The 72,089-nt window shown below is 35.3% G+C and overlaps 4 protein-coding genes across 7 annotated transcripts; 3 read left to right on the top strand and 1 right to left on the bottom strand.

The window, feature by feature from the left end:
* Window positions 1-34,911: 34,911 nt before the first annotated feature.
* Window positions 34,912-40,459, top strand: LOC122316527 (histidine biosynthesis bifunctional protein hisIE, chloroplastic). 4 transcript variants are annotated; one of them, XM_043133125.1, is made up of 6 exons: window positions 34,912-35,075; window positions 36,454-36,569; window positions 39,185-39,430; window positions 39,551-39,640; window positions 39,727-39,878; window positions 40,013-40,459. In XM_043133125.1, the coding sequence occupies exons 3-6, from the start codon at window positions 39,272-39,274 to the stop codon at window positions 40,215-40,217; spliced, it is 606 nt and encodes a 201-aa protein (XP_042989059.1). In that variant the 5' UTR covers window positions 34,912-35,075; window positions 36,454-36,569; window positions 39,185-39,271; the 3' UTR covers window positions 40,218-40,459. The 4 variants fall into 4 exon arrangements, with proteins under 4 accessions (XP_042989059.1, XP_042989056.1, XP_042989060.1 ...); XM_043133122.1 differs by having other exon boundaries at window positions 34,919-35,075; window positions 36,342-36,569; XM_043133126.1 differs by having other exon boundaries at window positions 34,925-35,075; window positions 36,473-36,569.
* Window positions 40,460-41,684: 1,225 nt separating this feature from the next.
* Window positions 41,685-43,390, top strand: LOC122314943 (chalcone synthase 2). Its single transcript, XM_043130600.1, has 2 exons — window positions 41,685-42,012; window positions 42,176-43,390. Exons 1-2 carry the CDS (start codon window positions 41,835-41,837, stop codon window positions 43,165-43,167), a joined length of 1,170 nt encoding a protein of 389 aa, XP_042986534.1. The 5' UTR covers window positions 41,685-41,834; the 3' UTR covers window positions 43,168-43,390.
* A 1,887-nt stretch (window positions 43,391-45,277) lies between these two features.
* On the top strand, window positions 45,278-47,789 carry LOC122314944 (thioredoxin H-type-like). Its single transcript, XM_043130601.1, has 3 exons — window positions 45,278-45,491; window positions 46,878-47,000; window positions 47,466-47,789. The coding sequence occupies exons 1-3, from the start codon at window positions 45,318-45,320 to the stop codon at window positions 47,601-47,603; spliced, it is 435 nt and encodes a 144-aa protein (XP_042986535.1). The 5' UTR covers window positions 45,278-45,317; the 3' UTR covers window positions 47,604-47,789.
* Window positions 47,790-48,292: 503 nt separating this feature from the next.
* On the bottom strand, window positions 48,293-54,910 carry LOC122314942 (beta-galactosidase 3-like). Its single transcript, XM_043130599.1, has 19 exons — window positions 54,457-54,910; window positions 54,267-54,362; window positions 54,043-54,155; window positions 53,835-53,901; window positions 53,603-53,695; window positions 53,220-53,363; window positions 52,966-53,054; window positions 52,754-52,859; window positions 52,571-52,658; window positions 51,829-51,947; window positions 51,574-51,738; window positions 51,272-51,450; window positions 50,859-50,968; window positions 50,663-50,772; window positions 49,981-50,091; window positions 49,785-49,898; window positions 49,497-49,699; window positions 49,068-49,404; window positions 48,293-48,971 (listed from the first exon to the last, which is right to left on the bottom strand). The coding sequence occupies exons 1-19, from the start codon at window positions 54,631-54,633 to the stop codon at window positions 48,834-48,836; spliced, it is 2,559 nt and encodes an 852-aa protein (XP_042986533.1). The 5' UTR covers window positions 54,634-54,910; the 3' UTR covers window positions 48,293-48,833.
* Window positions 54,911-72,089: the final 17,179 nt, after the last annotated feature.

Below are 72,089 nucleotides of genomic sequence, written 5' to 3'. Positions count from 1 at the left end.
AAATAAATAAATAAAAGTGTAGTATGTGATGTGTGGACTTATGTTTAGAATTTTTTTATAATAAATAATCTCTTATCATTTAATATCACATCATAAAATGATGAAATGAAGATGAGAATTATAATGATAGTAGCATTAAATTCACCTGAATATATTCAATCATTTCCTTTAAAATTCTTAAATTTTTCAAAAGTTAATATCATTAAGAATATATTTTGATTGAAAAGGTTTCAACACAAATATTTTTTTTAGAATCTCAAAAGTGATGGAATTCATTAACAATATGTCTAATAAAATTATGAGTTTTTAATTTTATGAAAGTTTTATTTATTTGTCGTTAAATTAGGGTAAAATGTATTAATGGAAATTCTTAAGATTTTAATGTAAAGATATTAATTTTCTGAAAATTTTAGGATATGTTTGGATAGTGAGATAAGAATTTTTTATTTTAGATAAAAGTTTAAAATATTATTTTTTAATATGATTATTATTTTAAAATTTAAAAAAATTGAATTGGAATTAAAAAAAATTAAATTATTTATTATGTTTTGTATAAAAATTTAAAAAAATTATAATAATAAGATGAGATAAAAATTTGTATTTCACCCCACTTGCTAAACATACCCAAATCCTTTGACAGCACATCGTTACTATCATGAGCATTAAAAGCATTAGATCAAGTCATTCTTTGAAAAATATAATATTGAAAGAAGATTTTCTACAACTTTCTTTCCAAATAGAAACAACAAAAATATTTTTAATTATTATTATTATTATAGGTGTCCGTTCTTTTATTTTTTGTTGTTGAAGAGAATATATCTTTTGTGAAACTTTATTTATTTATTTTTTATACGGGGTGGGGGGTTTTGCATTCAAAATTTTTATTTAGAGAATCAGATTATGTACTATCAGGCCATTATTGTGAATCAATGAAAATAGAGAGAGAGAGTTCCAAAGACAGAGAGAAAATGAGAGAGAGAGGTTTTCATATAATCTCGTAATCTGAACTTAGAAACACCCATATATATAAGAATACAAAAGTATTAATTGACGACTACAACCTGGTCAATTACGACGGCTAAATGTGGTCATACAATACAAGTTGGTTTATAACACTTCCTCTTTGAATGACCATATTTAAAAAATATGTCTCGTTAAAACCTTGCTAAGGAAAAACTCTGTGAGAAAAAACTAATGGCGAAGAAAAAATAGTACAGTATTCATGTGTACCGTCAAGTGCTTTAGGATTGCCTCATTAAAATCTTGTAAAGAAAAACCCAGTGAGATAAAACCTTAGTAAAGGAAAAGAGTACAATCAGCACAAGTCTTCAAGACATTACTTCCCCTGAAAAGTGCATGATAATAGGTCTTCAAGTATCCGCATTCCAATGTTCTGCACAATCTTCTTAAATGTTGCAGTTGGTAATGCTTTAGTGAATAAATCTACCAGATTATTACTTGACCGTATTTTCTTGACATCAATTTCACATTTCTTTTCATGAATTGCAATGATCTTCTTGTGGACTTGATCTATGTTGATAAAATAATCACATATTGAGGGCTTCAATTGCACTGAGATAAGATACCTCAGGACCAAGAATTTCTTCATCGTCTTCACAAGGATGAAATGGATCTTTCTGCTTATCAAATAATCAAGCAACCCTTAGGGTACTCAGGGAATGAGTTTTATCCATATAAAAGTGCTTCAAGACTTTATAGTGAAACTCACCATATTGATTCAAAATTATTTTAACATTAAATTCACTACTCTTCTGGAGTTGTGCTCTTCTGGAGTTCTTGTAAATAACAAAGTTAGTAGAGAATTCATCAAAATTAAGCCGTTAACCTCCTTTTTCAACAAAAACGGTGGCCAGCGTTTTAGACCAGACAAGCATCGCAGGCTTTTTCAGCTCTTTTGTAGCTGTCAGGCACCACAGAATTATGATACTATATCTCTTATAGAGAGATGCTTCACTAGAGATGCTGTGAAACAATAGAGATGTTTTGTCATAATTTTCTCTATAAATGAGATATTCAGCTCATCTACATTCGCATCTCATCTTCTTCACTTTTCTGTAATTATACTGTATTCTTACTCTGCAATCTCTTTCTGCATTCTTACTCTGCAATGGCTCAGCAATCTCTTATGGCCAATATATGAGGTATTCTACACCTCGTTCATCAGCTGTTTCTGCTTCTACCACAAATATTATAATGCAATACAATAATGATCTGACTAATAAGTCAGATAATAAAGTTATCTACGAGCTTGTGAGTCTCGGTACCCGATACTCATCATCCATTGTCTCATTTTCTCAGCAACTGTAATCTAAAACTTGTGGGATTGACAAACTCTACGAGAATATTTCTATCCTTCAACGACTTCTTCTGAAGTTCAACATGAAGATAGGAGCAATAAAGTAAGAGAATAGGAATTTAAAATCTTTACTTAAATTTTCTTTTCGATTGCCTACTCCTTGAGATAAGGTTGCCATGCAAATTCTTGAAAAGTAAGAGCGTTTAAAGAATGAGGCGAAATGCCTCAAATTTCTGTAATTTTGCTTCAAGATAATAAAATAATATTTCACAAATATTCATATTTGTGTTTTTATCTTCTGATAGATATTCTGTATGCTCCATTTTATTTCTCCTTTAATAATACACACTTCTTACAAAACCGTAATATGAATCTAAAATACTAATTGTATTTAAGAGATGGTATTTCAGAATTAATAATATCATTCATCTCCCCCTTGAAGCTGCAAGGATTTCAGATTTATATTTTAAATATTTGCAGTTTTCATGAGCTCTTCTAGAGACTCAATGACATTTAAATCATCTATATAAACTGCAATAATAGCTTGTTCCACGTGCGTTTAGATTGTTTTAGATCATATAAGGATTTTTGAAACTTGATAGAATACATATTTCTAGATGTATTTAGATTAGAAGTTTTAGGCATTTTCTATCATTCAAGAATTTTCATATATATATATATATATGTCTTGATCCAATGATCCATATAAATATGCAGTGAATCATGCATATCCAAACTCTCGGTAACTTTCAACCTAATAAAAATTTCAATATAATTTCAACCACTTTAAAAGTATATCAATATTGTTTCTATGAGAAACCGACTTGTGATTTACATATCACACTTTCAGATTAAAAATTTCAGGCATTTTATATCATTTATATAAATATTTATTGATATTCAAGAAGCATCACCTATTTAGGTGTTTGGACTACGAGTCCATATGTATCACATTTTACTAGTGATATCAATTCTATAGGAATTGTCTGCGAGAAACTGACTCGTAATTTATATATCACATTTTCATTCCCTTTATATAAATACCTATTGATATTTAATAAATATCACCTCTTTAGGTGTTTGGACTACAAGTCCATATGCATCATATTTTACTAGTAATATCAATTCTGCAGGAATTGTTTCTTTCAAATTTGGCCAATATTTTTACGTCAGTATTCTTCGACGGTTCTTGATTCACTTTCTTCATTACTTCTGATAATGTCAATTGCCATCTTATATGAAAATATGTTGTCGACAACGGTTTTATTTCTATCTAAAATTTCTCCAATATTCATGAAATGTATCAAGATCTTGTTATTTTCAGGTACCTGTCCCTCTTCAAGGGAAAACATTTCATGAAAAAACCTTTTTAGGAGGCACTCTTCAAGAGATTATATGGGAGAATTTTATAGAGAAAATTTGGATGGATCTTATTACTTGTTTTGTGGGTATGACCTCTTCAGGAGCACAAAATTATTTGTTCTTTTTTTCTTTTGAGATGCTTTATCTTTTGTATCAATAGGTATCACATGCTTTTAGACATGTCTTATGTTCATTAGACTGCTAAATTTCTTAATTGTCTTACGGGGACTTCAATCCATGCTGGGATTTTAGCAGTTAGAATATGAGACATTTTATCTTATTGCATCTATAATTTAATTATCATCTGAACTTCTAGTTCACCTATGATAATCAAAATAACGTCAAATTATTTCATTTTATTTGCTTCTAACAAATTTTTCTTTTCACTCCTAGTGGTAAGACTTTATAGTAAAAGAATCTTCTGGTTCTTTTATGGACGTCCATATGAAAATTTATTCGATTTATAGTAATTGATTTCGGATGATCAAGATAATTATGAAAAAGATACAAATATTTTGAATCATATCACTTTTGATGCATCATAATATTTGATTTAATAGTTGTATAATATCATCTCAAAGAGAAAACTGGTAATTTTTTCAATACGAGATTCTGTCCCAAAATCATAAAAGTATTATAAAGATATTCATTATCATGTCCAAGTTCTTAGTTTCTTTGAATAAAATGCATCATTCTCTTTACTTCAGGGAATAAAATGATATAAATCTAATATCATTCACTTCAGGGAATGATGTAGAATTATTAGGATGTGACTAATGATTTCTTATCAAAAACTCATTATTTTGCTTAGCTATTAGAAGACCAGATATAAATTTAGAATATATTATGAACTTTTATACTTGATATTGCTACTTTAGGAGCACATTCGATATTGCTACTTCAAGAGCACATTCGAGACATTCATTTTAAACATATATTCTTTAGTGATTTTTCTCTACACAATTTCAATTATGCAACTTCAGGTGCATTAATCATAATGAGCTTTTGATACACGTGTCACTCATTTATGAGATACTCAATAAAATTATTGATTTAGAGTGATCCTTCAGTGATACTCAATTTCTATTTCAAAATGAATCTTATCATCAATAATTCATAACCAGTATAAAGATAAATAGGACTTGTATATAAACTATGTGAATAAAAATTTACCACAGATATAACTGAAATGTAAATTATGAAAATTTTAATTCACCATAGATATAACTGAAATGTAAATTATGAAAATTTTAATTCATCATAAATATAACTGAGATGTAAACTATGTGAATAAAAATAGAATTTTATCAAGTAATAATAATAAATATAATTTTTAATACTTACCTTAGAGATTGCAAATAATATATTGAAAAACTTATTTGAAGTAAAATACCACTAACTTCATAGTCAACAGAACCTCGGGCGGCTCTCCATGAGGACCTTATCATGTAAGGGCTTTTTACGTGTGTTACCAACTCCACTTAATGCTCAAAAGCTTCCAAGAAAAGTCCAACTATCCAGCTAGCCGCCCCAACAAGCATAATTAAGAAAAGTCCAACTATCCCGCTAGCCGCCCTGAATTTGGTGGCCAATATTGACGATAAAAGCGTGGGGAAACGGTTTGACAGTAATCCATTCGTCTTTTCTACGGACTTGAAGGCCAGGAACTTGATGATCTGGAAGGAGCAGCGTCATGCCACCTATATGAATTGAACATTTGCACAGCGCCTTCTAGGTTACTACCTATCCATTCTAACAATGACTTTGAGAATCCAAGTTCAATCATATGACTCACAAGCTACTTTCGTGAAGGGATTGATGAAGGCAAGCCCTGTAAAGTCAGCAACACCTTCTCAACTTCCCCTCACTGTTTTCAGGGTTCACCTCACCAGGCACGGAATCTAGTACCCACAGTTGTTCTGTTCGGGCAAAGCGACAAATCCACATAGTCACCACGAGCACAACTCTCTGAAAACTGAAGCGCAACCTTACCACCTAGGGAGTGGCTTGTAACAACATCAGGCCAAGCCCATCCTCGAGCTTTTATTAAATTAGCCAAATCATTGGTCGCATTGACCAAGTCATGAGGTGGTTCTAGGCCTTCTATCCCAGCTGATCTCCCATGGTTGAGGATTTGGAAGAACCCCCACTTTCAACAAGCCTCAGATATTTGGCCAAGTATGGTGGCACAAAGATCATCATCTCCGTCCAAGCCTTGAAGATCGATTTTCCAGCTATCAAGGTTCCAAAAGGATAAGAAACCCAGCACCCATGGGTTTGGATGATGTCAACGCAGGATCTGGGGGGCTCCGGTTCTTCTTGGATTTGGGGGGCATTCCCGTGTCCTTAACGGATTTCATTTCTGGGAAATCCTCGCTTGCACCCAGTCGAACTCACACGGTGTGAGAGAGTGCGAGCGTAAGCCTGCACCCAGTCGGACTCACACGGTCCACCTTCTTCGTCTGATCTCCAAATCAAAAGGTTGCGTTCCTTCAGTTGTTTTCGATCTAATGCCAACCTGCAAAATCCTCCGAGCATAACCACCCTCCATGATTCGGGCAAAAGGAGAAGCATGTGAATACTAATTTCCTTCAAAGTCATGGTAGAGATCCTGGTGATCATCAAGATGAAGAATATCTACAGGACCCCCGAGTTTCTCTTAATTCATCGAAAAAGCTAATAAAACGCGCAGAAAGACAGAGAGAGCTGAGGATGGCGAGCTAGGGGGAGGAAAAATTTTTCTTGCATCGTGCTGATAACGTGTTGTGAATCAATGAAAATAGAGAGAGAGAGAGAGAGAGAGAGAGAGAGAGAGAGAGAGAGAGAGAGAGAGAGAGAGAGAGAGAGAGAGAGAGAGTTTTAAAGACACAGAGAGAGAACGAGAGAGAGAGGTTTTCATATAATCCCATAATCTGAACTTAGAAACACTCATATATATAGGGGTACAAAAGTCTTAATTGATGACTACGACCTGGTCAATTACGACAGCTAAATGTGGTCGCACAATACAAGTTGGTTTATAACAACCATTAAATTTTTGATGATTTTTGTGAAACTTTGTTAAGTGCAAGAATATGTTGGGTCTTCTTCTTAAATAGTGATCCAAAATTTGTGGTAGTTTGTCAATTGAACCCAATATTAAAAGGGTTGATGATATTTATGAATTCAAACTTTGATCAAAAAAGTTTAATATATATGATCCTAATAGTGAAATTTATGATTTTCCATTTTTTATAAAACTAGGATGGAAGCAATGTGCAAAACACATTTGTCTAGTTGAGTGAAATGGTTTTTTCAGAAAAATAATATGTTTTTTTATAAAAAAAAAAAAAAATTGATCAATCAATAATTTAATGCATAAATAAAAAGGGGTAAATTCTAGCCAATATTTTTGCATAATAATAGTTAAGTTGAGTATAATAATTACATGTTTGTATATATTAGAAAACAAAAATATTAGTTCAAAATACACCATAGTTTCATATTGATAGTTTTAGTAAACATGTTTAGGACAAGTTTAATACAAGTGTAACGGGATTTTTTCCCTCGAAACGAAGGCTTAGTATGAAGGCCCAAATATAGGGAGCCCAGGCCAGTCAGATGACATGTAGGCCCCTTAAAGGCCCCTAGGGACAAGAATGAGGTTGGCCTATGGTCGTAATCGCCTGGGAAATCCCAGGAGGCGGGGAAGGAAGGTACACGTCACCCTTACCTCCCCTTATGGCGCCTAACCCCATAGAACTTGTGCAAGTAGGTAGGCGAGAAACACGGGGAGCCCTTAATTTCTTAATAACAAGTAAGGAGGGGTTTGACGGAGTGCACCTGCTACAAGGCAGAAGAGACAGAAAGCCACGCCGTATTTATTGTGCCACCCCAGAAGGTCACGCTACATTAAAGGACTGTAACCAAAGGGATAGCTGAGGTGACATGTATCCTTGACACAGGGTAGGGGCAATTGACCCACAGGTCCAGGTATATAAGCCAGTCCTCGGGTAAGAAGAACTTTCTCTAAACTCTCTATTCACTCGCACAAACTACTAAGACAATATTAACTTAGGCATCAGATACTCATTGGCCTCTACCAAGGCCCCCGTGATGGGCACTAAGATGGACCTAATCTTAAAGATCATTTAAAGTTCCAGATAGGCCAATTACAAGATCAAGAGTTAAGAATATCAAGGAAGCAATACAAGGATTGGTGCAATCTACTTGGGATGAAACTAGCAAGAGCCCAACATTTAAGATGAGCTTGAAAGAAGGAAAACTAGTTTTGATCCACTTGACACAAGTTGTAGAAGACATGACTTAGAGTTATTGTTTGAGCCTATTGTTATTGAAGGCTTTCAATTTGTTTAATTTATTTAAATGATTTATTTTATTAGTTTAGAATAATTGGGTTTGAGGATGCTTGGCCCACATATGTCTTATTTTTTATGAACTATGATTTTTGGGAAGGCCTTGTATTTTTGGCCAAAGGTTTATTGGGAAAGTTATTTTAGGAATTAGGGCATTTTTGGGAAACTTAATGTGTTAGGCGCCTAGGGTTAATTGGGGTTTGGGTGTTTAAATACCTTGTAGCCGTCCAACACAATTTCTTTAGCTTATTGAATAAATTTTCATTATGAGTTGCGTTATTTTCTTTTGTTCTTAATTGAATTTTTGAACTTATTAAAGGTAAATCACAACTTTTTTAGCATTCATTCTTATAATATGGGTTCTTGAGACAGGTTCTTCAACGGGTTTAGATTTTCATATAATCTAGATTCTTGAAATGAGTTCCTTAATGGATATAGATCTTTTCATTGGCTTGATTTTGGCTTTCTTGGGTGAATTTTCAAATTGATTATGGGTTCAAGGAATTCCATTCATGCGGGTTCATATCACCCCGTCTCTTTGTGTTTTCTCTGTATTTGCAGGCCTAAGACGGAAGACTTGAGTCGCTGGAGCCTGGCCCAAATATGTGCGAAACACGACATCAACAATGACATCGTCTTTGAGATCTCTTTATAAACTTCACGTATCCTTTGTATACCTATGGCAACTTATTCTTAGATGACTAGAAAGTGAACCGAAATAATATTGATAAGCAAGGAAGCAAGGTTTGTGGCAATTGAATAGCTAGAATAGAAGGATAGTGAGGCACTTAGTAGAACTAGCAACGAGTTGGAAAATAACGTGGTGCCACACAACGGCGAATGCAAAGGCCCCAAGAATGTTAGAGGGAGAGCCGATCCCCGATGAAGAAAGGAAGAGCGGGCAGGATGTCCTCCCACTGCTACCCGAGTGCACCCGAATAGATTGCGAGATTCAGGATGAGCATGCACTAGGAGTAACCAAGTGGTTGTATCTTGCACAAAGAGCTACTAGAATTTCACCCTCAAAATCTCTTACAATTATTCCAAGCCCAACCATTTTCTTTTTCACATCCACTGATGCACCCCAATTCACCTTCACCTCATGCATCCTAGGTTTTTGCCATCTCGTTTTGCCTTTTGCATTTATTGCTTCCCATGTATCTCGAATACAAATTCTTGGGCTTGCTGGAAATCCTCAAGGATTGCAATGACTACTGAAACCATTTTTGGACTTTCAAAATGATTTCTAAAAACAAGAGCATTCCTTCTATTCCATATTCTTCTCGTAATAATTGTAACCACATAAAGCTTCTCTTTTTTCAACTCCTTAGTTATCTTCTTCCATAATTCAAAGAAATTTGTATATGCACATGGCCATTTACCCATAGGGCTATTTTGCTCAGACCAGACATCACTAGATGCAAGACATCTCCATACAGACTCTTCTTCTTGCAGACATACAGGACATAACGCATAATCAATTACGTTTCGAGCATAAAGGTTCATTTTTATAGGCAATATTTCATGAAATGCCTTCCATATACAATTTTTTACTTGTCCAGAACCTTTAATCCAATATATGCTGCCATACATCAGCTTTTTCATGCAATCTTGATGGCTTAACTCTCAATTTCTTTTTTCTTGATAACTCAAAATGATAGACACTTTTAACTGAATATTTTTCATCTTTTGTAGATGTCTAGAAATTCTATCTTTAACTCTCATTTTACTGATAGGGAGACTATAGATTGTATCAACCTCTTGCGAGTTAAAAGTCTTTGTAAATGTATGTCTCCTTCCAAGAACCAGTTTCACCATTAATAATTTCAGCCACTCTTGCATCTTCTGGTAACATTATAACAAGTGATTGTACTTTGAAAGTGGATTGAATTGGTAATCACTTATCACACCCATATTTTCCATACCAAACCATCACAAAGTAAGTATAGTCCAAAGAATTCTTCATATCATTAATGGCCCATTCCCAATCTTGGCTTCCAACAGTCCCATTTTTAAAATATTTTTTCTTCATAATATAAGTTATTGAAGAGGATTGATTAGAAAACAACCTTGAACATTGTTTGCCCAACAAAGCAGTACTGAAACTTTCAAGATCTCAACACCCTAAGCCACCTTTCTTCTTTGATTTTTGCCCAACTTATCAATTTAATCTTTTTCTCATCTTTTTGATGGCCCCACCAAAATTTAGAAATCATCAATAATATGTCTTTGCATTAGCCCTGCAACCTAGCCTGCCCAAGGACTTTTTTTGGTTGACCCAGCACAATACGACATTCGTACACTACGGCTTGACCCGACTGTACCCAACATATTTGGGTCAAGTAAAATTTCAATTTTTTTTCTTTTTCTTTTGAAAAAAAATTAAGGAATCACATTTATAGCTATGGCCACATTCGAAAGCACATGAACTGATATTGGTTGTAATGTGTGCCTGAAATTGGAGCAAATAACAAACTTTGTAGGCCTTAATACTATTATGACTACTTGAAAATTTTCTGTATCATGGTGACAATTGAAGCACTGGTGATCAACCAACAAAATTTGAAGCCATACAGACTAGTGACTTCTATCTTTTGAACTAATCCATTGCTCCTCAAAACAACAAAATTCATGATTCTCTGAAACAAAGTTTCCATACAAACATTCCACTAAACTATCAAAGAAATAAACCATACAAGAAGCAAATTTTAGCAACATAGAGTTAGAAATCTTTTCTTGCTTGTGTATCATGATTTTTCCAATGATTGAGAGTTTCTCTGATCGCTTTAGATTTTGGTGAAGTCTCTCAAGCTCATTTTTCTAACTCCAGAACAGTCATTTTGTCATCTACATGATAACAAAACAATTAGGAGGCATAAAAGTCAATAGCTAAGTGGGACATGTGCTCTTTACATAAGGGTTCCTGGAAGGAAAAATTAGATGACACGAAACAATATATGAGAACATTAATGATAAAACTAATGTTATCTAGCTTTTCTGAGAAAAGTTGAGTGCCAAATCTTTCATTTGTTAAGTTGTCATTGATGCCTATTGGACCATCTCCAGCTTGAACATATGAAAAAAAAACTAAATATTGCATCATAACACCAAAGATCATGGAGAACAACAACTTATTAGTAGAAGCTAACATTATAATTCAACTCAACAACTGCCCAGTAAATAAACAATTCAAACTCTAAAAAGACTAAACAATTCAAACTCAACAAAGAAGTGAAAATGAAAATCATACCATCATGTAAATTGTAGGTCATTAGCCTTGAGTCAATCCTCATCAACATAAATAAAGTTTGGTTTTGGATCAAACTCTAAAAAAAATATTATTAAATGATATAAAAATAAACATTATGAAAATTTTTAATAAATATGTTAATAAAAATATGTTCATTACCTGATTATTCCTCAAAACTTTCAACATTATCCAAGAAGGCATGAAGATCAACCTATCTCTGACAACAAATTATATGAACCTGCAGAATTTAAATGCTTTAAACCCACAATCAATTTGAAGACTCACCCAAGAAAGTCAAAATCAACTCAATGGATAAAAGAATCTAGATTCGTTAAGGAACTCGTTTCAAGAAACTAAATTATATTAAAATCTAGACCCGTTGAAGAATCTGTCTCAAGAACCCAGATTATAAAGGAGGAACGCCACAAAAGTTGTGATTTACCTTTAATAAGTTCAAAAGTTCAATAAAGAATAAGAGGAGATAAAACTCGACTCACAATGAAATAATCACTAAATTTTCTAACCAAAAGTGCTGCATGGCTACAAGCTTAAATAGACCCAAAATAAAAGAAACCCTAGCCAAAATGAAGCCATTTTTTCCAAAAATACCCCTGAGTGAACAGTGTCGCAGATACAGTAACTCGGCTATAGTAACTTCTTGAAACCCTAGTTCAACAAAATAATAACTTTTCCAACATACTCTTAAGTCCTTCTCATAATAAACTCAATTATTCTAAACTAATAAAATAAGTCTTTTAAATTAATTAAATAAATTGAAAGTCTTCAAATGCCCAAAGCCTTTAAGTCATGTTGCTCTCTTCCATAACTTGTATCAAATGGATTAAAATTGGTTTTTCTTCTTTCAAACCTATCTTGAGTGTTGGGTTCTTGCTAACTTCATCCCAAGTAGATTTCACCAATCTTTGTATTATCTCATTGATTTTCTTAGCTCTTAATCGTGTAATTGGCCCATTTGGAACTTGCGACAGATCTTTAAGACTAAGTCTATCTTGGTGCCCATCAATCTTTTAACCAATTTTAAGTACAAACGAGTGCCTCAATCGTTGTTGGAGATAATGAACAACGAATGGGTCAAGTACAAGACCCCTTGCACTAAAGGCTAACTCAGAAGAAACAATTGAAATGAGAATGACCATCACATCCTGTGCAACTCTCGCCAAAATAGGATAGTTTATTTTATTGATCTTCCACTCATCCAAAATATCCAAATTTGGAACTCGTGCCTCACAACCATGTTCCAAATATTAATCAATCTCTAGTTGGTTCTTTAGATTATATTCAATAATTTCTTTCTCATACTCAACCCAAAGACTCTGTTGAGAATCAAAATCAATTATACTAGGATTAACTGAGGAAGGAGGCTCAAAATTTGAAACTCCACTTGAACTCCCATACATAACACTATGCTCCCCATACATGTCAACATCAATTATTTCACTTTTACAATAATGTTTTCTACTAAATTACCACCATATATGTTCTTGAACCAAAAATGCAAAAAAGTAATTTTATATTTTGGATCAAGAACAACATCAATGAATATAATCAAATTAGTCTTTTCAATTGATCCACAATATTTGTCATACTTACTCTTCATGCTTGCAGCCATACATCTTAACATTAGATCATTACTTTGACTCATTTTTTTATAAATGTGATTGGATGCCACAAAGCTCTTGAAATATACATTAGATGTGACATATGAAAAGTCAAAAAGTCTCACTATAGCATCATAAAAAATCTTCAAAAACTTTTCTATTACTCTTAACTCTCACCCAATCAATAGAGTTTGGGGGGCTCAAGTCCACACTATGACAATAGTGAGAAAAATAATTATCATCATTCTCTTATATAAAAAATGGCATTTCAAATGTTTCTGCAACTTCTAGCATGAGATAAGTGGAGTTCCATCTTGTGAGAACATCAAGGTACACCAATTTTGAATAATTGATTTTCTCTTTCTCTATACACTTTTTGAATTTTTCCATTCTTGTAGGAGATGATCTAACATACTAACTGCATTGCGCACCTTTATGATTGAATCATCATAATCATTTAACCCATCATTCACAATAAGGTTCATAATACGGGCGCAACACCTTATGTGAATATATTTTCCCTCTAACAAATGACCCCCAAAAACCTTTTCAAGTAATCGATGGCAAGGAAGCATTGTCAAATATGACAATAAAGATATTTTCAATACCCCAATCTTGTAGACATGACTCTACATACTTTCTAATAGTGTCTCTCCTTTGTGATTAGGAATCAAACAAAAGTTTATAATTTTTTTTTTGTTATGTAATTTCCCTTCACAATCAATAAAGTGTGCTGTAAGACATATATAATTTAAGTTATGAAAGGACGTCCAAGTGTCAGTAGTTAAACTAACTTACCTAATTGCCTTAAATACTTTCCTCAACTTCTCATTCTCTTTTTTTAAATAGTTTAATATAGTCTCTCGATGCAGTGGTTCGAGATGGCACTTGAAATCTTGGTTCTAGTGATTTACATACTTTCCTAAATCCTTGTGCTTCCACCACCCTAGACGGAACCTCATCACAAATTATTATCTTTGTAATTGTCATTCGTATCTCTTCTAGAGCAAACATATGTGTAGTTGCCATGTCACTCATATTGTTATCTCTCTTATGACTCGTAGTTTGATCCATGGGTTTGATTCTATTAGAGTTTTTTCTACAAACATCAACATGATGCAGCATACTTGATGTACCATGTTTTTTGGGGTGACATGCATAAGTCTTGTGGCAGTAATTACATCCCGCTTTTGGGTCAATTAGTGAACATCTATCTACTTTTGTGAAGTGCTCCCACACTGTTAAGGTGTCATTACTTGCCTTTCTTTTGGGAGGGAGACTAGTGTTACTATAATTAGACAAGTTAATGTTTGAAGTTAAATGAGTAGTAATCTCATCATCTCTTAAATTTGTATGAGTGTCACTTTTAAAGAAATCCATGATATGAACAGAAAAATAGTTAATGACAAAAATATGTTTCATCTAATGTATAAGTAGAAGAAAATATATAATATCTCAATACAGATGTTGGTAGTAGGGCCGTGCATCCGAATCTGGATCCGGATCCAGCTTTTTAAAACCGGGCGAATATCCGCTGAATAAACCCAGTAAAAACACAGGTGGGTATCGAATTTGATTTTGGATACCCGGATTTTAACCGGATCTGAATTTTTTTTTTGTGCATATTTAAAAAAAATTAACACTTTTTAAACTATTTTTTAAAAAAACCTTTTTATCACTTTCTAAAAAAATCCTTTTCAAAAAATAATTCTTTTAGCACTTTTGAAAAGGATTTTTTTTTTTTAAAGACATCTTTTATACACTTTTAAAGCCTTTTAAAAAAATCTTTTGAACACTTTTTTAAATTTTCTAATAGGCCATTATGTTTTTTTTATAGGCATTTTTTTATATAATGAATATCTTTATAGGCATTTGAAACTTTTTATTGCCTATTCAAATTTTTATAAAAATAAAATAAAAATTAATAACAGATATCAACACACACAATACATTGCGTATTACATTGTTGTTTACATCATAATGCAAATCATCCACTTAACGAATAACAAATAAGAAATGCCTCCCATAATTCAGAGTCATCATTCTGCAGATTTGGAGGTAGCTCCATTGTTTGAAGGACTTAGTGCCAGCTTTCCTTGAAAAACAAAATGAAAACAAATCTGGGTTATTTTCTTCTTATAGTGTGATATTGAATATAAGCAAGTGAATAATGAACTACTAATTAATCACATACCAAGATTCATTAGATAAAAAAGACATGAATTACACATCTAATGAAAAACAAGAGATTTCATCCAATTGGATGGGAAAAAAGAAAAGAAAAAGTAACATTTTAGTAATGAATCAAACACCTACCATGCATGCTTGCATGATCTTCTCAAAACTTGACTTGGAGATAAAGTAGATTCATGTTTGGTTTTTCTCATTAAGCTCATGTCATATAGAAGAGATTGAGTTGTATGAGAACTCAATGGAACCAAAACTCAAACATATAATTAGGATGAAGACAAGAAGATAAGATCATGATAAGACTTGTGATTTGTGATGAGTATAGAGTTAGACAATTATAATAGGATACTGATTATATGCAATTGTAATAAAATACTAATGGCATAAAATTGTACTCCATAGACATAAATCAAAATCCAACATCATGTGCTCACACCTCTACTTGTCAAATAAAGAAGTGTTATATATATATTTTAAATATATATTATAATACTATGTTCGACTGGTGTGGTGTGCAAGCTGCCATTGTGAACTCCCAGATTCTCGAAGAGGTTGTAAGACTTGGAAAGGTCCCTTGTAATTTGGTTAGTTGGAATTTTTTTAGTAAACTTTTTTGTTGGTGAGCAGGCATTGAAGTCAGGTCAGGTTCCTGTAGATTTGAAAGCTTTGGTCGAAAATACTGGGGAAAATGTTATCAAACAAAAGGATGATTGATAATATGGTCTCCAATAGTCAAGATGAGGGAGACAATGAGCCAACATACATGGAGGTACAAAGGGATAATGAACGCATTGCCTTCCCACTGATTCTGTGAATGTGTTAAGTCTGAGCAAAACTCTCCCTAGTCCTCCCCCCTTGCCTTCCCGTCTACCCATCTATTTTTTTAGATTGGGTAGATCGAAAGAAACTTCTCTCTATTCCATAAAATTAAGCAATGAATCATTACTTTAAATATGTTAACCTAGTGCAAGAATTTTATAGAAAAAAGACCCATAGACATCCCTGCAACGAAAAATATACTTCTCACACCTCCAAGTACAATCAAAGTCATAATACCCATATTTGGGCAAACTACAACTAGATTTAAACAAAAACACAAGAACCCATATTCATATTTAGAACTCAAAAAAATTATCGAAAAATTGAAAGGACAGAACAAAAAACCAAAACAAAAATGTAAAAAGTGAGAGATGCTCACCTGAGTATGGAGTCAAAACAAAAATGTAAACCCAGATCTCCAATTTTTTTCATGTTTCTTAGAATGCATATTGGATGGTTCATCACATGGGTGTATAGAAAACAAAAATAAGATATGGGAAACAGACGAAATACCCACTAAATCTGACAGCACAAACAAAACCTAGACAATAAATTAGAGGCGTGAGATAAAGAAATCAAATAAGATGGGGAACAGAAAGGGGAGAAGACAGACCTCTTTCTTGTTGTGCTCTAGGATGGTGAAGCGTGCAAGGCTGTCGATCTCAGTGCTGTTCTGAGATGAGTTGGTCGTCGACGAACTTGAACACTGTGCCATGATGGGTCTGTGCTGATGACTCTACAAGAGGGAGAGACGATCGAGACTAAAGAGAGGGAGAAGATGTGACGCCCCCAAATCCCCACGCACGAACACGGGGAAATGGAGACGTCCGAATGATGACATCACGGGTCATCACCCTATCGACATGTGCCAAGTGTGTGTATAAGCGACGAATGTGCACGAGAAATACGCAGCGAAAAGCAAGTCAATAACTAAGTACCAGAATTTTTCTTGTTTAAAACAAAGCTGTTCAAAACATACATAAATAAATATTACAAGACACAAATATTGTTTTAAACCAAATACAAAACATAACATCAGCATCCCGGCGGAGCCGCATCCTCGGGCTCAGCCTCCTCCTCATCATCCTCGATCTCTGCACCAAAATCTACGGTACCAAAAATGGTGCCGCAAACTCCAAACACCACCAGATAAAAACATATAAAACTCAAACAATATGCATGAAAGAAAAACCAATGCATATGCGCCATAAAATCATAATTTTTTCATGCACGCCAAAAACCCATTTGGCCCACAAAAACATATCCTTAAAACCAAGCCTCGCCATTATCCCAGATAATGGCCCAAACCAACATTTTCCTAGAAAATAGATCAGAAGCCTCGAAAACCAAACATCGCTATTTTCCCAGAAAATGGCCCACATCCGAAAACCATAAAAACAATCCGGTTATGCATGCACCATGATCTCCTCTAGGGATCACCCGCACACCCTGGTTCTATGCCACACCGCAGGTAACGACTACGCATGTGACACCTAAACGAGCGATGCCCAGACTCGCACCCCGTGCGTACCTAGCTAGGCCATCCTCTAGTCCCCGCCACTCTAGGGACCACGGAGTCGTCACGACAGCGTTACCGAATCGTGCGATCCGGTCGTCGCCCTGCGACAACCCAGGGTGTAATAGCCCGCTAGAAATTCAATTGTGAAATTTCTATTAACTTTAGAAACCTCGTGAAGACCCCATAAGTTTTCACGAATCCATTAATCGTATAGGTTTTTGTCTAACTACATAGTTAGTGTTATTATTTACTATGGTATCAGAAGTGTGTTTTTAATTATTGGAGATAGTTAGAAGTGTCAAAATGTATTATGGCTTGTGCCATTAGACTCGGAGTGTTATTTAAGATCTTATGGCGCAATAACATTTTTTCATATTTTCGGACAAAACGTTTGTTCAAAACTGTAGATATTATTGGATAAAAATATCTTAAACTAATTTTATGGATATTATTAGATAAAAATATTTTAAGCTAATTTCATGGATATTATTGGGTAAAAATATCTTGAATTGATTTTTGTAGATATTATTAGGTAAGAGAGTCCTACACTTTACTCTCACTCCGGGTAAGAGAGTCCTACACTTAACTCTCATTTTAGGTAAGAGAGTCCTACACTTAACTCTCACTCTAGCCTCATCTTTTCCATATCTCATCCATAAGTATCTCCAGCCACCTCTCCCCACGAAATTATTTTCATTTATACTTTCAATTAAAAGAATATCAAACACTCTCTTTCGGATAGCTTTTAGGAGTTCTTTTGCACTCCCATTTCGAAGCTTTTGTAAGTATTTTATCATAAAGTCTCCTCCATATAAGTTGTTTCTTTTTGAGTCTAGTTTATATGGATATCTTATTAGCCCCATTTGAAGATCATTTGGTCAGTCAAATATTATATAAACTATAAAAAGGTCATTCTGGGAGATAAACTGGAAAATATGTTATAGTTTGGAGTTTTTGACCAAGCTAATGGATAGATATTGGTCCGAAATTTTTATGGAGTATTGTTAACATGTATATGTGACTATTGGTTGAGGATTTTTGCATAATTAAAGGTTTTGATGAAAGATTTTCTTAGATTTAGAAACTTAGAAACTGAAAGAAGAAAAACAGTTTCTGTTTTGAGAAAGTTTAACTCTTTGGTGGTCTAAACCTATTCCAATGACTTTAATAATTTTATTGGAGGATCCTAAGCATCTTATATACATGTTATATTATTATTTTGAAGATATTTGGTGTTAGTTTCAAAGATATGAAATTTTATGCAAAGAGATATTCAGATAAACCAAATTGTGGATATTCTTGGCTAAATTTATGTTTTGGTTAATTTCTAACCATGTGATCTTGAATTAGAAGCTTATATATGTTTTAGGACATATTTTTAAACCATGTGATGATTTGGTTTGAAGATCATATATTTATAAGTCATAGATCAAGAGATTTATCAAAACTAGTTGAGAAAAAAGTTTCTGTTTTTGGACAAAGTGTAAAACCAAAAACTCCAAATGTTATTTTGTGATTTTGGTGACTTTAGTTTGATGATTTAAAGCATGGTTGATGTTAGGATGATATTATGAATATGTTAGAAGTAAGATTTGATTTTTGAAATTCTTGGAGATGTTTTGATTTAAAGTCAAAACTTGTGATTCAAGTGCTTGGATCTTTTTACAAAAAAGTTTGGTGTTGATTATTAGCCTTTTCTAAATGGATGTTTTAAGTATGGTTTTGAACTTAGGATTGGAAGATGTTTGTTGCAAAATTTTGGTTTAAGTATGAGTTTTGAAGTTGGAAAGAATTGCAACAAAAATCAAGAGAAACGGCCTATGGATGTTTCGGCCATAGTGTGTTTTCCATAGTTGTGTTTTATTTTAAATTTTTTTGAGTTGATATTTAAGTTTAGGATAAAATTTACATGAGAAATGTAAATTTTGGAAACTTTTAGAGTTAGTATGCAAAATCCTTAAGTTATGGGTAAAACGGTCATTTTCCCACATGTAGAGAGTAAAATGAAAATTTTACTCTTTAAGTTATTATTTTCCATATTTCAAATTATTAATGATTTAGTTCTAACTTTTAGAATCACTAATTACAGTTCCTCGTGATCGCACTTGAAGTTTTATAAGAAACACGGAGATCGAGATAAGTTAGCTTTTAACTTACTAGCAGTCTACTGTGTATGTGTGCTAAGTAAAGGAACTATAGTGTATGTATGTGTGTTATCATATATGTTATGCCATGCCAAGTTATCACGTAATTGTCTATTATACAGAATTTATTTTGTCATCAATTTTTATCTGTTACATAATATATTTTGTCATGTATTACTGTACCTTACAAGTACGTCATGCTAAGTATGCCATCTATTACATGTATGTCAAGTCATGTAATATTCACTGTTGTAAGTATGTCATGTTAAATATGTTGTCTATTATATGTTATGCCATGTTACGAAATATTTCTATCTCAAGTTGGTTATGTATTTCAAGTTATGTTCAAGTCACGTTATGTTACGTCAGGGCTTCAGTCCTTTCGTATTCCAGTCATATTTCATCTTGATTACTTATGTATGGGGTCACAGCAATTGTGATGCATACACTACGTGAGACACAGCAATTGTGACACGTAGAATACATGGGGCCACAATAATTGTGGAGTGTGTATTTACACCTAGAATACATGGGGCCACAACAACTGTGGAGTATGTATTTACACGTAGAATACATGGGGCCACAACAACTATGGAGTATGTATTTTTCATGTTAAGTCAAGTTTCAGAACAAGTTCATGATAAGTCAAGTTTCATATCACGTTCATGTTAAGTCAAGTTTCAGAATAAGTTCATGATAAGTTAAGTTTCATATCATGTTCATGTTAATTCAAGTTTCAGAGCAAGTTCATGCTAAGTCAAGTTTCAGATCAAGTTCATGTCAAATCAAGTTCAGTTCATGTTTCAACTTAAGTTATGTCAATTATGTTATGTTGTACGCCAAGTTATGCTTTAATTACTTATGAATTTGAATATGCATTTATGCTTTTACTGTCATCCATGTATCATTAGCTTGTGTGGAAGTTTTTTTGTTAACTTACTGAAATTTTTAATCAAACCTCACTTTAGTAGTCCCAACTACCATTCCCCCCGAATGGTAGATCTTGTTACAGGACATGAAAGAGAATCAGGAGCTGATCAACTAGACACAGTTGACTAAGCGACGGTGCGACATCAATGTTAATATAGTAATTAACGTAAATTACTACTTGTACGATTGAGTTGCATCTCTAGTACTTTTTGGATCATAACCATTTTGAACTAGTGTTGTGATCTTAGTTGTTCAATGGGTTTTTATGTATGAAGTATGTTTTAAGTATTTGGAATATTTTCAATTTGGTGCATAGTATTGCTAAAGAAAAAATTTATCCGCTGCGAATATTGCATATTATTAGATGCATCTTAGGAACATTGCATCTTATATGTCATGAACAGGGGCAGGTAACCTTGTGTTGCATGTCTCGACGCTTCAAATGTCTGTCCGATCCCAAACGAAATTTGGGGACGTCACACAGGGGATGTCATTCAGTATTATCCACTCCTGAGTGACCAGAGGAGCTCCACCGAGATAATAACTCATCCCGGCTTGGGCTCGTGAGACACACGCACCCAAAACCATTTACGCCGATAAAACAGAATTTTCTCGATTAAAACAAAATGCACATAAACACAAAATGCAACTCATGGCTCAAATAATCAAGCAATCACAAAGAAGCAAAACCAAACACTCCGTCCTCAATCCATCCAACCCCCGAACTCCTCGGACTCAGTCCGGAATCAACCAACCAACAACAATTAATTATTGAATGAGCAAAATATATTTAAATCTAAAAGTAGGGTTTGAAAAATACTTACAGCGCTATATGGTATTTTTAGAAAACATGTGGAGTTGCAAACGGCGGAAGGAAAGCAACGTAACAGTGAAATTTCACTGTGGCCGTGGGTTGTAAAATACCCACTTTTGAACGGGGATAAACCAAGGCTTGGGATTGATGGAGAATGGTCTAAGGATGTTTATGAAACTAAAGAAAGTGGAGTTTGGCTGTGGGTGGTAGCGGAAACGGCGGAAAAAGAGCCGAAATACCCAAAACGGAAACTAGCTCGTAGGAGCTGTTCCGGTGGCTGTTAGAGACGGGAAATGGGTGGGTTAGGACGGCAAGGAGTCGGTGATGAAGTGGTGAAGAGGTGGTGGCCGGAGGTGGAGCGACGGCGGTAGATCGGAGCAAAAATCTGTGAGGCTTGCTGGGCTTTTTCCGGCCAAACGACGGCTCTGTTGGCGGTGAAAATTGGTGGGGTGGTTCACTGGAGGGAGGGGAAGATTTTGGTGGGGGTGGTGTGCCACACGATGGCCGGCGGCGGTGGTTCTAGGAGGTTGAAGCTTCCGATCGTGAGAAAGAGGAGAGAGAGAGACGAACTGGGGGGGTATCGCGCGGGAGAGGGGAGGGAAAAGGAAGAAGAAAAAGAAAAAGAAAAAAGAAAAAAGAAAGAAAAGAGAAAAAAGAGAAAGAGGAAAAAGGGAAAAGAAAAGATGGAGGGAAGAAATGAGGTCCAATCCTCACTCCGGAACCCAAAACAGATCCGCTAAAAACGACATTAAAAACCATAAAACGACTAAATAAAATAAACACCGCATCAAATAAATAAAAACCAATTAAAATACATTAATTTAAAATAAATAAACTAATATATTAATTAAATTAAAAACAACCATTCAGTGAAAATACACGTAAAAGCGGGTCATCACATCCTCCTCCCTTAAAACAAATTTCGTCCTCGAAATTTGCAAGATCAACCACCAACTTAAAACAAGTCACATAAAATCACATAAACGATCTGTGACCAAGATTAAGAAACGTACTGTCTTTACTCAAACAAGTATAGGTATTGTTCTCTCATGTCCGCTACTCGCTCCCAAAAGAAGTCTTGAGCTAACGGATTTCCCCATGCCACCTTAACCAAAGGTATCGTCTTGGACCTCAACTGTTGCTCCTTCCAATCCATGATTTGCGACGGAACAACCTCATAAGTGAGATCCGGTTGCAACTGAATACTCTCTGGGTCGACAAAGCGTGGCTCTTGTTGTCCAAAGCTCTTCTTCAAGGACGATACATGGAAGACATCATGAATATCCCCAAAATATTCTAGTAAAGCAACTCTATAGGCGACGGACCCTACCTTCTCCAAAATCTGAAAAGGGCCTACATACCTCGGATCCAGTTTCCTCTTCTTATTAAAACGCTTAACACCTCTCATGGGAGAGACTTTGAGATAAACCTAATCACCTTCTTCAAAAGATAACTCTCTCCTCCTGGTATCAGCGTAGCTTTTCTGGCGACTCTGAGCTGCCGCCATTTTATCCCTAATGATCCGAACTTGGCTTTGTATCTCTTAAATTATTTCGGATCCAATTATCCTACTCTCCCCAACTTCATCCCAACACAAGGGCGATCTGCACTTCCTCCCGTAAAGAGCTTCATGGGGAGCCATTTGAATGGTTGCATGGAAGCTATTATTATATGCAAACTCTATGAGCAGCAAATGGTTTTCCCAACTCCCTTGAAATTCCATGACACATGCTCGCAACATGTCTTCAAGGGTCTGAATGGTGCGCTCTGATTGGCTGTCTGTCTGTGGGTGGTAAGCAGTACTGAACTTCAACTTAGTACCCAAAGCTGCTTGCAAACTCTTCCAGAACTGGGATATGAACCTTGGGTCTCGATCCGACACTATACTCTTTGGTATGCCATGCAGCCGCACTATTTCTTTCACATACAAGCTAGTCAACTTACCCAAGGAATCGGTGTTATTAACAGGCAAGAAATGAGCACTCTTCGTTAACTGGTCAACAATCACCCAAACAGAATTTTTCCCACTAGGCGTTCTCGGCAAACCCACTACAAAATCCATCGTGATGTCATCCCATTTCCACTCAGGAATAGGTAGGGGTTGGAGCATACCTGCGGGTCTTTGATGCTCGGCCTTCACTTGACGGCATGTGTGGCATTTCTCAACATACAAGGCGATATCCCTCTTCATTCCATCCCGCCAATAATTTTTCTTCAAGTCCCAGTACATCTTCGTACTGTCGGGATGAACTGAATAAGGGGCAGCATGAGCTTCTGCCATGATCCGCTCCTTGAATTCTGAATCTTTGGGGACCACTCTGCGATTTTGGAACCAAAGTATTCCATCTTTATCCATACTATAGTGCAACGGCCCCTGAGATTTTCTGACTCTTTTCTTGATATTCAGTAGCTTCGGATCCTTCCTTTGAAGAGTCTTCAATTCCTCAAAATCAGTTACCCGAATGTCAAGAACTGAAGATAGAATCTCTTCTTGCTGTGAACTTTCAATAAGGAGCCTTCTCATCCCACAAAGCAAAGAATCCAATTCTGACGGCTCGGCTTCATCTTCCAAGTGTGATTTTTGGCTCAAAGCATCAGCAACTATATTAGCCTTTCCCGGATGGTACTTAATCTCACACTGGTAGTCACTGATTAGCTCTAGCCATCGTCTCTGCCTCATGTTCAGATTTTTCTGGAAAAACAAGTGCTTCAAACTCTTGTGATCAGTGTATACTTCACAAGCTTCCTCGTACAAAAAGTGCCACTAGATCTTGAGAGCAAAAACAATCGCAGCCAATTCCAAATCGTCATCGGATAATTCTTCTCATGGTCCTTTAGCTGACGAGATTCATAGGCAACAACCCGTCCTTCCTGTATAAGGACACAACCCAAACCGAATTTAGACGCATCGCTGAAGACTAAGAATGGCTTATGCGGTTCTGGAAGCGCTAACACTGGTGCCGTCGTCAACCTGCGCTTCAATTCTTGGAAGCTTCTCTCACACTTATCTGACCAAACAAATTCTGCATTCTTCCGAGTCAAAGCTGTGAGAGGTCCGGATAGGCGAGCAAATCCCTCCACAAATCTTCGGTAATATCTGGCAAGTCCCAAGAAACTTCGGATCTCGCGCACTGTAGTCGAATGCTTCCATGACAAAATGGCTTCCACCTTACTAGGATCAACAACCACTCCGTCTCGGAAAATCACATGCCCAAGAAATCTGACTTCCTCTAACCAGAATTCACACTTGCTGAGCTTGGCGTACAACTGGTGTTCTCTCAATTTCCCAAGTACCAGACGAAGATGATACACATGCTCTTCAACATCTCGGGAATAAATCAGAATATCATCAATGAATACTACCACAAAGGAATCCAGATAAGGTCGAAATACTCGATTCATTAAATCCATAAAAACAGCAGGGGCATTAGCTAACCCAAACGGCATCACCTTAAATTCATAATGCCTATATCTCGACCTAAAAGCAGTTTTGGGCACATCCTTGTTCTTGATCCTCAGCTGGTAGTATCCCGACTTCAAATCAATCTTCGAAAACACGGCTGCTCCTTGAAGCTGATCAAATAAATCATCTATCCGCAGGAGAGGATATTTATTTTTGATGGTCACCTTATTTAATTCCCGATAATCGATGCACATACGGAGGGTTCCATCTTTCTTTTTAACAAACAGAACTGGTGCACCCTACGGCGAAGTACTAGGCTGAATAAACCCCTTATCTACCAGCTCTTGCAACTGAGTCTTCAACTCTTTTAATTCAGCCGGTGCCATGCGGTAAGGAGCTTTACGTACAGGAGCCGCTCCAGGTTCCAAGTCTATAACAAACTTCATTTCTCAGACGGGGGGTAGTCCAGGCAAGTCATCCACAAACACATCGGGGAATTCTTCCACAACTGGAATGTCTACCAAAGACTTCTTCTCAGACGACGTAGACACCATCTGAACTAATAATGCATCCGCTCCCCATGCAATCTCTCTTCTTGCTTGAATTGCCGATATAATTACCGGCTTTTCTTTTAACTTACTCCCCACAAATTCCAGACAATCACCATTTAGAAGTTGAAAGGTAATTACCCGACTTCTGCAATTAATACTCACAGAATATCGGTATAGACAATCCATCCCGAGAATGATATCAAAACCCAACAACTTAAACACCACCAAATCAGCATCCATCAAAATTTAACGGGCATCCCAAAGCAACCTTGGAACACCACACCATTTCACCATCGGGTAAAGCCACTACCAATGACTTTGGTAAAGGTTTCGTGACCAAATTACATATCCGCGCAAACGTGGAAGATACAAACGACTGGGAAGCACGGGAATCAAACAAAGTGCAAACATAAAACTCATACAAATAGACTCTCCCTGAACCAAACACATTAACCCATGAAATCCAAAAAAAAACAAAGGAGAAACCAAATACACCAAAAATTAAATCCAACATAAAATTAAATTAAATTAATCCATACCTGTAATTACTCTAACATCATGGGTCGCTAGTGCCTCATCATCCACATCTCCGGGTGTGATAACATAAACCCGGGCTTGCACTGCTTGCCTTGGATTTGTTCTTCCTTGAACTGGTCTTGGACACTCACGGGCAAAATGACCCTGCTGACCACAATTATAACATCGAGCCCCACCAGAAGGGCATTCACCCACATGGGCTCTATTACAAACTCCGCAAACAGGCACACGTCCTCCCATGTGAACACCTGAGGATGCTTGCGGTTTAGTTCCGATCTGCTGAACAAATTTTTGAGGCGAACCCGAGCTGCTTCCTTCACCAGAAAAACTTCGCCTCTTATGCCCTGGAGGAGAGCCCATACTCAGATTATTCTCTCGCTCCACAAGGGTGGCCACATCCACTAAGTCCTGAAAAGTGGATATCCGGTGGCTAACCACCATACGACGTATATCAGGGCATAGTCCCTCCTGAAAACGCTTAACTCGCATCTCCTCTGTGGCGATGAGGTGGGGAGCAAACCGCCCAAATAAATCTTCGGGCGTACTGTTCCACTGTCGTGCTCCCTTGAACCAAATTTGAGAACTCTCTTACCTTTTGCTTCCTTACAGAAGCGGGAAAGAAGCGGTCGTTAAATTCTTTCTTGAAACGCTGCCAGGTCACAGCGGCGAAAGATCCCAATTCTGATTCCAGCATCACCATCTTGGTATCCCACCAATCAGAAGCGGTGCCTTGCAACAGATAGCTGGCGTAGAGTACTTGTTGTGCCTCGGTGCAACCACACACCTCAAAAGTTCTTTCCAAGTCCTTGATCCGCTTTCAGTTTGAAGTGGATCATCTTCTCTAGTGAAGTGTGGAGTCCTATGCGCTAGAAAGCACTCATAGGTGCATCCGGCTTGCACCATGCTACTAGATCCTCCTGGGTATAGCCAAGGCCCTCCTTGATGTGGCCAAGGACCTCCTGGTTGCGGCCAAAGTCCTCCTTATTGCGGACAAGGCCCTCCATGTGGCGGCCAGGGACCCCCTTGTTGTGGCCAAGGTCTTCCTGGTTGTGGCCAAGGCCCTGTCTGCTGTGGTCTAAAATTCTGCTGCATGAACTCCGTCATCTGCCGTATTGCTTGGGCTATGGAGTCATCTCTTGATGCATTGTCCCGTGCCTCCTGAGTGGATTTCCTTGGTCTCACCATTTTTCCTGCCACCACAACCTTGACGCCCTTTAAGAAAACAAAGCAAATAAAACCAACAACAAACAAAAACAAACACCAAAGACTAACACCACATAACAAGAAATAAAAGAAACCAGCTTGCAAAAACATAACTAAATAAATAAAAACAAGCAACCAAGCTCAAACAAATAAAACAAATCAAAACAAATCAAATAACAACTTTACTTAACATAATTTTTAAAACACAACCTTAAAAAACATTCTGGTACTACCTACGGGACATGTGGTTTTACCCAGAGCCAAACCGCTCTGATACCACTTGTGACGCCCCCAAATCCCCATGCATGAACACGGGGAAATGGAGACGTCCGGATGATGACATCACGGGTCATCACCCTATCGACGTGTGCCAAGTGTGTGTATAAGCGACGAATGTGCACGAGAAATACGCAGCGAAAAGCAAGTCAATAACTAAGTACCAGAATTTTTCTTATTTAAAACAAAGCTGTTCAAAATATACATAAATAAATATTACAAGACACAAATATTGTTTTAAACCAAATACAAAACATAACATCAGCATCCTGGCAGAGCCGCATCCTCGAGCTCAGCCTCTTTCTCATCATCCTCGATCTCTGCACCAAAATCTACGGTACCAAAAATGGTGCCGCAGGTAAGTAAACTCCAAACACCACTAGATAAAAATATATAAAATTCAAACAATATGCATGAAAGAAAAACCAATGCATATACGCCATAAAACCATAATTTTTCCACGCACGCCAAAAACCCATTTGGCCCACAAAAACATATCCTTAAAACCAAGCCTCGTCATTATCTCAGATAATGGCCCAAACCACCATTTTCCCAGAAAATAGGTCAGAAGTCTCGAAAACTAAACATCGCCATTTTCCCAGAAAATGGCCTACATCCGAAAACCATAAAAACAATCCGGTTATGCATGCACCATGATCTCCCCTAGGGATCACCCGCACACCCTGGCTCTGTACCACACCGTAGGTAACGACTACGCATGTGACACCTAAACGAGCGATGCCCAGACTCGCGCCCCGCGCTTACCTAGCCAGGCCATCCTCTAGTCCCCGCCACTCTAGGGACCACGGAGTCGTCACGACAGCATTACCGTATCGTGCGATCCGGTCGTCGCCCTACGACAATCCAGGGGATGTCACTCAGTATTATCCACTCCCGAGTGACCAGAGGAGCTCCACCGAGATAATAACTCATCCCGGCTTGGGCTCGTGAGACACATGCACCCAAAAACTATTTACGCCAATAAAACAGAATTTTCTCGATTAAAACAAAATGCACATAAACACAAAATGCAACTCACGCCTCATGGCTCAAATAATCAAGCAATCAAACAAGCAAAACCAAACACTCCGTCCTCAATCCATCCGACCCCCGAACTCCTCAGACTCAGTCCGGAATCAGCCAACCAACAACAATTAATTATTGAATGAGCAAAATATATTTAAATCTAAAAGTAGGGTTTGAAAAATACTTATAGTGCTATATGGTATTTTTAGAAAACACGCGGCGTTGCAAACGGCGGAAGGAAAACAACATAACAGTAAAATTTCACTGTGGCCGTGGGTTGTAAAGTACCCACTTTTGAACGGGGACAAATCAAGGCTCGGGATTGATGGAGAATGGTCTAAGGATATTTATGAAGCTAAATGAACTGGAGTTTGGCCGTGGGAGGCGGCGGAAACGGCGAAGGAAGGGCCGAAATGCCCAAAATGGAAACTAGCTCGTGGGAGCTATTCTGGTGGCTGTTAGAGGCCGGAAATGGGTGGGTTAGGACGGAAAGGAGTCGGTGATGAAGTGGTGAAGAGGTGGTGGCAGGAGGTGGAGTGACAGCGATAGATCGGAGCAAAAATCCGTGAGGTTTGCTGGGCTTTTTCCGGCCAAACGGCGGCTCCGTTGGCGGTGAAAATTGGTGGGGTGGTTCACCGGAGGGAGGGGAAGATTTTGGTGGGGGTGGTGTGCCGCACGGTGGCCGGCGGCGGTGGTTCTGGGAGGTTGAAGCTTCCGACTGTGTGTGTGTGTGTGTGTGTGTGTGTGTGTGTGTGTGTGAGAGAGAGAGAGAGAGAGAGAGAGAGAGAGAGAGACGAACGGGGGGGTATCGCGCAGGAGAGGGGAGGGAAAAGGAAGAAGAAAAAGAAAAAGGAAAAAAGAAAGAAAAGAGAAAAAAGAAAAAAAGAAAAAATGGAAAAGAAAAGATGGGGGGAAGAAATGAGGTCCAATCCTCACTCCAGAACCCAAAACAGATCCGCCGAAAACGACATTAAAAATCGTAAAACGACTAAATAAAATAAACACCGCATCAAATAAATAAAAACCAATTAAAATACATTAATTTAAAATAAATAAACTAATATATTAATTAAATTAAAAACAACTCTTCAGTGAAAATATACGTAAAAGTGGGTCATCACATAAGACGGCAGCCTTTACTTAGGGTTTTGGCTAGATAGAGCAAGGGAGAGAGCGAGGAAATGGTCTTTGTTGGTTTGTAATTGTTGCTGGAGGTAGAGACGAAAAATACTTCTTGACCTAATGTAATTTTTTTTTTAAACAGTGCGGTCACGGTAAACCGCATGGCCAAACCAGATCCAGACATTGATCCGGGCGGTTACAAATTTATTTTAACTGCCTAGTAACAATCCGGGTGGTTTAACCTCTCAGATCTACAAGTATCCAGTTTTCAGACCGGATTAGATAAAAATCCGGCTCAGATGCACAATCTTAGTTGGTAGGGGCTCATAAATTGAACTAGAAATGTTCTTCCTGATTGATGGCATATAGGAAGCATATTCCTATCTCAAAACTAAAAATTATTTCACTTTGGTTCAGCCACATCATTAATAATTAGAAAGAGGATGATCATTTCTACTATATATTCAATCTATCCAATTAGCAGCAACCACGCCGCCAACAACAATAGCACTAAGCAACAAGCAATGTGTTTCTTTTTTATTTTTATTTTTCTCAAATTCAAAAATATCAACTTTGGAAACTTAGTAGGAACTCCTGCGTATGAAGCAATGTTAATTCCCATTAATCTTGCCCATCATGACGCTTCTAATATTGACTGCCATGTAGGTTTCTACTGGAAGCCTATTGCAATATTAAAATGAGCATGGACTAACAAAATTATGTTTATTTCTCTCTTTCCCTTCCATGTTCTGACCGAATAAAGAGATCATTTAACTTTCCCTCAGATAAGTAAAGGTATGAGATAATTTTGTTCCCATTTGTTAATAAGCTGAGCAATTTGAGAAAAAAAATCAATATTGTTGTAATTACTCACTGAAAATATTGAATAGTCAGGCCACAACTATTAGAAAGAGAGTATAAGTATCCTCTTACTTATTATTGCAAAAGATCAAGCATAATCACAAGATCTCATAGATTTGTTGAAGACCGCATTTGAAAACCATCTCGCATATAACCATCATATAATATATTATTAGTAGCATATATGTTACCACTATAGTATTAGTAATTATACTATATTATCATTGACATATAGTATTAGTATAGTATTACCAATAGTATTACTATATACTAATAGTATTACTAATATTAGTATAAATATCATAGTATAATACACTATATAGTTGATATTTATATATATTTAGTATAAATGTATATATATATATATATAATATGCTACATGTATGCATATATTTAGTAGGTATATATTTTAGTATGTATACATTATATATATATGTATGTTTAATTGTTTATATATATTGTATTAAATATGTATATATCTAGTAAATTATATGTATATAAAAAAGCCCAGCGGGCCAGCAAGCCCAGTAGAATTAAAAAAGCCCAGCTGCCCAAAACACTTAAACGCCAAACGGCGTCTGTTTAGTAAACACCCAATAAGACCGACCAATCGAAACGGCGTCGTTTTAAGGGTAGTAAACGATGCCGTTTCAACGTTGTTAGGGTAATAACTAAAGAAATATTCTACGTAGAAGCCACTATTTCAGTGCATCCATTGCACACACGACGTGGCTTAGTAAAATGACTAATTTCTCCCTGCAGCTGCACGTTCCCTCTTACCCATTTGAAACAGAGTTCTGTCTGCACTTTCCCCCCACCCCCTCGTCTCGCCTATCCTCTCCCCCACCCCCACCGCGGCACCTAGCCCTCAATCCGCCGAATCTCTTCATAGCTTCATCTTCCGATTTACCCGCACCTCGTCCGATTTCCCACCTCATCTATATTTTCCTCTCTGCCTAGAATCTCATCACAGGTAAATTTCTAGATCTTCTTTTCTTCTTTTTAGGATTTCTGGTTGGGTACGACCATGTGAAAGGGAGGCTTGGGGTTTTGTGATTCTGTGAGGTGGGTTTTGAAGATATTGGGGCTTAGGGTTGTCTGCTGTGTTGTGTGTTGATGCTTAAGTCTGCTTTGGGTATTGTTGTAGTTTTTAAATAAATAAATAAAACTGCAAAAAATTAATTGAAAAGGATATGATCGTGGATGCAACCAAAGAATCGATTACGAGATTGCATGAGATATGATCGATACCATCAATAAATCCGTTTACTTGTTGAACCTATTTTGTTGGTTGTAAATATCTGTCAATTCTTTAACAAAGAATGGTGGGTTCTATCTTTGTAGTGCTGAGAAAATCTTTCAATCAAATTTCTAAGAAACTTTGTAGAGCAGAGAAAATTTGTGTTTTGGCACAATAGGATTATCAGTGTTATGGTTCCAGCTTGGGTCAGGACATGTAATAGAGCCTAGAGGCATAACATGATCTTATTGCCTGAGCAAGAACTGATTTCTCAAGTTTTCTTATTGCCCACCTTCTTAAATTTTTATACAATGCTTCTCCAACATTTTTGGCATTCATCCTGAAGTTGATACCTAGATAAAATAAATGCTTACCACTCCCCAGTTGAGATTGAAATGTCTCATGTATGGTATTGATACTAAACTTTGGGGGAATAAATGCTCAACAATCAAATTCATGATCACAGTATGCAACTTTTTCCAGCCTCATGTCCAGTATGTGTTATTGAAGTAAGTCTGTTGATAAGAATATTTAATTTCTTCAGGTTGGGCCTTCCACCTTCTTCAGTTCAAAACAGTTTGAAGTTTTTGATGTGGAGCTGCTTAGCGTTCAAGACTGTCAAAAGAGGACCATCAGTTTTTACTCCGATGTTGTGTGCAATTAAGTGAAATTAAGTGATGGGACTATATTGTTCCTATATAAGTATCCCTTTATTTTCTAAAATAGATAGGTCATCTTCATTGTAATGCATTTGAGTGAAGAAATGGCATCTTTATTGTAAGGTAGATTTCTCTGGAAGTGAAGTATTTATCATGTATTGAACAAAGAATAAATAAAGTGTTTGTTGATAAAGGTGTGACCTTGTATGTATATGATTGACCCAAGCAGGGGAAAATATTGATTTTATATTAATTCTCAAATGACATTCAAGAAGGTTATGCCATTTTTAATTGGCATTTTTCTGCCCCAAATTTAAGGGGCTTTTCATTTATGGGATTTTCCAATAAAACCATGTCAAATAACAGTATGGTTTGCTAAATTTATACTGTGTTGTATTTACAGTTTTGTTGGATGTAATGTCATTGGCAGTACCCCAACAAAGAATCAATAAGTCTAAATATCTGCAAACTGCCATTATAATCATAACCTATTCGAGTTCAAGGACTTGGTTTTCCAGAGTCTAAAACAGAGCACGTTCATGTGCTAAACCAGCCAACAATACTAACAATCACAGCAAAACAGTTGACTAGCATAAGTGAATCTTTACAAATTAGAATGATCCAGACATGTCTGTGCTGAAGCTCTACATAAACATTTGGCAAAAACATTAGTTCCTATTGTACTTTAACTCTAGGAAAATAAGCTAAGCACAACAGCTACCGAGCAGGGCTAACACCTTCTTTGAAAATCATATTGGCCACTTTTGGAGGGGTCCACAAAGAATTGGTAACATTTTGGCCATCCATGCCACTTCTATTTGTATTGAACTGGCCTCGTGCTTCTGTACTTTTGCTCTCCCCATTTTCTTTCCAATAAAGATTCCTAGCTTCATGGCTGTAATTAAGCCTAATGTAATCAGAAGTGGTCTCACTGCCAGGTGAAAATCCTTCAGGTGTTGATTCTTCCTCACCATACTTTGTATATTATTTCTCTCACATAACCAAAGATATCCATTCATTCCACCACTGCAAAAGGACAACAGGTACAATTAAGGTTTGAAACTAGAGAAGGTTAGGTGAAAAGGGTCCATCATATGCAAGCAATTTTGTATTACCTGGTTCTGATTCTTTTGTATTACCTGGTTTTGATTCCTTTGTAACATAAAGCTCATTGATTATATGCTGGATTATGTCATGCACATGCTCATTAAATGAACGTATAACATTTGAACAGCTTTGTAAAAGCAACTCTGATAGATCATACATACATTGATCATTGTCTGAGCAATGTGACCATCTATTTTAGGAGGTGCAGACAAAGACTTAAGATACATTCTGATGTATTTCAATAAGATTGGTAAGAAGACTAATTGCAAAAGACGAAGCACATAGGACATGTTCCTTTTAAAGGATAGTAATCAACACAACATGCAACAGAAATGATGTATTTTTTACTGTTTAGAAAAAAAAAATTTCCACATTAAATGAACATACATAGTCCCAAAAAAAAATACTTTTTAAGCAAAAATTGAAAATCTGATAATATTATAAAAGAAAAAAATAATTAAAGAACTGAAACTTGAATTTTCTGCATAACAATTGAGAATTCGATTGATGACATCCCTAAAGTTCTTCCCAAAAGTTTGTGATACATTAAAATACAAATAAGATCAAACAATGGGCCATACAAATAAGCTCCAACAAATAAACATCACAGAAAAATTATGAGATTAGAAGATAATCAGCAGAAAACCAAAATGATATCAAATGAAACTGCGCACTCATCAAATTATGTTTAAAATAATTTAAGTTAGACAGTATGTAGTTTGATTTTTTTCTTACCCTAATGTGTTAAGTTTTCGCATCAACCAACAAGACTCCAAAAAAAGTGAATACAATTGAAATACCCAAAAAGAATTGAGTGTAACTCAAGAGATCCACAAAGAGGGAGGAAAATGGGGGGCCGACGACAAATGACTACTTCGAAGGCTAGCCTAAAATAGAGACATAAATAAAATTAAAACAAAGAAACAAATATTTTCAAAAAAGAGGGTTCCAACCTCAGTATATTTCTTGAAAAACAGGACGGTGATGGCTGAAATTTACAAAAAGGAATCAACCAAGAGAACAGACCCTGATTTCAAGCTAAACGAAGCTTAGCATCGAGCATATAATCGACTAAAATACATTATGAATAAAAAAATGAAAACTGAAGACTCAAAGGATGTACCTGAGCTTTTCTTTCGTGGATCGGACAAAGAAGAGAAGGCAAATGAACACTTTAGGAATGAGCAAGAAAATGCAGAGAAATCAAAGTAGAGAGAGAGAGAGAGAGAGAGAGAGAGAGAGAGAGAGAGAGCTCAAGGACCTTCCATGAAAGTAACGAAAACTTTAGGCCGTGTTAAACGAGAAATCCGAAGCTTAGGAGTGGCGGCACTGGGGCAGACAGAGGAGCGTCGCTTGGTGTCGTTGGACAGAGAGTCGGCGTCGCCGGCTAGCGCTGGGCAGGGGAAGGTAGGCGACGCGAGCGAGGGAGGAAGTATTTCGCGAGGCAAATTCGAATGAGGGAAAATTTGAATGGGGGAGGAGAAAATCAACGGAAAATGAAAAATGAAAACACATGTTTTGTTTTACGGAAAAAAAAAAAAAAAAGAAGCCACGTAGTGTGTGCATTGTGTGCACTGCTACAGTGGCTTCTCCGTAGAAGAACTCATAACTAAAATCCCTACCCCTTTCTGCCTTTCACCGTTAACTCTCACGCTCACCCAGCCCTCCCCTACCCTCACCCGAGTCCCCTGTCACGCAACCCTCCCCTCTCGCACCGTCGCACGCAGCCCCTCTCTCACGCAGGCGCAGCCACGCATCCCCTCTCTCTCCGGTATTTTCTCTTCCTCTCTCCCGCATTTCTCTCCCTCTCTTGGACGATTCTTTCCGCTCTAGACACCCTCCTCTCACTCGCATCTGATTTTGTACTTTTATGGTGCCTATTTTTTATTTGTGATGATTTGACTTTGGAGATTTAGAAATATATGGTTGAATTTTTCTGTATTCTAGGGTTTATGCATGCTGTTCTCTACCACATTTTTATACTTGTTTTGGTTGCATTGCTGGGTTCTTCAATAAAATCAATAGCTTGTGGTAAATTTTTAAGTTTCATGGCTGTCTGACTGCTTGTTGAAACCCAAAATGGTTTGGTTTTGGTCATTTCAAAGTCTAGGGGCTGCATTTTATATAGGGGCCGAATGCTGTGTTCTTGTTTATGATGTAAACACGCATAAATCATTTGATCAATGACCACATAAATATTTGATTAATCCATTTTATCTGGTTTTTGTTCTTACCAACCACCATTGATCTCTTTTATGCATTCTTGGATTTTTTTTATCCTCAAAGCTTGGACTTGAATTAATGACTTTGAATCGTTATTATTGTTCACATATATTCTTTTGAAGTTCATTTTGATGCATGCACGGAGCTTTTTTGTGAAAAAGCTGTTTTTGTAATTTTTGGTAACCTTTTGATGTATTTTATTGATTCACTAGTCAATTTGTCTAAGTTCCTGAACAAAGATCTTCTTCCTCGTGGTTTCTTCATATACTTTGGCATGTTTAAATGATTTCTTTTCATTTCTTTTGGAGAAATATTGAAATAAAATTAATAGACTAGCCAAATTGTTTTGCTGTTCTGTTTAGTTATAAGTTACTAATTAATATTGTTAAACAAATGAATATCTGTTTATATATCAGTTTTTTTTTACACCAGATTTCATTTGTACGACAGTTTTTTTATAGCAGTTTTTTTTGTAGCAGTATTTTTACAAGAGCAGATTTTTTTTCTGACACATTGGCACATGTTTAAAATCGGAAAACAGACCAAACCGGACCATTACACCCCTAAGTCTGGTTAGTTTAGTGTTTAAACCAAGTTTGCTTTTCAAGAACGAATAGTTTTTTAAACGAGCCAAGTTTAAACCTTTTATTAACGACTCAGTTTGGGCAAGGAATTAGTCTTTTTGTCTCAATTTAATTCTCTGCTTGGACTTGCTAAAAAAATAATTGTTTGTTTTTCGTTCTCAAATAGATTGGGCGAGGGAACTTTGATTTGAAGGTTAAATTAATTCTTTTGTCACATTTTATATTTCTAGGATGGGCTGGATCTTATTGTGAATAGAGCACTAAGATTATAAATTTTGTTCTTGTCCCTTATGGCGATTTCCAATTATCTGTATCCTCAATATCTGAGAGTTTCCTCTGGAGGTCGTCTTTGCATTCATAGTAGTGGGTACAGTTGGGGCAACCGAAAGAAGCAGATCCTTCGTCTTCTCTGTGCTTCCGCTGAGAAACCGGTGGAAGGCCTTTATGTTGAATCCAAGGTACACTACTAATTTAATGTAAAGCTATTGTATTTTTTTTTTCATTTTCTTGCACATTAATCATCTGTTTGTATTTCGAATTGTGAGTCTCATTGGCTGTTGAAATAGGAGAGTTGGCAAGGTTTGCTATGTGGCGTATGTGTGAACTAAATGTGCTTGTTCAGAGTTTTATATTGACTTGGGTAAACTGTTCATGCTTCTTCATTTGAAATATTCAATTGGTGTCATTTTTTATTGCAAGCATTGGGTTGCTCCTCGGGGCTCAGAATTGCAATGATATGATCTTCTAAGTACCAAGGTAATACCAAAATCCAATGGTTTTAAAGTGTCTTTATTAGTAAAACATGATGAAGGCCTAATCATGTTAACTTTTGGATAAATGAACTAATAGCTTCAAAAAAAGGCTTATGGCTTTGCAGCCTATGCAGGGATTAGCCCTTGGTGGCTAATAAGTGAGCTAGAATAAAATGAGAGGAAGAGTTGTTCACATCTTAGATGACTTTCTTTGATGTTCCTGAACTGGAGCCTTGGCATAAGTTGTCAACCAGAATCTGCTAGGAACCTTCAGCATCTAATCATCTAATCTCTAAATAAATCTTTCCAAGTGTATGTTAAATCTAATAATCTAATCTCTAATCATCAACCAGACGTTGTGAGGTTTTAAAAGTGTGGCCACCTTGGTAGAGATTTAATACATGCCTTGAAAACTGATGTCAAAGGAGGAATTTGGTGGAGTGTTTCCCATTCTGATGATAAACACCTCTTGAAGCTGATTACCATTGCCTGATTATATACTTTAATTGTAATGCAGGCCACTTCAAGGCTCTGTGCATCCAAAATAATATGGAATCCGAATCCTAACATCCCCTTCTCTCAGACCTTCTGAAACATAATGCGATTGTGACACTATATCTATACAGTGTCGAAACTAGCAATTGTGTTGAGGGGGGGCCAACTTTTCTACTGTGTGACACATTTATATAAATAATAATGCTAGATACAGTCTTAGGGTATGCAAACACTAGGCACTCCATTTGAAAAAAAAAAGTGGAGTCTACCATTAAAAAATGATTTTTTTATTTAGGTCTAGATTTACTTTTTTTTTTTCAAAGGAAGTGGGCGGGACTTGTACATCGTAGGATTGCAAACATCATTTATCTTATGTAAATTAAAAAGAGATTGAAAAATCATAAAAATATAACTACAAACTATTTTTCTTATAGATCATCGACTTTAAATAATCTTTCTTGTATTTTCATTTTAGATTCCATATTAAGAAACTCAATATTGCATAACAAAAATATTTGGGATCCATATTAATAAGTTTATTATTTCTCCTGAACTTAGTTTTGATTTTAATTTTGGAGAAGCCACATCCTTGAAAATAGATAATATATAGAAATTAAACAAAAATTTGTGACTATTAAAAAAATTGGAGAGACATATTTCTAGGTATATTAAAATTTTAAAGATTATGTGGAAATTATAAAATTTTTTGGGGGGGAGGGGGGGCATTTTCTATAGAGAAATTCTATTTGCAGTCCCCACTTGGGGACTGTATGTGTAGGCCCTTTATTAAAATAGAAAAAACATCATTTTAAGGGATATTTTAGTAATTTTAAAAAATTTTAAAGATAAAATTGTCTATGCCTGCATTGCAGTTCCCAAATGGGGACTGTATGTAGCATTGCTCTTTTCTATATTTGTAGAATTATGTATAAAAAGTAGGGGAGTAATTTATGTTTTCACAAAGTTTTTGCCCCCATACCCCCCAACCAACACACAACCCCCCAAGGACAATGTGGGTCTGCCATGTATCTATATAACTAATGGTATTGTGCACGAATGATTGCCTCTATAGTTTTTCAGACAAATGCTTGTTAGGTGAGTATTTTGGTATTTATCAATGCACCAACATTAATTGTCTTCTGTTGTAATGAAGATAATAATAGAGATAGATGTATGTGCATGCACAGGTCCATGTGCACATCCCTGTCTTTTAATGTTTCTTTAACCAGCAGTCCCTGCACCTTGTCTGATTCTAAACCGTTTTATGTATATTAACCTGACTTGGTTAGGTCCATACTATTAGTCATAGTAGTTTGGACCTTTACATATCCAACAAGGAAGAAAAGGAACGACAAGTTGAACCACTTGTTCTGTTGGGTTTCTTTTTAAGGTTTTTACCCTTGCCCATGATCGGCATTGAAATGATCATGACAGCTACATGTTGAGACTAAGCTCAATATTGCCATTGACATGGTAAAGGAACTGTTCCATGAACTGTTGAGATGATATGTCAATAAAATAGTGAGATACTACTGAAAAAAAATAGTGAGATGTTGTAGGTTGAGTTCCCCCTGCAATTGATGGATAGAGAAGTTTTATGATTTAAAGAAGTGCAGTATACTGATTGGTAGTTGGAGCTGTATAAGACCACCCCCTTATTTGCAGTTTAATATAAAAAGTTGAGGAAGTCTTTAAAGAGATTTATAACAGTAAGAATTCCACTCCTTTTTTTTAAATCCTCATACTCATTCATTCTTTATTCTCTAATAAGGAGAAAACTTTGTGTATCACATATAAATGAGTGTTACTAAATGGTATAATTTCAGGTTCAAACTTTGTTAGACAGTGTAAAATGGGATGAAAAAGGTTTGGCAGTGGCAATTGCTCAACATGTTGATACTGGAGCCATACTAATGCAAGGCTTTGCAAATCAAGATGCAGTCCTTACAACCATTTCTTCTCGGAAGGCAACATTTTTTAGCAGGTCACGGTCTACATTATGGACGAAGGGAGAGACCTCAAAGAATTTTATCAATATTCATGATATATTTCTTGACTGTGATCGTGACTCTGTATGTGTCGGAAGACTTTGAGTTGGAACATCTGTTTGCATATATATTATTTTTAGTTTACCCAATATGTGAATCATCAGTCTCTTGGGTTTCTTATAATTTTAACCAACTATTTTTCAGATAATATACCTTGGGAAGCCTGATGGACCTACCTGTCATACGGGTTCAGAAACTTGTTATTACACATCAGTTTCTGACTTACAAGAACAGGTACAGGTTTTCACCTTCAACCATTTCATGCGTCATTGTCACATACCTATTAGCAAGACTTTTAGTGATCGGATCATTTTTGGCAGGTTGAAGGAAGTAAATTGGCATTAACCACTCTGTACTCATTAGAGTCAACAATCTCCCAACGCAAAGTAGAACTAGCGGCAGCACAAAGCGGAAAACCCTCATGGACAAGACGGTTATTACTTGATAACCACCTTCTATGCTCAAAAATCAGGTAGAGCATTGGATTGTCAATTTGCTTTTAATGGACACCTTTCTACTGTAAAATTGAAAAAACCTATAAAAATCGGAGAAGATCTTTAAGAATTTCAATCGTAGATTTTTATGGATCTGAATTTTTCTTTGCAGGGAGGAGGCAAATGAGTTGTGTCAAACGCTGGAGGAGAACGAGGATAAGTCACGAACTGCCTCAGAGATGGCAGATGTCCTCTATCATGCCATGGTTCTTCTGGCAGTTAAAGATGTGAAGATAGAAGATGTTATGCAAGTTCTCCGGCAGAGATTTTCTCAGTCAGGTATCGAGGAAAAGAGCAGTCGGAGATCAGAAGGCTAGTCATGAGCTATTTAGGCTGCCCAACCCTTGGGTTTAATCAATTCGAGTGCCACCTGGACTTGGTGTTATCCCAGTTCTTGTATCCTCACCTCAAGTTGCTGTAGTCTGGCTCTAGGTGAATTTTGCATAAACCTTTCTGGTAAAGACAAATTTGTTGTAACATTTTTCCTTTCAAATAGAACAGAATATGCCACTTTTGAGAAGTTATATTGCGATCGTTTACTTATATTGCTTTGGGTGAATCGCTCATTCTCATCCCTTGTATCTGGCCTTTTTATTTGTTTCTCCCCATCAACCGAGGTTTCTTTGCAATTATGGAGTCCTTTTGTGCCCTGATAACTTGCTCCTCTGCCATTTTTGCAAGAAAAATTTATTTCTAACCTTGCTTATTGATGCACTAAATAAACTAGCGATGTAGAAAATTTGCTTACCTTCTTCCTGCAAATTTCGCTGGCATCACAAGATTTAGTTTGCATAAAAAAAAAATAATAATAATAATAAAATTATGTCACGTATCAAATAATGTACAGGATTCGGAATATGCTACAAATAGCAAAAGTAGAACTCGTGTTTTATTTGGTTACACAGTTGAGAAATATATAAATAATAGTTAAATATTTTAAGAATAATAATGAAATGATTGAGTTAAGATGTTTTATGTGATTTTGAAAAATGAAAGGAAAAAAATTAAATAAAAATATTATGAAATTAAATATTGTTAAAATATAATTTTTTTAAAATTTGAAAAAGTTAAATTATTTTTTTATGTCTTATTTGAAAGTTTAGAAGATTTGTAATGATTAGATAAAAATTTAAAAATTAAAAAGTATTTATATTTAAATGTCAAGATAGATAATATAGAATGAGATGATATGTGAAATCGCCTTTGCGAAAATGGAAACCCAGATGAAAATGTCTATTTACAGGAAAAGTGCTCCGCTTCACTGAGAGCCAAAGAATACCACAAATGATAATGCCTAATTGATAACATTTTAAATGCTAAATAAACGAAAAGAAATGCTCAAAACATATACCTAATCCTTCGAACTATCAAATTGGTCACGGGCTTAAGACACCGACATTTGGGTCCCTCCTAATTATCTCACCTTTGTGTCCGACTAGTACCATGAGTCTTTAAATGACCAAGAACTCCAACAAACATTCAAACCTAACGCTGAAAAAACAGCGCAACATCAAATTACGTTGATACATACTCGCTTCAACTCCTGTCTGTTTTCTCTCTCTTTTAGACAGCATATCCCAGCTGAGAGTCTGGGACAATCAAACATATACGCAGATGTGAATGAAACTTGAGAACTAACAATACCGCGGGCACACGTAGGTGGGACTTTCGTGGAGAAATTTGGCACCATATCTACCATCTGTTAGAATAGCCTAACCCATAGCTCACGTGGCCACCATCTGCCCCGGTCATTCAACCTACCCCCATCCCCTCCTACAAAAATTCAGTTCATATAAATGGTGTTCCAACTGATTCACGAGTACTACTGCCATAATTTCCAGTAAACTTGGTACTACTGCCCCGTTCATTAACAAGCACGAACGTACGACCCTTGCTATATATAGAAATTAAGAAACTAGGGTCAAGCAAGAGGCATGGCGTCCATGGAGGAAATCCGAAAGGCTCAGCGAGCACAGGGTCCAGCCAACATTTTGGCCATTGGCACAGCCACTCCCTCCAATTGCGTCTCTCAAGCTGACTATCCTGACTTTTACTTCAGGATCACAAAGAGCGAGCACATGACCGAGCTGAAAGAGAAGTTCAAACGCATGTGTATGTGTCTACATGCATCTATATATGATTAGATTATTATAAGAGAAATGCACATATATATAGACGTAATTCTCATCATCATCTCATTAATTTTATCATATATTTCTTGAAAAAACTTGCAGTACTAGCTAACACAGAACAATTTTGAGTTATATATTAACAGGTGACAAATCGATGATAAAGAAGCGTTACATGTACTTGACTGAAGAAATTCTGAAGGAAAATCCCAATATGTGTGCGTACATGGCTCCTTCTCTAGACGCACGTCAAGACATAGTGGTTTTGGAGGTGCCCAAGCTGGGAAAGGAAGCGGCATCCAAGGCAATCAAGGAATGGGGCCAGCCCAAATCCCGCATCACCCACCTCGTTTTCTGCACAACCTCCGGCGTGGACATGCCCGGTGCCGATTACCAACTCACCAAGCTCCTCGGCCTTCGACCCTCCGTGAAGCGTTACATGATGTATCAACAGGGCTGCTTCGCTGGCGGCACTGTGCTCCGACTCGCCAAAGATTTGGCCGAGAACAACAGAGGTGCACGTGTTCTCGTGGTCTGCTCTGAAATCACGGCCGTCACTTTCCGCGGCCCCTCCGATTCTCACCTGGACTCTCTGGTCGGCCAAGCCCTCTTCGGTGACGGCGCTGCTGCTCTTATTGTCGGCGCAGACCCCGATACATCGATCGAACGTCCACTATACCAAGTCGTGTCGGCAGCACAGACAATCCTACCTGACTCCGACGGTGCAATCGACGGACACCTAAGAGAAGTTGGCCTCACTTTTCACTTGCTGAAGGATGTGCCCGGATTAATATCAAAGAACATCGAGAAGAGCTTGGTGGAAGCTTTTACTCCGATCGGGATAAGTGATTGGAACTCAATATTCTGGATAGCACATCCGGGAGGGCCAGCCATTCTCGACCAGGTGGAGGCCAAGCTCGGACTGAAAGAAGAGAAAATGAGAGCAACAAGACAGGTTCTGAGTGATTATGGGAACATGTCGAGCGCATGTGTGCTGTTCATATTGGACGAGATGAGAAAGAAGTCGGCGAAGGAAGGAAAGGCAACGACAGGTGAAGGTCTCGAGTGGGGTGTTCTCTTTGGGTTTGGACCAGGTTTGACGGTCGAGACGATCGTGCTGCACAGTGTCAACATCTAAGCGGGCGCTACGGTCCGGCCCCGATCGTGAGGAGTACCGAACATGCTTATATATTGGAAGAAGATTCATATCGGAAAAATTTCAAGTACTACTGAATTCGTTGCCATATTAATATTCATCGCGTGCGCTTAGGCGTAGGAATATGCGTGTGTATGCCTGTAACTGTAAGGGCTTTGTTTTCCGAATAAAAGTATCAAATTTCAATGATCATAATATTTCTATACTCTTTTATTCTTTTTTATTTTTTATTTTACGTATTTCAATTCAAGTTTGTATTTTTTAATATTATCTTTTAATACCATTATCTCTAATTTTGTTTTTTAATGTTTTCAATGTATATTTATTTTATAAATTTCTGGACTCTAATTCTTCCACACACACATATATATATACAATATATACATGATAATACAATGACATACTTACATATATATATATATATAGAGTTAATCTCAAAACATATTAGTACCAAAATATTATTTGCATCGATCCTAAGACTTGGGTATGGTGATAGTTAGAAGTAATGTTTTTGATGTGCGACATTAAGGTCTGATGTAGTTATAAAAATTAAATGATTTCATCTCATTTTATTATTATAGAAAAAATTATACATAAAATAAAATAAATAATTTAATTTTTATAAATTTTAAAATAAAAATAATATTTTTTAATAATATTTTATTTAACCGTTAACATTTGTTTCATCTTCTCTTTATAACTAAACCAAACCAATACTTGGGACGACATCCAAGAGTCTAATTCCTAGAAAAGTAGACGCAAAGGCACATCAGCATCCACCAAAAACGATGGCTGGTTTGTCCTACACCTGAATGTGGACTCATTTTGTCTTGTAGTGACATTATTCTATCAACTAACTCCTTTTACTAGCTAACCTCTTAACTCTCTTGCTCAATGTTCACTTCACCTAGCGCCAATTAATTATTGTAAAGAAAAATATAGTTATAAGTATAGTTATACATTAATCTGTATATTAATATAATATAATTGATTAAAAAGTAAATTTTATTAAAAATAATGTTAATTTAAATTTTAAATATAAATAAATCAGTATTGATACATATTAGTGTGCGACTGTGCTTATATATAACAAAACTCTTATTGTAAACTCCAATTCAAATAAGCTTATATTTCACCTAAAAGCATAATTAATTCTATAAATAAAATTATAAAATGAACTATAACAAATGATGCAATTTAGTATAATATATTAAATGCATTTTTAAATATAAATATTTGAATAATAGAAAATACAATTTTAAGCGTCCAAGTCTCCATACATCTTTTGAAAAAAATGATAGAATCAATTATAAAAAATAATAATAATAATAATTTATATGCACTTTAAAATTATATAAATTATTTTTTAAAATATTTTGACAATCTATCACATCAAAGTTTCAAACAACTTGCTTCGTAAGATAGTTTATTCTCTGCATTTTTTTAAATCGATAATTTATTCTCTCGTAGGCATATCCACGTGTGACGGTCATATAAATAATTAAATATTACAAAAAGAGATAAAAATATACTCCCGCCCAATTTTTCTACAAAAGTTTTTGTATTAAATTATATTTTTATTTTTATTTTTACTTAACGGATTAACGAAATATTTTTTTATTATGTTTGTGATTTTTTTAAATGATTTAAAAAATGTTAAAAAAAAGAAAAAGATATTTACTTAAGTATCATTTAAATAATAAGATAGTTTTAGATAAAAGTTAAAAATTAAATAAAATATTATTAAAATAAATTTTTTAATAATATTATTATCTCGTAATTTAAAAATTTTAAATTATTTATTTTATGTAAAAATTTAAAAAAATTTAAAAAATTATAATACTAAATAAAATACTTTCATTTTTTCAACAGTGCCTTATAAATTTATAATAAATGCTATAGTCGGCGAGGATCTTGCCGACGTGTACCTCTGTTGGGAAATGATTTTTTAATGAATTATTATTTATTATTTACTATATCCAGCAGTTTTTCGCCCCTTTTTTTGCATCCTGGGATTTTCCGTGCGTATGGCGTGTCGCCGTGTCCTCATCTTCGATGGCAACCTCGTAATTCAAATCAGAACCTAAGGTTCATGTTTTAAGGATACAATCCATTCACAGTTGCTTATCTATATGACGAGAAGGGGCGTTTCATTTTGCGTGTTGAGTCTGTTTTGCGAGAAAATATTTGGGGAAAGAGAGAAGAGTGTGAGAGAAATGGCAGCAGAAGAAGGGCAAGTGATCGGTGTGCATACTGTTGAGGCCTGGAATGAACAGCTCCAGAAGGGCAACGGCTCCAAAAAACTGGTTTCTTCCCTTTTCATTTATTATTAAACATAATTTACTATTGGTATTTACTTTTGGCTTGATTGATCTGTATTATGGATTTGACTTTGTTAGTGTTATGGTTTTATCTGTGTTATGCGTTTTTGGGTATTTTGGATATTCCAAATATTGGATCTAAGTTGTTTTATTCTTATCTGACTTATCTAGCTTAATCTGGATTTTGCGTCTGTTATAATAGGTCTTGTGTTAGTGCGTACGTTACCATTTTTTGTTGGGTACATGTGTTTGTGGTTTCTAATAGAACCATCTTGATGCCGTAATGGGTGACATTTATCTGATGAAGTTTTGAACTTTGGTTTCATTTTGTTATCTTTGAATCGGGTTTTCATCCGAATATGTGCCTCTACAGGCCTGTTTATCTGTTTTTTTTTTTTTTCCTGGATAATTCTGTTTGAGTTTTCTTTTGTTACGAGTCTTTGTTAGGTCGATATCTCTGTACGTCTATCTCAACTCGTTCTGTGTTGCTTGGATGATGAAAAGTTCTACTTTTGTTTCTTTTTCGTTTCCCATATCTTCTGAGAGCTAAAGAGAGATTTTTTAAAGATGGTTTTGGAAGTTGTATTTTGTCTTTGCCTTGATACTTTCACGTGAATCTAGCTTTGGGAAAACTCCAGAAAAACAAGTTTTGATGGAATAAAATATGATAGTGGGGTCTGCAGGACGATTTTTATCATTGTGTTGGCAACTTAATGATGGGGCTCTGGTTTTGTGCCATAGAAGTGAGATACAAGAAAAATTTTATGGTTGCCAATTTGTTGTGTTGGGGATGAACCTTTTGGTAGTTGGGGTTCTGGCTAGGGTTGCAATATATACATTAACATAGTTATTTTAATGGAAATGTGATCACTGATGGAAATGTGGTCACTAATGGAAATGTGATCACTGGGATTAAAAATTTAAAACAAGGCATTTGGTTCTTTTAGTGAAGTCTTTTTGAGTTGGCTTGAGCATTACTCGCCTAATTTTTGTAACAAATATGTGGCGCGAATTTTGTAATATTTTATTATCCCATTGTCAAATGTTTCTTTAGTTTCTAACTTGACATGGCTGAAGGTTGTGGCTAGGGAAAGAGATGGTCATCTTCTACAACAGAGACAGAGTACGGCCTGTTGTAAAATTTTAAGAAATAAATTGAGAGAAAAATCTTTCTACCTTTGGGTCAATTTAGTCATGTTCTTTGGCGCTACTGGTTGAGTTTGGATCTTGCATTTTAAATCTACTTATTTGATGCAGATGGTTGTCAATTTGACAGTTTGGTGGCGTGGACCATGTGTTTCCCATTGATTTCACATCTTTTGTCATTTTGTTGCTTTCTTGGCATTGTACCCATCTCTCTGGTTGATGCAGATGGTTGTTGATTTCACCGCTTCCTGGTGTGGTCCATGCCGCTTCATTTCCCCATTCCTGGCAGAATTGGCTAAGAAATTGCCAGATGTTACATTTCTCAAAGTGGATGTGGATGAACTGAAGGTAATGAAAATTCAAGATGTTGTCATGGAAAGCCTTCTCTTCAAAATGGCAAGCATTCATTACAGAAAAAAAAAAAAAAAAAAAAAAAAGCAAGAAAATTTCTCGCCCAATAATTAAAAAAAAAAATATATATATATACACAGCTTTAGAAACATTTGCTACATACTGCCACTCCTATAGGACAATGCTATATGTTAAACTCTTCTTTCCCTTTTATCCTACTTTGTTGATGTGGTAGTACCCATAACTCTTGCATAACTGCATGGGACCGGGATTTATTCTATAGGGGTAGGGCCCTTCGGCCTTGGATAGGCTCCCAGACATCAAAAAAAAAAAAAAACTCTTGCATACCTTTTTTATTTCTCTAGAAAAAATTCAGGGGTTAATCAACAAATACGACACCAACATAATAAGATGAAAGTGGAATAAATATAATATATCTCATAATTAATTTCTGGTTTGCAGTCGGTTGCTCAAGACTGGGCTGTGGAGGCAATGCCAACTTTCATGTTCTTGAAAGAAGGGAAGATTGTGGACAAGGTGGTGGGAGCAAAGAAAGAGGAACTGCAGCAGACTCTAGCAAAGCACTTGGCTACTGCATAAAACCTCAATAGTGATGCAGTTGAATCTGTCTGAACGGGGTTTATTATACATCTCACCATTATGCTATTATATGTGAAATCTTGTCAGTTTCTTGTTCCCATTTGTATCGAATTCCGTGGTTTTACTTGTTTGAACTTTGCACTTTTAATACGGTAGAGTGCCTTAATAATGTTAGATTTCGTAAAATGCACTCGCAGTGTTTGGATGGATACCTATGGAGGTTGAAAGGCATGCATAATTTAGGAATCATGAGTATATATAAATATGCACAACCCTGATATAAATTCTAGATTCATTAGGTCAGGTTTGTCAGTTCGGAAAAAAATTAAAAAAAAAAAAAAGAAAAAGAAAAAGAAAAAATATTCCTCGTTCAAACGTAAATGAAAATATTTATTTGGTTATAAATACAATATTTTCGCATTAAGAGAAACGAAATATGAGGAGAATCTCTATATATATATAAGAAGTTTGAAACGTTCGTCTTTTCCTGTGTACTTTCTAAAAATGTTAGACCAACTTTATATCTGCTAATTGCATGGTAAATCGCAACACTTTAACATGGTATATTGCAAGTGAGTGCTCAAAATTTTTTTTTTTTTTTATAAAAAGAATAAAAAAGGCTCATTTTCATAGATTTTAGAATAAGGTATTTGATCCCCACTTTTGACGAAATTGAAGAGAAAAAAGTCTGAGAAAAAGGTACCACCATGAAGAAAGATGGTCATGGAATTGGCTTTAAATTAATCAATTGCACAGAAAACACGGGCCATACATACTAGGATCCGCTCCCAACATGAACCCAAATTGGGGTTGATTTTTCCCCATTATTTTAATACAAACAGAAATACAGATCACAGTAAACAGAAAACCACCACCTCTTTTCCCAGTTGCCCATTTCCAGTTAAAAAGGTAGGGGACTGGGGCTCTAAATTTAAACAGAGGGACCAAATTTTAGGACCCCTGGCATTTACAAACTCCCCTACTAAAAATCACTATTTCACACTAAGTTCATTAACCTCACTTAAATTAAGAACTAATTGCCTTCGGCAGCAAGCACTTTGGCCAGAGCTACCATCCACCTGACAGACTATATGCACTCCAACTAAACAAACTAGAATACCTTTTTCCTATACCTTCTTTTTATTCTTCTTTCCTTGCTTCTCTTGCCCGTAGGATGTAGTTAAAAATCAGATACAACATTTATAAGCAGTTCTAGCCTCTTTTACCTGATTAATTACCCCAATTTGTAGTAGCCATGGGAGCACAAACAGCTTCAACTGATAACCTCTTCAACACATTTGGACATGGGTCTTGCCCGAAGTTACTGTTGGATATGGTGACTGTGCATCTCTGCTTCCCTATACACTTCTGTGGAAAGTTAAATAAAGAAGATTAAATATGATCATCAAAACAAGGCATGTATTCTATTGGATTGTAAAAGATGAGAACCCACTGTTTGAGTACCTTCTCTAAGATAGCATTTGAGGTTGTGGCATGGCATGTTCCTTGCTGGTAACTCCCACAAGTTCCTAGAGGAGTTCCAAAGCTGGCAAATTTAATTGAAGATATAGTCTGCCCCTGACTACACTGCAGGTGAACTTTGGGTCTTTGGAACTCTTCTGATTTTCCAGAGCTTTCGATGTGCCAATTCTTTATGGTTGGATGGTACTCAGAGACCTCAGCACAAACACCAGTCATCGATCTCTTCACAAGAGAAATCCTTGAGGGATCCCCACCAAGTTCCTCAAAGAGAACCAGCAGATTTTGTGTTGGCTTCAACCAAGATCGAGGCACATGGTACCTGAAAGGGAAATATTGTTAGGGGTTAATCAAGAAATTGTCATTATTCAGAATAATTGAGTTTATCATAGATTTCCTTTTTTAAGTAGTTACCATCGTTGGGTGGGCTTGCCACAACCAAGCTGACACTTAGGTGGTTTAAATGTTCCGGCATAACTGCACCCATTGCAATTACCGCTAGCATATGCAGTCCAATATCTCCCAATGCTCTGTCCGTTAATCCATATTTGACCTTTTCCCATGCCCTCCATGTCCAAGGCCAGTGGTTCATCTCCTTCTGGTGCATTGAAATATGTCTGGCAAGTAAAGAGAGAATTTTAATTTCAATACCAACAGATTGTTTTCCACCATCACATTGACTGCATTTGCTTTGTTTTATACCTTATGCCAAGTCAATGGCTGTTGTTTCTGTGCAGCTAATGATCCACGTGTCCATTCAACAGAGGAAATTGCATTTGTAGAAATAAGATTCATGGCCTCTCCTTTTAGCCCTACCTGTTTAGGGAGAAAGCTGTCAGGTAAAACTCTTTTGAATCAACAATATATTGCTGACAACTGGGAAGCAATGCACAGCTACCTGGTAGGTCCATTTCTGCCAGGACAAGTCCCACTTTCCCTGATCAAGTCCATGCAATGCAACTGGACCAAGGATTCCTGTGTCCCATGTCTCAAAGTGGCCACCAACGTTCTTGAATGCGTGACAGAAAAGTTAAGTCCGCAAATAAATAAGAAAAGAAATAACCATGCAATCAAAAGTTAAACGTCTACGCAATATGATCTGAGTTTCAGTATCTGAGAGTTTTGCTTAATAAGTAGAATCCGAGATTAATAAAATGGTTTAATTACATTGTTGTTTGGACTAGGCTTGATGTAAGGCAACCAAAACTAAAGAGCACTAAGTCTATTGCGTATGATTTGAATGATTTGATCAATGAAGCACTTGAAGATTACATTTTACTTCAGGATTTGATTTCATCAATAAAGCACCCAAAGAGTTCTTTGAATTTCAAGATGACTTAGTCCACACAGGATTCCTAACCCTTTTCTCATCCTGTGTTGATTAATTAGATCAGTTACCCCAGAATAGAATAGCCTGATGATAAGTTATCATAGGTTGAGCTATCTCCTATTAGAACTGTAGTAGCAGACACCACCTTTACTAAATGGTTACACAATACTGACTTGTTCTTTGTTTACCAGCTTACAATATTACCAGGGTAGAATCACGTAAACAATATAGGTGGGGAAAGGGAACTAACTGGCAAACCAACAGCAACACTCAGTAGTGCAATTCTGTTTGTTCCTGCACGCAGATTGACCTTGCCAGTATAAGTGAATCTCCTCATCTCCCTTGTCCCAAAGGCAGATCCTAACATAATAAAACAATCTATGTTGAGTTTATCTTTGCTAATCAGATTAAAAGGGAATCCACAAGAAAACAAATTAAATATGTACCTGAAAGTTCTCCATTAATAAAGACATGGACAGCATGGCCTGTTGATTGAACAATGAGAGTGGGAAGTTCACCTCCACGCAGGAAGGATTCAGACTGGCCAATCTCAACACTGCAGCCAGATTGAAACGAAGATTTGGTAATAACATGTAATTGTAAGATCTTTCCAAGACCATCCATTGAATTTCATAGATAAAATAATTAGGTACATGTAGCACACTAACAATAAATATCAATGCTGTTTAGTGCATGTGAAAATATTTTTCTCTTAAGGTTTAGAAATTCACTGGTATTCCGTTTCCCCAGTTGTGGGGTTTCTAGGGAGAAAAAAAGAGTTGATGATCTGCTGCACCAGCACATGGAAAAAGATGCATAAAATGGACATTGAAATCACTGAAGACGGATTTATCCTCACCTTGTTATATACCATAGATAATCGCTAGCGTCCCTTGTGACATTTATCTGCTCCAAAAGACCATGAGCTGTAATTGTTGAGCTCTCATCCAGAGAAGAAATATCTTCATCGTAGCTCTCCCATGAGAGCATCTCAACATTTGTTGGCAACATTTCCAATTGTGATGTTTGAACTCCAACCTAAATGGGGAAATGAGAACCAGATACAGAGCTTTCTTAGGTTTATAATAAAATAAGATAAGAGAAAACCTCAAGTTCATACAGTACCAAGAATGTTAAAAACCATTAGATGAAGTTCCATACCTTTGCAGTATTGAAAACTACGTTTCTGCAATCAGGAAGGACGCTGATGGACCAAGGGGGCACATTATAGTGCTTGTTATTGAACATCACTCTTGCAGCTGACTTTGTTTCATAGTTTGCAAGAAAAGCTGCACAGTGTCCTGATTTTGACGAATATACATAAGCCTGGACAATGACAAAAATCGACTTGAGTCAGTGAACATTACTAATCACACATTGCCAGAAGCAAGAGGGTTTAAGAATAGAAATTAAGACCTGTTGAGAGCTCCCTAATGAAGTCACAATGGGATCGGCTGAAACCAAAGCTTGCTCGCACATTTTAATTGCCCTGTGAAGCTCCTTAAGATGATCATACTTTGGTTGCCTAATCAAACCTAACAAGTTTGTGCAGTAAAGCTTTCTCAACGAGTGGTATAAAGAGTATCAGGGTGATATTACAAGTACATAAATATGCATATATAGGTTAATACAGTTCCTCCCATGAACTATCATCCGATTCTCATTTAAAACTATAATATTTTAATCATAATAAATCAGACTTCATGTTTAAGTATTGGTATCAATTCTTCCCCTCCATAAAAATGACTTTTATTTTGTATAGAAATATGTGAAACAAAAACAATTCGAAATGTCCTTGACATTAAAAAACCTTCCAATGATTGTGAAGGCTAATTTTATCTTTAAAAAAAAATTGTAGAAGTTAATGGCGGTTTTTATAGAAGGGAATACCTTCTATAAAAAATTTTGCACAAGCGGATAGATGGTAAAGACCTGCAAGTGTGCAAATACATCCACTAGAATGCTCCCTAGTTACCCATTGAACAAGTCAGACAAACAAAGAATGGACTTAAGACTGGATTGTATCTCACATGCCCATTTACATTCCTTGACTACACTCAGCTTTCCTTTCTTTTGGTTGCAACAGTCTTCAAGTAGAATTGCTCAACAATACGAACTACGTGGAGAAAGAGAACTGAGAAATATTTTCCATTCTTACCATATTCATCTATGGGAGCATCATAGTCATAGCTTGTAGTGATGAAAGGGCCCCCAGCTGTACGTCCAAAATTGGTTCCTCCATGGTACTGTTTTATACACAACAGGGAGAAGTCAATTATACTCTCACAGGTTCAACCTTTAAATTGCAAATATCCATGGAGGAAAATTAAATGGAGCTAACCATATAGTAGTTAACAAAGGACCCTCCTTTCTGTATGAATCGAGCGACTGAAAATGCCAAATCCTGGACTGGTCGCTGGTGGATTGGACCACCAAACTCCGAAAACCTAATAAAAATTATTAAAAGGAAGTGAAATGGAGTACTTTCAAGTTATAGTAAACCTGCATGTTGTGGCCTGTATACAAATAATGAACAATTTATATGTAACATACCAGCCACTCCAAGCCTCTGTCCACATTGTGGGCTTGTAGGGTTTGTTGGGAGTGAATGAATCACAGTAAAAGCCATTGCACGTGTTTATCTATGAGCAATGAACAGGAAAAGGAGCTTTTAGACAACCAACAATGTCTCTCGTAATTAATTTAAAACTTAATGAGTTGCTATCACACTTTGGGTTATACATCAAAGGCCAAAAATGAGTGAAGTAAAATTGAGATATGCTGGAAAAGAGAGTGAATATGCTGACCACCGGATCTGGGGCATCTTCTTCCTTGCACATAACCCATGGGACCCCAGTTCCCAATTTAATAGCCATATTTGCCGCCCAAGTGACGTAATCGTGGCCAGCAGCCCCAAGTAACTTACTCTGTGCCCCATACTCATTCTCAATCTACATAAACCACAATTTACACAAATCATTATTGTAACCCAATCTAGATTAGTCAAATTTACGGGCATGAGAGATGCATCTGATCTTTCTTCCTTTACCCAAGGCAATTACAAAAACTTCTATATCGTTCACATATGGTTACTGTTCTAACACAAAGCCAAGACACAGTGTCGCATAAATTTTTCACTTCCAAATGGAGAAGGGACAAAATGGAAAGTTCAAAGACCTAAACCTTTTACCTGAGAGAGTATGATGGGGCCACCCTGGGACTCGAATAGTTTTTCACTCTTCATCAGTCCAACAATCTTCTCAGTGAATCCTTGCATTGCCCTCTGCAACACCCACATGCGTGCGCTTAATACAACAAATGGTATACAAAACAATGAAATCATGGAATTTCTATTTGCTTCATTGATTTTTCATTTTTACTTTTGATACAATTCAATGCTTCCTAGGTTTAGGAATTTTGACCTTGAAAGGCTCATTGTCTGTTCTGAAGCTGATGCCTGGGACATATTTGAGCCAAACAGGAAACCCTCTGAACATATCACAAAAATAGAAATTGAAAGCCGCGTGAAACCGTAGATAAGAACTGTAAAGATCAGAAGGAAAAAGTACGCGGAAAAAAAAAAATAATGGTGAGACCGAGTGTAAATCTAGAAAAAAAAATGGTGGGTACCCAAAATTCCACTCTGCACAAACATAAGGTCCAATGCGGAGATTAGCATAGAGCCCGGCCTTTTGTACTGTCTTTATGAATCTCACCAAATCATATCTCCCTTCGAAATTATACTGAAACCCACTCAAAAAACAGCGAACAAAGCACAATTAGAGATAAAATACTGAAGAGAAAAACATAACTCCAGCTGTTTAGTAAACAAATTCGGTGAGAAAGTAAAGTACATTGCCAGGAGAAGGCTCATGAACATTCCAAAAAACGTAGGTCTCAACCACATCCAGACCTCCATCTTTTGCCTTCTGTATCAGATCCTCCCACATCTGCACGCAGCACATTGCCCAAGAAAGTCACAAACACAAGCAGTATTCACCCCGAACACACGCAAAGACAGAGAAAAGGAAACAATTAGTGTACCTCGGGAGTGCTTCTGGGGTAATGTATAGACCCAGAAAAGAGAATTCTCCTCTGCCCATTGATGACAATGGCCTTCTTATCGTAGGTGACGCCACAATGAATCGGCCGGAAACCCAAACTCAGGAACCAAACCAAAACACAAAACAAAACCAACTTGGAAACGGAGTTAATTTCCATTGCTTTCTGTACACTCAGCTGGGCTCTTTGGCGAGAAGGGAAAATCACTTAAGCAGGTTATAACACGTGAAATGCAGAGAAGGAGACGAAGTTGACGGGGTTTTCGTATACTCAAGGGTGCGGTGGCGCGGCAACCTGGTCCATTCCATTCTGTGATTTGGACTCCACATTCAGGTCCTTCCTGAGTAGTCCCAGCAGAGCAATTTATAAATATTATACTACAAGCTTGACAGCTTTCACTTCCACTCGCAAGTGGCAACGGCCAAACCACTTCGTGGCTGCAAGCCACAAAACAAGCAAAATTACAAGTCAATAAGCCTGACAAACAGGAAAAAAGAAGGAAAACAGAATAGTAAATTTAGGGACTTTTGTACAGCTCTTAAGGCTGAAATTTGGGTGACCCTACGATGACTCTCTCACTTTATCCTAACTCCTTACTTTCTCCGAAAAAAGAAAATGTAAAAAAATCAAAACTTAAATTAACATGATTTACTGTAAAAGACTATTTTACAGTAGAATAAAAAATTATTATTATCATTCTTATATCACATATTATATATAATTTTTTATTTTTTTATTTTATTAAATATATAGTATAAGAATGATGAGTAGAAAAATTGAATTAATTTAACAAAAATAAAACAAAATAAAAATAAAAAATATATAGAAAAAAAATATAATATATAATATGTAAGATGATAAAGTAACAAAAACTCCTTTAGCATAAAACAAAACACTTTTTCTTTCTTAAAACCTCTCATTCTTCTCCTCTTTCTTTACTTACAGTCAGAAAAGGGTCACCTTTTGACTCACACACCACACCATCGAAATTTTAAGATATCTCAATATATATATATATGAATAATAAAAAAATAATTTGAGTTAAAATATTTATTAAATTTTAATAAATAAAAATATTAAAATTTTACATAAATATAATTTTTTAATATAATTTTTATTTTAAAATTTGAGAACCTATAAAACTAGAAGTGAGGCCACCAAACTTACACGTGAGGTTTATACACAACCTCAGTCGAGCCTGTCTCATATTTATGTAAGGAGTCGAGGTTTCTGTCATTTTGACACCTACACGCATAGCATTTCTCGACGAGTTTTGCTTATCAGCATCTCGCACACTATATTATTTGTTATTTAAATAATAATATTTAATTTATAAAATATTTAAATTTTAAATTTTATTATAATATGTAAACACTTTAATAATTTACGCCGACTTAAAAACAAAATTCTGTTTGACAAAAAGTTGCTGTAATTATTTTAGTTTTCAGATCACGCTTTTTCTTTTTCTTTTTCTTTTTCTTTTTGAGAGATATTTTCCTGTCAGCGTGGTGTTTGAGGTGTCCACATGATCATACTTAAGACTATAATCATTAAAAGAATAAATTAAACAGGAAAAATTCAATATGTAGGTACGCAGTTACCAGCAGGAAATGCGAGAGTTAAATTGCGTAATCATCTCACCACGTGTATCTTCTCTTCGTGACAATTAATAAAGGAATGGAAGATATGATGAGGTCTACTCACGACTTTATAAGAATAAATTTATTGTAGAAAGAAATAATATAAATTATAAAAAAAATATATATTACACGAAAAAATAATTACAATAAAATTCTACACATTGTATGAGAAATTAATTAAAATATAAAATCAAAAGATACATGTCATGCCCCATTTGCTACGTACTCTCTTCTCACGGCAACGTGTTTTAATATAGAAAAATGATATAGAAATTGGATCATAGGCCGGCGTTAAGCTATAAGCCTCTTGTAAGTTTTAAATAAATATGTCTCGTATTTTTTTTTTTAAATAGACTCTATTTTATATATAATTATTTTTATATATTCTTTTATATATTTTATTGATGCGATTGATTGTATTTTAAAAAAATTAATATAACTAATTATATCAATAAAATATATAAAAAATATGTAAAAGTGACTTTATGTATAATTATTTGTACTCTAAACTGTTCTTTATTTTTATTTTTTATCAATTTTTTAAGCTGTTGGGAATCCAGAAACTCCATTAATTTGGTGCCTCATACCCCACAAGCTGCTATATTAATAATTGAATTTTGTCACAATTCTTGCTACATCATACATACATATCCTGCAAAGACCGGCAACTTTTCTGTCCCTCAAGTCCTGTTTATAATAGTACTCATGATCCGTAGATCCGGTGTTATATACATTGTCGAAGACCACAAGCTGCTAGCTGGAAGGAGCTGTCACTCCAATAATATCAATACTAAAGCTGGTCATGTTGTCGCCGTTTCATTTAATGCATGGTTATAAATAAATGCTCAAATTTCTTGTTTTTATCTGCTCAATTTTTATTTTATTAAAAAAAATTTATTTACAGTCCTCACTTGAACACTATATGTGCAGATTTTTTATTAAATAAGAAAAAATAATATTTTAAAATAGATATTTTTATAATTTTAAAAAGTTTTAAAGATAAAAGTGACTAGACCTGCATTGTAATTTTTAAATAGAGATTATATGTAGCATTACTCTTTATTTAATTATTAAAAAAATTATTCACTCATTCATTAAATTAAGGTCTAGTTTGGTTATTAGAATGCATTGAGATCAACTCAATTCAATTTGATTTTAAACTAAATCTAACATCTAAATATACAATTATCAAATTATTAAATTCATCTCAATTCAAAACTTTCTTACACGTGAGACCTATAACTTTTTTCAATTCAATACCTCTTTATATGTGAGACCCATAACTTTTTTTAACTTCTCATAAATAGTAATAAACTCATTTTAACATCAAAATATATCTAAATTCATCTTCGATGAGTCCTATAGAATTTACTCTACTATCTCAACTTATTAATATTCATAAAGAATTGAGTTAAGCTCAATATCCAATCACAACTTAAAGATAATATAGGCGGCTAACAATTACAAATGAGTAAAATATATTAAAATAATAACCAACTGATCATATATTCATTATGTTTCATCTATATATATATCAAAAATTTTATATGGAGTAACATTTGGGTCAAATGATCTTTGCCAATAAAGCTTGTAAGTAGTGATCTAGTACTTAAGATCTTCGCAAACTTCTTGCTTGGTAAAAAAAAAAAAAAAAAAAAAGAAAAGTGCTACTAGCGGCCCTGATCAATATCTTTCGAAAAAGAAGAGGTAAAAATTAAGGGAGTATGCATGTTGGGATTGCTCCAAATTCATTGAGAAAGTGGAAAATGGATCATCATCACCAACAATTAAGCAAGCGGGGTGGGTTTTTGTGTTTTCATGTTCCATTAATGAATAGATAAGTGTTCGATCGGCCACCTTTCCAGTTTCCCCATCCATTATTTTTCCCACCACTAACAAAGTAATGCTTTAGAGTCGGTAGCAGCACTAAAGGGAACATATACATCGTTCATTTCTTTACCTAATTTCTAGGCAAATGATATATAAAAAAAAAAAATGGTCAAAGAAAGGTGGGGCTGATCAATTAAAAGGTTTAAAAAAAAAAAAAAACCAATTAGAAATGTTACGAACAACAGCAAAACTAAAAAAGAAAGAAAAAAAATATATATAAAAGGTAACGAAAATATCTAGGGCCAAATGAAAGAATGAATTATTATATGATCTCGTATTTTCTTGAAAGGTTATCGATACCAAGAAAAATATGCATTAAGGAAGGTGGTTGATTCAATAACTCATAATTAATGTTGTAGACCATCACTTTCGAGTTGCCTAGCCACTACATTAATGGGGGCCTTTCAATATGTTATTATGTGGAGCTAGCTTCATGCATATTGAGCTTGTGTAAATTGTTGTTGGGTGTGTTTTTTAATAAACCCACTTAATTTATTGTAATAGGTAAAAAGTATTATTTGTCTAAAATTAAAGATCGACACCTTCATAATATTCAAAGGCTGGTCCAACACATAAAGCACATATATCTTCATCAACCCTAAGTAAAAATATAAAGAAATAAAAAGTCATTCTATGTACAAGTCTATATAATAAAAATATATCATTTATATTATTGATGTATTATGATTTAATTTATAAGATTTAAATTTATAAATTTTTCGTGAGCTAATTAAATTCTCTCAAATCAGCTCACATGCCAACCTATAAATAGATTTTTTCAAATAAAAAAAAAATTATTAGAAAAATATTTTATAAACCTTAACAGAAGGCTGATGTAGGTATGTCTCAATAAATACGAAAAATTGATGTATGTTAAATCAATGGACCCCACTAATCATAGAATCATTATTACATAAATTTTAAAATTATTATTTATATTAAAATTTCAATAATATAACATTTAGTAATAAAATAAAAATATTGTATCGCTCATAATTCTCTTGAATTATCTAATAAAAATGTTGGATTGTTCAGGAAGAAATTATTAATTATAATTTTCTTTTTAAACAATAAATTCTGATAAAAAGAAATATTTAAAGAACAAAATTTTCGATTTTCCATACATATTTCGTTTAAAGATAAAGGAAGGAAATAATTATTGTGTAAAAAAAGAATTGGAAAATAAATTTTTAGACAACAAATTATTAAAAGAAAATAGAAAAACCAGAAAAATCTTGTGGACAGCTAGTCTCTGGACAGAGAGAGACAACCTCAAATCACATTATTATTATTATTATTATTTAGGCTAAAAAAAAAAATGCAAAACTTGTCCCACAGAAATTAATGACCCTATTATCAACTCAACATATTGTCTGTTTCTATTGTTATCTAATTAAAACAAAACAACAAAAAATAAAACAGAAATTTGAGAGGTTTTCTTATCATTGGATGGCCCCGCCACCGATTAGATTGAAAACAAAATAAAATAGAGGGTCAGTGCACGTGGCGTGCGTGCTTGCCGGAGGATCTCGAGAGCTCACCGCCATTTTATTATTTTTTTAATTGTCTTGTTATATTCGACTTAAGGTAAGGAAAATGTTTGGTACATTCAGGTTCGGATAGCTCTTTCCGATGCGCGTGAGTTCTGGTTGGTAAATAACCTGAAAATTTTGAATTTAAGATAAAATATATATTTTAATATTATTATTATTTTGAGATTTAAAAAAAGTTAAGAAAAAATTAAATGATTTATTATATTTTGTATTAGAATTTAAAAAAATTATAATGATAAGATAGAATTTTAAATTTGAGATGAAAAATCTAAACAGCCAAACCGAACCCAGTTTATTCGTTTTATACAAATATTTTTTAAATATATTTAAAAATTTAAAAAAAATTCACTAATATTAGTTCTGTTAAATATTTTAAAAAAATAAAAATATAAAATAAAATGTACTAATTACAATTTTAAACGATACATTTGAGGAAGCTAATTAGCATTTTTCTTAAGGTTTTATCCACATTATATAAATTTATGCCTATAAATAAAGAAAAATGCTTTAGACTTTAGTTATAAAAAATTTTTATAAAATAAATTTATAAATTGATATAATCTATGTCGTATTATAAAATTGGTTCTATCTGCAACACTTTTCATAAACAAACAAAAAAATTGGATACACGATTAATTCGGACAAATTTAATTTTTATATAATTTATTTATTGAATAAACTATTAGTGAATATATAATAATAATTAATTATGTAAAATAAATATATATTAATATAAACTAGGTAGTAAAATTAATCTTCCATGAGCCACGTGGCTCCACAAAAATGAAGAGGAGCAAAAGATAAGTAGATTAACGTTCTAAAAACCATGATTGATTAGCAACATATAAATTTCTCTATATTCCCTCGACAAGACTACACTTGTAACCCAGAATATTGGATTCCTCTTATCTTTAATTTTTTTTCCTCCCTTTTTTTGCTTTGGCAGGCCATAGCCAACAAAAGTACTTGGCAAAGCCGTTTTTTTGCCACCAAGCCAATTTGATAAAGAAAAATTTAACACATCATTTCTATACATCACATTTACTTTATTAGAAAATAAGGGTTTGAGAAACAAAATAACTTCTCTAATGTCCCTAACTTTTAAGACATTCTGTTTGTATGGGAGGTTTAAGAAGAAAACTATGGAATTTTGGGTGGATATGCCAACTTTGGGTTAGGATGATCACTTTCCTTCTTAGATCTTCTAGCTTTGTGCAAAAAGGATTTAGATTTCTTAAACTTTTACTCGGACTTTAACCTCTATACTAAAATAGAGGTAAACAAATAAAGTAAGTCTTACAATATTTATTAAATATTTAATATTATTTGAAAAATTTATTTAATAATTGTAAATGTTATTGAACTTACATAACTGATTCTTATTTTGCTTTAAAAAGTGATATTTGCAACCCTACAATGGGCCAACCCCATATATTCTTTTTGAAAAAAGTAGATACGTATGAAATTCATATAAAAATTTAATTGTAAACCATACTCTTATTTAAAAGGAATATACGGAACTTGTATATTCTAAAACTGTAATTAGCCTTTCTCACTTGTTTTAGGCATTAGAATTCGAGTAAAAATTCTAATAAATCCAAATTCTTGCAAAAATGTCCTGTGGAAGAATCGGTGGAACGTTGATCTTAATATGGGAAAAAAGTCTAAATATATACACGATTGTAGCTAGGTTCCATGCCATACAAGTACCACCCACATGCATTTCATGAATAGAAACTCCTTAAACTTAGGCTACATGGTAGATCCTATATTTCCTGCACTGTGTAATCTTGTGATTTTGACATTCATTACTCAAACGGTTGGATGATGATGTTGACTGGCAACGTTACTTAACCTAATAATTAATATCATTTAGGTCATATGCCCAAAAGCTTTGAACTAGCCGTTACTTTACCATTACCACGAAAAGTTTTACAATATGAAATTTTTTTTTGATTTATAAATGAATTAATAAAAAATATATAAATTGAAGTGTCTTGATATGATTTATTAGATTATAAAATAATTTTTATTATAAAATAAATATATTGTAAATATTACGATATGATAAATTCATGAAAATCTATTTTTTAATTGTAAAATTTTAACCTCTCGGATAATACATCTTTGTCTCATAGAAATTAATACCACTTTTAACTGATGATGTCAACTTAAACTTATGATCTGTCCAGAAATAAAGACGTAAGGCAATAATCGGGCTACCTTCAACAAAGCTGGCTCTAATAATGTTGTTTTGGTTCTGTCATCCAAAAGTTTAACAGTGCCAACAAAAGAAAGATTAACAAGTAATAGCCTCATCATTTACAGATAATTACGTGGCATCCAATCCCAAAAACCAAGCTGGGAGTAATCATTTTCATTAAGTTCCATGCTCAACAAACTGCACAGTATATACCTACACCTACATTCACATATACTTTTAATAAATAAATTAATAAATAAAACCCGAAACCTGAGTTGGAAAACTTTCTAACATCATTAGTCACGATTTATATGTTGGGTTTATATGTTGGGTTTATAGAGCCTGCTTTATTCTTACAACGGTTTGATTTGATAATCTAATTTGACAAAGATTCGTCATAATTTTTTTGTAAATTTTCAAAAAAAAATTTGACCCTATTTGTGACTTGAGAGTCATTATATAGAAAGTTCACTTGACGTTCGTACAACTGGTTGCTTTAGTAAAACTTAGGCAAAGAGTTTGCTCGACATTTACTCAACATGTTGCTTGAGTGAACATCAGATAGAGAGTTCGTTCAAAACTCTCTTGACGAATAATCTAGTAATTATGAAATTAAGATTTCCATTATATAATCCTATAAATATATAATTAATAAACAATATGATTGTTTGGAATAGTATATTTTTGCATCACAGTGTACTTTGTCATTTCTTAAAATAATAATGATTTATTCTTATGACGGTCTAATTTGATGACCCAACTTGGCAAAGATTCGTCATGATTTTTTGGTGAATTTTTTTTAAAAACATTTGACCCTGTTTGTGATTCAAGAATTACCATATAGAAAATTTACTTGACATTCATATGACAGGTCGATCTAGTGAAACTCAGGCAAAGAGTTTGCTCGACACTCACTCAACATGTCATTCGAGTGAACATCAGACAGAAAATTTGCTCAAAACTCTCTTGAGCGAATAACCCAGTAATTATGAAATTAGGATTTTCATTATATAATCCTATAAATATATAATTAATGAACAATATGATCGTTTGGAATAGTATATTTTTGCACCACAGTGTATTTTGTCATTTCTCAAGATAGTAAAATTCTCTACAGTTCCATAGACGTAATCATATTGTCAAATCACATAAATCTTTATGTCGTGCGATTGATTTTTTATTTTACTTTACTTTTCTTGCATTATTTTTCATAATATTATGTAGTTTTAAGCTGTACAAGTATCGCATATTTCATCTAAAAATATTAACAAATATGAGACTCACACGAGGGAAATTCAATTTTTAACAGTGAGTTCTAATTTTTTCTAAAGAGAATGTGCGTGATTTGAATATCTTATAACTGTATCTATCATTAATCTCAATTACTTTAACCTAATTAGAAAATTAAAACCATCATTTGCTATTCCATGTTGTGTGTGTATGTATATTATATATATATATATAACAAAATTTGTTGTTTATTCAACATACGTAATTTAGGCAATAAATGGGTTTGGTTACCTCTGGTTGTGCATACTCAAAAGGGTTCTGATTATTAAAATTGGATGAGACCAAGATCAAGCATACTGGTCCATCCCAAGCCCACGTGTTCGGTGTTTCTAACATACACACCACTATTTGATTAGGTGTAGAGGCCCACAGCATGTTTGGTCACTATAAGGTACTCATTGCTTCGTCACTGTTGAACACATCCTCTTGTCTTTAATGTATTGAAGGACCTTTCGGTTGGTCACACATGTTTTGCAGAACAAGTTGAGGTGCCCCGCAGGTCCCTTTCATCTTTTCTCATACTTTTAGCTACGACCCATCTGAGCTTTATTTCTGGGTGGGCTGGGCCCTGTTACTGATAGCCGAGCTGACTGGATTCTAGGGCCAATCCGAGTAGCCCATAATTTGGGCCTATTCCTTATTAGCCCATTACATTGAACATCCTAAAAATTCTTGTCCAAATTTAAGAATTTAAAAAGAGAGTAAACACATTAAAAGAACCTTACAATATTTTTTTTATTTTTTAAATAGTATTAAATACTTCATAAATATGATAAAACTCTATGGTAAAAAGAGGTGAGAGGCGATTCCAAGGCAATTTGGTGTTTCTAATTTTGGAGGTTCCGATTTTCACGAGATGTCCTTTTTTTATTTCTTTTCTCGAATTCTACTCCTAGGGCTGCCTTGGTCGGCGCCCTTGCTCCTCTGATGGCATTGTCGTTGGCGGGGATTGTCGTGAATAATGGTTCATCCTATGCTTAGGTAGTGATTAAATCGGCAGAATCCTCTGATTTTAAAATTCCTATGCATTTCCCAATGGATATCAATGGTGAACTGGGGTTTATTTTTATAGAACTTGAAATGGTGAAGGTGGCAAAAGATTTTCATTTTGCTCTCGTCATGAAGTTTATGATTGTTCGTCCTTCTATTGACAATATTCAGTTGGCAGTGGTTAAGACTTGGGGACTGGTTTAGATTCCTACGATCAGTATTATGAATGATTTTCATGTGCTTATTCAAATGAAAAATGAACGTGACTTTGTGCATGGATGGGCATGTGAAGGTCGAACGATGGAGGGCTCTGTTTTTCGACTGTTCAAATGGACGAAAGATTTTGATTTTGCTAAAGAATCACCGTTGGCTCCTCAATGGATTTATTTACCAGGTTTGCTGATGCATCTATATTGAAAGGATTGTTTGCAAATTCTAGCTACTCAATTTGGACGCTATCTTGGGATGGATAATGCAACCCTTAATTGGACTAGAGCATTGGGTGCAAGAATTTGTGTAGAAGTGGATTTATTAATAGAACCAGTGCAGGGTTCCCATTGTTTTATCTCCCATTAAGTGTATTTGGCAAAATGCACGATATGAAAAAAACTAGGTTCTATTGTCACAAATGTTTCCGCCAGGAACATACTTTTGTGGTCTGTAGGGTTGGTGAGAGGCGCAAGGCAGATGTTCAAAGGAAAGAAAAACAGATTTAGCAAGCGATAGTTAAAACTGGTACGGGTGAGTCTCCGAAGCTTTAGGCCGATTCGGTTTAGGATGTGCCTAATGCAGAGGGTCCTAAACAATTAATTGTAGGGGAGGCTGCGAGGACCTTTGTGGTTAATGGCCAGGCTGTGAATGATGTGCAAGATAATGTACAAAATGATATTTTATAGAATAATGCATCGACTAATGTGCAGAATGATGTGCCTAAGGAAAAGAACAAGGGCGGGATGGTGCAAGATAATGTGTAGAATGTTATTTTGCATGAGAATGTGGTCAATAACTCTTAGTGCAGTGAGGAGGTTTGTGAGGAGGTTAGGTGTGTTGTCGATTTGGGTATTTTTGTTTTGCTGTCTCCGAGTGAGGACATGATGTTTCTTTTATCTTTGGTGCCTTCGAATGTCACTGATAGCAATGTAGAGGCTGTGAATGTGTTGCCTCAGGATGAGGAGGCTCAGGGCGTTGATGTTGTGTAGGGTTTTGTTTCTGATAAAGAGGAAGGGGAAATTCTGTCAGTGTTTGGGAAGAATAAAGGATATGATCTAGATATGGAGCCAGGTCAAATTTCTGGAACATCAAAAGAGTTTATAGGTAAGGCAGCGCACAAATATAAATGGGTTTCCACCTGGTCTCAAAAATTTAATTTATGATCGGTACTATTTTTTTCTGGAATGTGCGGGGATTGGGCCGGTCAAGAAAAAGATTGAAGAGTTTAGTATAAAATAATAATGCTTATCTGGTTGCGATCTTGAAACCTTTTGTGGAGGAGACTTGTATGTTCGCACTTGGTAATTTCCTTAATTTTCCTCATTATTGTTCTAATGAGGTATAGGGAGGAAAGCTATAGATTTTCTAGAGGGCCCATGAGGCATTTGAGATTTTACGTTGCTTACCTCAAATGATTACTGGTTGGTTTGCTTTAGATAATAAAAGAATTCTCGTTTCTTTTGTTTACGCTAAATTTTCTCAAGTTGAAAGAGGAGTTTTATGAAGGGATTTAGAAGAGGTACAGGTGGTGGAACATCCCTAGGTTGTTGTGGGGGATTTTAATGCTATTCATAATGATTCGGAATGCATTAGCGGCAACCCTCGCCCGCTGGCTTCTATGTTGGAATTTAATGATTGTTTAGATCAGTGCGACCTTTTTTATCTTTCCAGTGGTGCGAATCACATGTCTTGGTGTAATGGGCACGAGGGAAGTTCTAGAAGCTGGGCAAAATTGGATAGGGTACTCAATCATAATGCTTACACCACTCAATTTTTGTTTGCGCATATGGAATATTTGAGGAGGAAAACCTCCAACCATTGTCTGGTGGTAGTGCATTTCGATAGGCCTCATATGTCATATGGTCCATCTCTTTTTCGGTTTCAGAATATGTGATGCTCACATGATGGTTTTTTGGCTTGTGTTGAAGAGGTTTGGAATAGACCCGATTCGACAACAGGGCTTTTGAAACTGGCTATCTGACTTAAGCGAACCAAGTTGGCCCTACGAGCTTGGAATAAAAATACTTTTGGAAGAGTGGAAGTTATTTTAAAGGATCTGGAGGCAAGGTTGGATAATCTTGAACATCAACTTTAGCTTGGGTACTCCTAGGAAGTTGAAGCTGAATATTTAGTGACCAAAATTGAGTTGCAACTTTGGGAGGGAGCATAGAGAGGCAACACGTCTAAATCAAATTGCAAAGAAGACTTGGATGCTTGAAAGGGACCATAATACTCACTTTTATCACTCGATTATAAATCAGCGGCGCAAGCAAGGATTTATTTCCCACATGATGCTTTCGGATGAGAGGGTTTTAGAGAATGTTGAGGCTGCACATCAAGGTGCCACTAATTATTTTCATTATTTTCGTACAGGGGCACAGGGGTGGACAATGTAGATTTGTCTTCGCTGATTAGTCCCACTATCTTAGATGTTGAGAATGTGATGCTTTATATGGTGCCGTCAGAGGATGAAGTAAAAGACGCAGTTTTCTCCATTCCTAAGCAAAGCCCAGACCCTGATGGTTTTGAATCGGATTTCTATATTGATTATTGGGATATTGTTAAACAGGATGTGATTGAGGCATCGCAAGATTTCTTTCGTGGGGTGCCACTTCCCAAGTTTTTTTCCTCCTCCTTTATTGTTCTTATTCCAAAAGTGCAGGATCCATCGAGTTTTGATAAATTTCGTCCTATTAGTTTATGCTCAGTGGCTTATAAGAGTTTTTAGAAAATCTTTGTTAAAAAAGTGACATGGACTATTCATAAGCTGGTTTCCCTCGAACAATGTGCTTTTGTGCCAGGTAGAAGCAACTTTGAAAATATTATGCTTGTACAGGAAATGGTTCATTCTTTGAATAAGAAAATTTTGGGTGGCAATGTGATAGTGAAAATTGATATGGCCAAAGCCTATGATTGTGTTGATTGGGGCTTCTTATTAGAGGTTTTAAAAGCTTTCAGTTTCTCTTCCAATTTTTGTCATTTAGTAGGGGAGTGCATGAAGTCACCATTGTGTTCAGTGATGATGAATGGAACCTTTAAAGGCTTCTTCCAACCAACTTGTGGTCTATGGCAAGGAGACCCTCTATCTCCTAATTTATTCATTGTGATGAAAGAGGTCTTGACGCGACTGCTTAAAAAGAATTTTGAAGAAGGTAGGATTGGAATGTTTCATCACCCGGTAGTGGCTCATTTGATCTCACACTTATTGTATTCGGATGATCTTCTGATTTTTTGTAAATGGTGGTAAATGGTCTATTAGAAGACTTATTGAGATTCTTGGCATTTATGAAAGTTGATCAGGGTAGTTGATTAGCAAAGAAAAGTTTGCTCTTTCTTCGTCCAAGCATATCTGTGACGCCCCCAAATTCCGTTTGGGATTGGACGGACATTTGAAGCGTCGAGACATGCAACACAAGGTTACCTGCCCCCGTTCATGACATATAAGATGCAATGTTCCTAACATGCATCTAACATTATGCAATATTCGCAGCGGATAAATTATTTCTTTAGCAATACTATGCACCAAATTGAAAATATCCCAAATGCTTAAAACATACTTGATATATATAGACCTATTGAACAACTAAGATCATAACACTAGACCAAAATGATTATGATCCAAAAAGTACTGGAGATGCAACTCCATCGTACAAGTAGTAATTTACGTTAACTACTATATTAACATTGACGTCGCATCGTTGTTCAGTCGACTGTATCTAGTTGGTCAGCTCCTGATTCTCCTTCAGGTCCTGTAACAAGATCTACCATTCGGGGGGAATGGTAGTTGGGACTACCACAGTAAGATTTGATTACAAATCTCAGCAAGTTAACAAAAAACTTCCACACAGGCTAATGATGCATGGATGACAGTAAAAGCATAAATGCATAATCAAATTCATAAGTAATTAAAGCATAACTTAGCGTACAACATAGCATAATTGACATAACTTAAATTGAAACATGAACTGAACTTGACTTGATATGAACTTGATCTGAAACTTGACTTAGCATGAACTTATTCTGAAACTTGAATTAACATGAAAAATACATACTCCACAGTTGTTGTGGCCCCATGTATTCTATGTGTAAATACATACTCCACAGTTGTTGTGGCCCCATGCATTCTACACATCATAATGCAGTTAAATACATACTCCACAGTTGTTGTGGCCCCATGTATTCTACATAAACTTGACTTAACATGAAAAATACATACTCCACAGTTGTTGTGGCCCCATGCATTCTACACATCACAATGCAGTTAAATACATACTCCACAGTTGTTGTGGCCCCATGTATTCTACATAAACTTGACTTAACATGAAAAATACATACTCCACAATTGTTGTGGCCCCATGTATTCCACGCATCACAATTGTAGTTAAATACATACTCTACAGTTGTTGTGGCCCCATGTATTCTACACAAAGTGAATGTACTCAAGATGAAACGTGACTGGAATACGAAAGGACTGAAGGTCTGATGTAATATAACGTGACTTGAATATAACTTGAAATACATGACCAACTTGAGATAGAAACATTTCGTAACATGGTATAACATATAATAGACAACATATTTAACATGACATACTTACAACAGTGAATATTACATGACTTGATATACATGTAATAGATGGCATACTTAGCATGACGTACTTGTAATGTACAGTAATACATAACAGAATATATTATGTAACAGATAAAAATTGATGACAGAATAAATTCTGTATAATAGACAATTACGTGATAACTTGGCATGGCATGACATATATGATAACACACATACATACACTGTAGTTCCTTTACTTAGCACACATACATAGTAGACTGCTAGTAAGTTAAAAGCTAACTTACCTCGATCTCCGCGTTTCTTATAAAACCTCAAGCGCGATCATGAGGAACTGTAATTAGTGATTCTAAAAGTTAGTACTAAATCACTAATAATTTGAAATATGGAAAAATACTAACTTAAAGAGTAAAATTTCCATTTTACTTTCTACATGTAGGAAAATGATCGTTTTACCCATAACTTAAGGATTTTGCATACTAACTCCAAAAGTCACCAAAATTTACATGTCTCACGTAAATTTTATCCTCAACTCAAATATCAATTTAGAAAAATTTAAAACTAATCACAACTATTAAAACTCCATAGGGCCGAAATTCCCATATGTGATTTCTATTGATTTTTTGTTTCCAACTTGTTTTGATCAACTTTTTGATCTATGACTTATAAATATGTGATCTTCAAACCAAACCATCACATGGTTTAAAAAGATGTCCTAAAATATATATAAGCTTCTAATTCAAGATCACATGGTTAAAAATTAACCAAAACATAAATTTAGCCAAGAACATCTACACTTTGGCTTATCTGAATATCTCTTTGCATAAAATTTCATATCTTTGAAACTAATATCAAATATCTTCAAAATAATATTATAATATGTATATAAGATGCTTAGGATCCTCCAATAAAATTATCAAAGTCATTGGAATAGGTTTAGACCACCAAAGAGTTAAACTTTCTCAAAACAGAAACTGTTTTTCCTCTTCCAGTTTCTAAGTTTCTAAATCTAAGAAAATCTTTCATCAAAACCTTTAATCATGCAAAAATCCTCAACCAATAGTCATATATACATGTTAACGATACTCCATAAAAATTTCGGACCAATATCTATCCATTAGCTTGGTCAAAAACTCCAAAATATAACATATTCTCCAGTTTATCTCCCAGAATGACCTTTCTATAGTTTATATAATATTTGACTAACCAAACGATCTTCAAATAGGACAAATAAGATATCCATGTAAACTAGACTAAAAAAGGAACAACTTATATGAAGGAGCTTTTATGATAAAACACTTACAAAAGCTTCGAAATGGGCGTGCAAAAGAACTTCTAAAAGCTGTCTGAGAGAAAGTGTTTGATATTCTTTTAAAGGAACGTGTAAATGAAGATAAGTTCGTGGGTGATGGCTGGAGATGCCTATGGATGAGATAAGGGAGATGATAAGGCTGGAGTTGAGAGTTGAGTGTGGTTTTCTCCTACCCAAAATATCTATAAAAGATTATCTCAAAATATTCTATCCAATAATATCTATAAAAATTAGCTCAATATATTTTCCAAATGTGGAGTAGACTTGGAAGAGTAAGGTGGCTAAAATCTTTCCATGTGTATTTTAAATCTCTATTCTTAAGATATTTTCCAAATGTGTATTTTGCTTAGGTGTCATGATCTCACACCTTGATTTCCTTCACAATTCTATCTAATGGTTTCTCTTTGTGCCAAGTATCTAATACTATTCATTATGTGTGGTTAAGATCTTGCCAAGTGTCCAAATAAAATATCGCTAACCTAATTTGGACATTTCACACTGTGATTTTGAAAACACTGCGCTTAGTACATTTACCGAGGTTACTATTCACTCCAAAAATAAACGTAATAAACTTAGTATTGAAAAATCCTAAATATTCAATTAAGCCTAGTGGTGTAGACTATAATGTATTCTGACACTTTTAATTATCTCAAATAATTAAAATCGCATTTCTGGCACCATAGTGAGTGATAACACTAACTATGTTGACAGGCTAAAATTTATGCGATTAGACGATTCATGTAAACTTACAGAGTTTTCACGAAGTTCCTAAAGTCAATAGAAATTCCTTAATTGAATTTCTAGCGGGCTGTTACAATATCTCCTATTCTTGGACTCGCACACTGTTGAGACTAATTGGCTTTCGAGAGGGAAAATCTTCGGTTACCTATTTGGGTGCACCTCTTATGTCGGGACAATTAACGACTAGAATCATTGAATCTTTTGTGGAAAAAGTCAGGACAAAGGTTGTAGGGTGGAAATTTAAGCTACTTTCTCAAGGGAGAAGATTGATTTTGCCAAGACATGTGCTTGCGAACATGCCTATTCATATTCTCTCAGTGATAAATGTGTCGTTGGCTACCATTGCTCGTATAAATTCTCTTTTGTCTAATTTTTTCTGGGGGAATGTCAATGGCATAAGTAAGATGAAATTGTGAGCTTGGTCGAAGCTGTGTATGCCTACAGAGGAGGGTGGATTGGGTGTGAGAGATTTTAAGGAGGTTCAACGCTCACTTCATATGAAATTTGCATTTAGATTGATGTCTACTAACTCTTTGTGAACTAATTTTTTTTTTCTGTGCAAAATACATCAAGGATAGCCATATTTCTTTAGCTAATGCGAATCACTGGGGTCTTGTTCTGGAAATCCATTCTCTTAGTCTTACATGAAGTCTCTGATAATGTCAAAGTTTTGGTGAGAGGAGGCAATGCTTCTTTTTGGTATGATATGTGGCTAGCTTCAGAGCCACTTTCTGTGCAGGTGGAGGAAATTATCAACACTAAGCTTTGGATCAATGAATTTTGGCTTGATGTCTTGGGATATGGGACAATTGACAAAACTAATTAGGGAGGAGGCTACCTTGGAAATACTGCATAAATCCCATGAGGGTAAATCAAGGCCTGATATATTTGTTTGGACACCATCCAAAGATGGAAGATTTTCTACTTCCAGCGCATGGGAAGTGGTTAGGAAGAAAGGTGAACAACTACAAGGGAAGGAATGGATTTGGCACTAATTATTACCTAAACGAGTTTCCCTTTGCATTTGGAAAGCCTATTATCGCTGTCTTGTAGTAGATGAGTGGGTGTAGGCTAGAGGTGTTGCACTTGCTTCTTCTTGTGACTGTTGTGTTCAGAAATCTAGTAAGAGTATTGATCATATTTTGTGCAGTGGAGAAGTGGCGATGAAGGTTTAGGAGATTGTGAGCAATTTGTTGGGCGTCCCTTGTATGCCTAGA

Source organism: Carya illinoinensis, chromosome 7 (assembly GCF_018687715.1).
Source record: "Carya illinoinensis cultivar Pawnee chromosome 7, C.illinoinensisPawnee_v1, whole genome shotgun sequence".
In the NCBI taxonomy this organism is placed as follows: Eukaryota; Viridiplantae; Streptophyta; class Magnoliopsida; order Fagales; family Juglandaceae; genus Carya; species Carya illinoinensis.
Note: the sequence above shows the minus strand (reverse complement) of the source record. Positions and strands in the feature narration are given on the sequence as shown.

What these genes read in the sequence shown, in the direction of transcription:
- LOC122316527 (XM_043133122.1), top strand. Translation starts at nt 36,402, where the DNA reads ATGGCGATTTCCAATTATCTGTATCCTCAATATCTGAGAGTTTCCTCT. An exon ending in GCCTTTATGTTGAATCCAAG is followed by an intron (nt 36,570 to 39,184) that starts GTACACTACTAA and finishes GTATAATTTCAG; the next exon opens with GTTCAAACTTTGTTAGACAG. An exon ending in TTGACTGTGATCGTGACTCT is followed by an intron (nt 39,431 to 39,550) that starts GTATGTGTCGGA and finishes ACTATTTTTCAG; the next exon opens with ATAATATACCTTGGGAAGCC.
- LOC122314943 (XM_043130600.1), top strand. Translation starts at nt 41,835, where the DNA reads ATGGCGTCCATGGAGGAAATCCGAAAGGCTCAGCGAGCACAGGGTCCA. An exon ending in AGAGAAGTTCAAACGCATGT is followed by an intron (nt 42,013 to 42,175) that starts GTATGTGTCTAC and finishes ATATATTAACAG; the next exon opens with GTGACAAATCGATGATAAAG.
- LOC122314944 (XM_043130601.1), top strand. Translation starts at nt 45,318, where the DNA reads ATGACGAGAAGGGGCGTTTCATTTTGCGTGTTGAGTCTGTTTTGCGAG. An exon ending in GCAACGGCTCCAAAAAACTG is followed by an intron (nt 45,492 to 46,877) that starts GTTTCTTCCCTT and finishes TGGTTGATGCAG; the next exon opens with ATGGTTGTTGATTTCACCGC. An exon ending in TGGATGTGGATGAACTGAAG is followed by an intron (nt 47,001 to 47,465) that starts GTAATGAAAATT and finishes TCTGGTTTGCAG; the next exon opens with TCGGTTGCTCAAGACTGGGC.
- LOC122314942 (XM_043130599.1), bottom strand. Translation starts at nt 54,633, where the DNA reads ATGGAAATTAACTCCGTTTCCAAGTTGGTTTTGTTTTGTGTTTTGGTT. An exon ending in GCCCCATCATACTCTCTCAG is followed by an intron (nt 53,364 to 53,602) that starts GTAAAAGGTTTA and finishes TGGTTTATGTAG; the next exon opens with ATTGAGAATGAGTATGGGGC. An exon ending in CCTTTGTTAACTACTATATG is followed by an intron (nt 52,659 to 52,753) that starts GTTAGCTCCATT and finishes TGTATAAAACAG; the next exon opens with TACCATGGAGGAACCAATTT.